Source organism: Elgaria multicarinata, chromosome 1 (genome assembly GCF_023053635.1).
Source record: "Elgaria multicarinata webbii isolate HBS135686 ecotype San Diego chromosome 1, rElgMul1.1.pri, whole genome shotgun sequence".
Lineage (NCBI taxonomy): Eukaryota > Metazoa > Chordata > Lepidosauria > Squamata > Anguidae > Elgaria > Elgaria multicarinata.
The window spans coordinates 46,564,065-46,636,153 of NC_086171.1; the positions used below are offsets into that span (position 1 = coordinate 46,564,065).

General features: G+C 41.5%; 1 protein-coding gene across 1 annotated transcript; it reads left to right on the forward strand.

The window, feature by feature from the left end:
- The first annotated feature begins 964 nt into the window (after positions 1-964).
- LOC134394942 (macrophage mannose receptor 1-like) lies at positions 965-59,596 on the forward strand. The gene is made up of 30 exons (XM_063120863.1): positions 965-1,070; positions 4,059-4,460; positions 5,263-5,433; positions 10,689-10,853; positions 11,437-11,550; positions 11,975-12,118; positions 14,149-14,331; positions 14,915-15,072; positions 18,204-18,317; positions 19,331-19,446; positions 21,055-21,203; positions 21,327-21,526; positions 25,788-25,909; positions 27,271-27,349; positions 29,868-29,877; positions 36,488-36,523; positions 36,626-36,795; positions 38,405-38,475; positions 39,094-39,194; positions 40,789-40,931; positions 41,505-41,619; positions 43,967-44,112; positions 45,604-45,706; positions 46,373-46,605; positions 48,374-48,539; positions 52,416-52,568; positions 53,839-53,949; positions 55,359-55,562; positions 57,103-57,144; positions 59,090-59,596. The coding sequence occupies exons 1-30, from the start codon at positions 1,010-1,012 to the stop codon at positions 59,302-59,304; spliced, it is 4,197 nt and encodes a 1,398-aa protein (XP_062976933.1). The 5' UTR covers positions 965-1,009; the 3' UTR covers positions 59,305-59,596.
- Positions 59,597-72,089: the final 12,493 nt, after the last annotated feature.

The following is a 72,089-nucleotide window of genomic DNA, read 5'->3' on the forward strand; positions in this document are numbered from 1 at the left end:
CATGGTCTGACCTTGGGGTGATTTTGCTGGGACTTCCTCTCCTGGGAAGATTGGCAACAGTCTTGAATGTTTTCCACTTTTGAATAATCTTTCTCACTGTAGAATGATGGACTTTAAATTGTTTGGAAATGTCCTTATAACCCTTCCATGATTGATGGGCAGCAGCAATTGCTTCTCTAAGATCATTGCTGATGTCTTTCCTCCTTGGCATTGTGTTAACACACACCTGAATGCTCCAGTCCAGCAAACTGAATTTTTTTTTTTTTTTTGCTTTTATAGAGGTGGTCATACTTGCTGATGATCAATTAATTATGGGCATTTGGCTAGCAGCACCTGTCTGCTACTTAGCATCTTAATTCCTATGGAAGCAGTAAGGGTGTACTTACTTTTTCACACATGGCTTCTCCATTTTGGCTTTATTTCTGTTAAATAAATCATGACACGGTGTAATATGTCATGTGTTGTTGTTTATCTGAGGTTGTATTTACCTAATTTTTAAACCTGCTAAGGAACAGATGATTGTTATTATGTCCTGATATGTAAAATCATACAATTCCAAGAGGGTGTACTTTCTTTTTTAACACAACTGTACACAAGCAGTTTTTAGGCAACTCTGTATCCTCTTTTTAATGGTAATTTTTTAATGGTACTTCCCCTTTTTTGGATGCTGCATAAGTGACCACAATATCAACTAGTGTACTCTATCACCTTTCTTCCTTAGCATTTAACACTGTTGCTGATTTTTAAGCTGGCTGCATGACGAGAGTTGTACAGTTGATCAATCTACATTACTCAGTAATTTCTGCAGAAATAGGTATTTTCTGTGTAAGCTAAATAACAACTCAGCAAAATTTTGTTACTTACGTATTTGCACATTACAATACTCTCCCTAATATAAAACCCAGAAGTGAAACTTTAATTCTGCCTGAGTTATTTAAGGGGCTCCTGAAAAGCAGTTCCCTCAGATACTTCCTTCAGGGAAGTTTTGCAGAAGCCTTTGTTCTTTCCAATGGCAACTTTTTTACTCATAAATCTCTTGCTTCTCCTTCAGCCAGCTTTCCAGCTATCAGGTAAGTTGGTTACTTAAATTCCAAAATTATCTTTTGGAAATTGAATTTAAATCCATGAAATCTTAGATACAAGGAAAATTGATTTAACATTTACCATGCATATCGCTATAAATAAGCCGGCTTGGATTGCAATAAATAATAGGTAACTTCATTTTGATTGGCATTGACTTGATTGGGTTCATTGTTTCAAAAAATAATTTGTTTTTCCCTTTATAGAAGTGAGTCATTTATTAGCTATTCAAATTATTATTTGAGATGATTGGACTTTTATATTTATTTATTTATTTATTTATTTATTGCATTTCTATACCGCCCAATAGCCGGAGCTCTCTATAATTATGTATAGATTAGCCTGTTAATCTGTTTTATACTGTTGTTTTTATATATTTTTGATGGTTTAAATGTTGTATACTTTTTTTAATGTCCACTGTTTTTAACTTTTGTAAACTGCCCAGAGAGCTTCAGCTATGGGGCGGTATAGAAATTTAATAAATAAATAAATAAATAAAATCTGCATGGCTGTATTGTGTGAAGTTTGAATTGGGGAATGCAATTTTGATCAGGTTCATGGCACAGGGGGAAGGGAGGCTCAATCTTGCCCCCCCCGCACTGTTCTTTTGATCCAAATCAACCCCCTTTTAGCCGCAGAGAGGAAACAATATGGCCAAATTCAAGCACCTTTGTGCTTTACCATTTAGAGCTAAATACAGCTGGAGAGGAGGGGAATTTGCAATGTATCAGATAAATTGGCATGAGGGAAAAGGGTTAATTCCCTCCTCTGTCTAATCCAAATTGACTTTTCCACATTCCGTTTAGCAGCATAAAATTTGGGAGATCCAATCTCAGATCTCCCATATCACATCTAGTTTAGCCCTCAAAGATGTTATGGAAATAATACATGGAAAGAATCTTCTGCTGGCTTTGGTATTTTGTAAAAAAAAACCACCCATTTTATCTATTCAGATTTTATTTGAAATAATAACTTACAATTTTTCATTTAAAAAATGCCACATAGCTTAAATATAAATGCTGAACAAAAATAAAATGACTAAAATCCTACTCATAAAATAGACTGGAATCCAAATCGACAACAAGGACATCATGATTAGTATCTGGGCACTATGGAACAATGACAAATAAGGCACAGCATAGAAAGCATTTTGGATAGTGGAAATAAGATACAGAATTAACTGAGGAGCATTACTTCCTTCTAATGCTGGCTTACTGCAGCCCTGTTAAGGCATTTGAGAGGACACCTGCAGGCTTCAGGTGTGTACTAGGATGGGGCCATACATGCTGGCACATCATCCCCACCTCAGTTAATTCAGATCTTGCCGTGATGAGATGTAGAACTCTTGGAGCAATCAAGAAATATGCTTTATCAGGCTTCCCTATCATGCTGAGAGTTATACTCATGTTCAAGAGTGTAGTGCAACACTTTCAACACAACAAGGTCTGAGCTGAAGTGGGGGTTAGAGACCAGCCTGACTGGAGATGTAGGGGCAGCACCAGCACCCCAATACACCCTTTAACACACACACACACACACACACACACACACACACACACACACACACACACACGTTCACTAGAGATGTGAAGGCCTGTGGGGGGCGGGGAATGGAATGAATGGGGAAAACTGAGAGGGGGACATTTTTTGCAGAGATATTTGGAAAATTAGGGGGACGGGGACATTTTCCCACCATAAATGTTTCTGCATTTTTCTATTTTATCTGAGATTTCAGATCTCTAGTCAGAACCAGAACCATGTTTGGTTGCCTTGGTGGACTATCTATATTGGGAAACTGGACAGGGGGAGTATGTCATTGTTGTATCTGCTGAACTTTTAAGTGGCTTTCTGTACCATTGACCATCGTATTTTTCTGAAGCACTTGTCTGGGATTGACTTGGAGGCATTATGCTATGATGGCTGCAGTGCTCCTCTGAGGGGTGATCTCAGAAGGTGTGTTGGAGGAGTCCTGTTCAATGCTATGGCCATTAGTCTATGGTGTCTCTCAGGTTCCATCTTGATTTCCATGCTATTTAGCCTATATATGAAATCGCTGGGATAAGTTGTCCATAATTTTCAGATTCTGTGTCACCAGTATGGTAATGATACCAAACCCTGGGCATGTCTATACCTACGGGCTTTCTGGTATGGGGTTGGGAGGATCCCAGGGTTTCCCACTTCTGGGATTGTCCCCCAGCATGCACATGCCTATGCGTCATCCCAGAAGTCCAGCACAGCGATTTCTTTTTTTAAACTGGAGATGTTTGTACAGCAACATGGGCATGATCATGCGCCAAAGTAACTTTAAAAAGTTAAGAAAAAAACTCAAAACTTGGTGCCCAAAGATGCTGAGAGCCATCCAAGGGATGGCGAAATGGATGCCCCCCTGATGGGCACAGAGCCCCTCCTGGACAGCTCCTTGCCTGTTTGTTGAAGCCCTACTCGCAGGGAGCAGGGAGGACCCAGGCACACCACACTGCCTGCGGTCCTCGGGGTTGTCCTGACTGCAAGAAAAACAAGGATCAGTGCTGTCTATTTTATCCTAGGCCAAGTAAGAGGTCATCTCCGGGATTTGGATGCACAGGGATGATCTCAAGCTAACCCCAGGATAAATGGCTGGTGTAGACATGCCCTGTATCTCTCCTTTCCATCTAAATCCAAGGAAGCTGTTCTAGTTCTAAATCAGTATTTGATGTCAGTAATGGACTAGATGAAGGCAAACAAAATGAAGTTTAATCCAGATTCCAGACAAGACAGAGGTGCTCCTGATCATCTGAAATGTTGATCAGGGAATAGGAATCCAGCCAGTACTAGTTTCAGCTAAACTTTGCTTATATGTGGGGGTGCATAAAACCATCAAATCCAGGGTGTAATAAAACCCAGCTGCACCACTGAAGAGATGCCTCATGGAAGCTCTATGGAAGCTAAGTAGAACTTTCTCACCATTGCACTATGATTTCTGTCTCTTAATTTTACAGAAAGTGGAAGTTTCCTGATATATAATGAAAACCTCAAACTTTGTGTACAACTTCAACAATCCCGTTCAATCATTCTGGACTACTGCAATAATGATAATGAGGGGCAACATTTTAAGTGGGTATCTGATTACCAGTTGTTGAACGTGGCAGTGAAACTATGCCTGGCAGTGCCTTCGAAAACAAACCTGGTTCCGGTCACACTCTCCCCCTGTAACAGGACCATTGAACTTCAGAAATGGGAGTGCCGAAATGACACCCTTCTGGCACTCAAAGAAGGAGGCCTGTTTTTACATCCTGCTAATGGACGTAAGGGAAAAGTTATCCTATCTCAAACATCCACCATGCAGAGTATCTGGAAGATCTATGGAACAAAAGACAGCCTGTGTTCTAAGGGCTATGAAGGTGAATTTCAGAAATTTCTCTTTCTCTAGATTAAATTATGTGTCTTCTTCAAGCATGTTGAATGTCCTGTGTCCACGTGATGCATAACTTCAAACCACATCTGTAAAAGGAGCCCACACCACACTGTAAAAAAAATAATGATTGCAGGTGTTGGAGGACCAATTTTCACCAGGACCTCATCATGCAGGGAGGGGGTGTTTAATACTTTCCTCTGCTGACAAACTTTCCACCCACCACCACCATCAACTGCTTTTAGTCCAAGGAGGGAAGAGTTTCAGAAATGAATAACTACCTTACACTTTTCTTTGACTTAGTAACAGTTATATTTGTGTTATGGAACTTAAACATTAAAAACTGAATCCAGACAAAGGGAAGAGCTTTGAATTAATTTCAATGGGAGACAGTTAACAAGGAAATTCAAATATATGTAATTCATCATAGGATCACATGCTTCCATCTTATGGAAGGGGTGTCCATTCCTGAGTGGGGCCTCGGAGGGCTGTATCCAGGAAGGTCAGGGGTGACGTCTGGTGTGATCAGAACAGACCGCAGGCCCTGAGGACAGAGCCCGGTGTTAAAGGAGTAGAATCCATAAACCCAGAAGCAAAACTGCCCCTTGCATTTTGATGTGAACATGGAAGCATATACAGAAACACAGACACACAGAACCTATGTACATCACACACACATGAATCTCTGGATTGAAGGTTTCATCTGTAGCATTTCTACTTACAGTTCTCATCTCAATACTTTTCAGAATTATTTCATCGTTACATAGTATTGATTTTGTTGTTCTCTTTAGCTCTGTATACCTTAAATGGCAATGCCTTTGGAGCCCCCTGTGTATTCCCATTCAAGTATATGAACAAGCAGCATGCTGAATGCATAAGAGATGACAAAAACGGGAAGCTTTGGTGTGGAACAACTCCGGATGTGGATAAAGACGCTTTAACTGGCTATTGCCCGCTAAAAGGTAAACTCTTTTCAAGGTTTTATTTAAGCCTTCGCTTCGCCATCACATACTTGCTGCTGAGGGGACTATTTCTCATATATTATTATTATTATTATTATTATTATTATTATTATTATTATTATTATTATTATTATTGTTATTTTATTTATATAGCACCATCAATGTACATGGTGCTGTACAGAGTAAAACAGTAAATAGCAAGACCCTGCCGCATAGGCTTACATTCTAATTAAATCATGGTATAACAATAAGGAGGGGAAGAGAATGCAAACAGGCACAGGGTAGGGTAAAACTAACAGTATAAAGTCCAAACAACATCAAGATTTAAAAGCGCTCGGGGGTCGCATAACAATATATGTATTGAAAAGGGAAGCTGTCAACATTGTCTGTTTTTGTAGATTGTGCAACTAAACCACAGAATTGGAGGGGGGGAAATCTCCCCACAGTGAATCAGGGGCACATCTTGATGAGGGGAAAGCCCTGGGTGGATCCAGAGTGGCGGCAGGTCATTTATATGATGCAGCAGCCATTGCGGAGCCATCCAAGAGCATTTCCCCTAAGCTCCACTTTTAAAAAGTCAGGCACTTACCCCGACTTTGAGCAAGGCGCAGACATGCATTTTCCATCTGTCACCTTAATCTGCTCTTACAGTGGAGGTGTGGCCTGGCCAACTGCCACCACAGATTGGTTGGATGGAGAGGGGGCAGTCCAGCGAGCCAAGTGGCCACTGGACCACCACTGTGCCTCTGCAGGCCAGCAGAGCACCACTGTTAAATAAAAAGTAAATAGTAGGGGAAGGGAATTAAAAATTAAACCTGGGTGCTGGCGCACCAAGACAGAGAGGAGGGGACAGCCCAGTGGGCCTCCGCACCTCTGCACATTAACACAAGCCGGTCCCAGGGCAGAGGTGCTGGAAAGGAAGGGCAAGTAGAGCCCCCCCTTCCACCTGTCTCACAAGACTGTCACCTTGCCCAAGCTGTCACTGAGCCTTCTTTCAGGGGCTGGATGGGGCCACTGAGGCTACTGGTGAGGAGCTCCTTCCTTGGGTTCCCACAGGAAGCCCCAGTGCGGGCACAAAGAGGGGAGGGGGGGGAGGCGATGAAGTGGTGTGAAGTGGAGCAAACAGGAGAGGAAAGCTGGGGAGGCAGGAGGGTGTTTGGAGAGGGTGGGATTAAGCGAAGGGGAGAGGTGTGACCCTGGGATCAGCAGAGTTGTGGAGGGGGAAGTCGGCTCCTCACCCTGTTTTTTTTTTTTTTTAATGGTTTTGTGGCTCTTCCACCCGGGCAGAAGAACAAAAGATTTAAACCACATAATTGTGCCCCTTTGCAGTGGGGACTACCCTTCAGGGGTGCAAGTGTGCAATAGTGGGGGCTCAAGATGCCAACGTGTCCTCATATAGACACCCTCCAGAACAAAATAAATATAAGTAATCTGATGGTTATGGGTGTCAGGCAATCACCTGGAAGAGCCAGAGATAATTCTATAGTCCTGGTAGGGTTAGACAAATTAGTGTATTTCTAGTCAGTGTATCAATAAATACATTGATTTCTGCTACAACTATATAGGGTCAGATAATGCCTGCCAAGAAGTTTAAATACCCTCCCTCTTTCAACTGGTATAAGGACGTTTCAGGAGGACATGAACAAATAGAGGGTGTTTTCCATACTACGCTCCAGATACTACACTCCCCCACTATACAGAATGAAATGTTCAGCTTCAGAGCTTTTCTTCTGACCCTGAGGCATTTAACACTATGGGCCGGTTTGCATGTCACTATAACCCACCTTGGATTAATTAACCAGTGGGCTGACAAATTGCAGGGTGGGGAGTGCCATGGCTTGTCATGTTATGCAAACCTGAGCTTCATGGGTTATTTGAAGGTTAAACAACCATCAACTTACCCATGGGTTGTTATAAAGTTATCCATAAGTTTTTAAACCCTTAAATAACATGTGAAGCCCAGGTTCACAGAAGATGACAAGCGATGGCATACCCCCACCATGGCTTGCACATTCAAAATGGCAGCTGGCTCATGTCTCAGAGCCCCATGGGGGAACTACGCTATGATGACTTACCATGGCATGTTTATATAGCAAAGCAAGGTAAGGTGACCATATGGAAAGGAAAACAGGACTCCTGTATCTTTAACAGTTGTATGGAAAATTTCAGCAGGTGTCATTTGTATGCATGCAGCACCTGGTGAAATGTCTTTTTCATCACAAAAGGAGCACTGCCCTCTTTTGTATCTGATCACTTCAGCTATACTATGAATGAGGTTGGATTAAAAGATTGAAACTGAATCCAGGCAGAGTTAATGGGATAGTTGAGAATTTTAAATCTTCATAAATAAGCCTAAACATGCAGAAAACGTGCTATCTAGATACACTGGACTTGCATGTGCAGGAAGGAGCAGCCAGCTAAAAGTTAACTGAGGAGGAAAGACATCCGCTATCTTGCTCTGGTTGTCATGGTGACTAAAGAATTACCAGAGAGCTAGGGGGAAGGCCCACTAGGCCGAAAACATTTGGCTGTAAGAGAACTGAGAGCGCCCTCACTAATGGAAGAAAACGTTTTCCACATAGGAGATGCTGAGGGGCAAAGGGTGGCTAGCTCACTCCCACCCCCTTGTGGAGGAACCCGAAAGGGCGAGTTCTCTAGGTTAGTTGAGTGGCGGGCAAAGACTCTCAAGACATCCTTTCTCTCATCTTGGAAAAGTTTTATTACGAGCATCCTGCAGTGCTGCAACGTGGCAAACTCTAGAGGATCTGAAGGACTGCTCACTAGTTGCAGGCAAAGCTAACATACTTATAGGGTAACATCCTCAGAAGCAACAACAGAACTTCCTCATATAATAAACCAATCATAATACAGTTTTGCAATACAGTAACCAATGATAGACACGGCATTTATGCATGTGCAGAGTGCAGCTAATTCTAAGACTAAAAAACAACAACACATAGATGGGTATTGCAATCCTGGAACATCTGTACTTTTGTGGTTACTACTCTTCCTGTCCTCGCTGGGAGGCTCACACTCTGACTAATGTGTCAACACTTCTTGTTGGTTGAGCAAGTGTTGCTCAATGTATTTTCAGTTACAGTTTGGATCAAATTGCTATAGAACTTACTTTCTAATAGAAAGGGCTTACATCAAAACAGGGTGGGCACAGACAAAACAGCCCATTCACACATTTCCTCGACACCCTACTCACAGTAGGAGAGCTTTCATGTGAAATATACCATTACTTCTCTTTCAGAAATACATGGGACAAATCCATATCCCCTCCCCGCATTCTTTTTATTACGTGCCACTGACTTCAGCTAGCACAATGAGATGAGAAATAGGGCTGCATAGATGCCAATTGTTCCTTTTTTCCTGATACCAATCCCTATTTTTTGGCTATTGCTGAGGTTCCCTTTAATAATGTGTGGGCCACCTGGCTTACTGTGAAACCCACCGACCCTGCAAGCTGGCCTGCTCCCTTCAGGTGTGGTGGGAGACGCTGTCCTATCACTAGTATTCAAGAAAGATTCAGTCCAGTTGCCTTGGAGGAGGGCATCATCTCCTCCTTCCTCTTAAGCAGCAAAATGTCTCGGACTGACCCTCTTTATTGCTAAATTTCTGCATGAAGAAAAGATCTCTCTGTCTACCAGTTTTCAAGCAAACACCATGAAGCAGTTTGTTCAAAAAATAAAGCTATAAACATCAATGAAAGATAAATAAAAAACAAAAAGGACAAACAACTTGGAATGGGCGCTTTTTGAAAGCCAGATTTTTTCACGCTGGTTTCTTAAATCAGGTTCTTTTTTGCTTTCCTCAGGACAACATAATTCTCCATTAGTTTTAGTCAGAAGGTTGGGAGAAAGAGGAGGCTCCTTATCTCTAGATGCACCTTGGCCCAAGCATAGCTTAGGTCTTAGTTATCATTTCTCATATGAGCCCAGCCCACCCACTTAAGATTTGCCGGGAGCTTTAATTGTGGTATTGGATTTTATTGGTTTTGTACCCTGCTTTGGGATTATGTTATAATGAAAGCGGGTAATAAATTGTACAAAAAAATATAATTGTTTTGAAGCTATATTTAATGTGTGTATTTTATGGATTTTTTTGTGGTATGATTGTTATTATTAAATAATTATCATGTTTAATACTTAAGCACAATATAAAATATAGGGGAGAGGGGAGAGAAAACATCCCTATCCAGAATTTACTTACATCAAGGGATGCTCACATAGGGAAGGATCCAATGGTGTGCTGCCAGAAGCGCAAATGGTGTTGTGCTAGCATGAACTAACTCTCGTGCCATGTCAATAATGCTTGCTAGTGTGACAGGTTTACAGGAAACATGTGCTAGCAAACACGATTGATGTTGCACTACAGCTGGTTTACATTAGCACATCATTTTCACTTGCAGCAGCAGAGCATTGGATCTTTGCCATAATCAGGAAAGTGTGGGCATGCTCATGGCCACAGCAAATTGTGCAGCTTCCCCTGACATGCACTCATTAGGTGTGAATGATTTTGGTAGGGAAGCCACATTGTACTGACCCTTGGTTGTGCAAGGTAGGCCCTCATACATGTAAGATGTGAAAGGGACTTCTGTATTTCTGCAAACTACTTTAGATATTCCTTAGAAATGTGTTATCTATTAAATAACCAAAGCCCTAAACGGCTTGGGGCCAGGCTATCTGAAGGAATGCCTCCTCCCATATGGACCTGCCCAGACTCTTGAGGTCATCCTCAGGGGTCCTTCTCCATGAGCCCCTGCCAACAGAAGTGAGGCAGGTGGCTATCAGGAGGAGGGCCTTCTCTGCTGTGGCACCCCGACTCTGGAATGAGCTCCCTAAGGAAGTTCGCTTGGCACCTACCGCTCAGAGAGCTCCGGCTATTGGGCGGTATAGAAATGTAATAAATAAATAAATAAATAAATAAATGCCAGGTGACGACCTTCTTATTTCAGTATTTTTACAGTCTTTAAATTAATTTTAACTTTGCTGTTTTAAATTTGTATTTTAAATGTATATTTCTGCACTGCTGCTGATTTTATCCACAGCATTTTTTTATGGTTGTACTTTTCCATTGCATTTTATATCATGTCTTTATACTGTTGTTTTATACTTTGAATGGTTTTAATTTTTGTGAACCGCCCAGAGAGCTTCGGCTATTGGGCGGTATAAAAATGCAATAAATAAATATATTTCAAATTTGGATTTAGCTTCACCATGATTTGACACTAACGTTAACAATACTTACAGATGACCATGATGAATTCTTCTGGACCAGAAATCGTTGGACAGGAGATCTCTACCAGATCAATACCCAGTCAGCTCTAACATGGTACCAAGCAAGAACAAGTTGTCAGCAACAGAATGCTGAATTAGTGAGCATCACAGAACTACATGAACAAATATACCTATCAGGTATAACATAACAAAGCATACCATAAAACGTTATCAGTATCTTAGGTCAATTTTCTCATTAAAAATATATTGTCTGAACATAGGAAGTAATTTAAAGACATAATATAAGCAGTAAGTATATTTCCCCCCCCCCCAGCAGAGATTACCTGTGATGTATCACTTTCATAAAGTCCAAATATGGATTATCCATTTTGCCTAGGGTTGCCCAGTCTTCTGACAGGTCCCCTACACCTTTAAGAATTGTATGGCAAGCAGAAATGCATGGGCTGAAACTCATGATTCACTGCATTTGTCTGCTGGAGGAAAAGTTTCATCTGATTAATGTTTGCTTCATTCAAGCCATAAAAGGCACAAGAGTCAAGCCACAAGGAAAGCTGACAAGCCTAATTAAAAGCTACCTTTTTCTCTTTTATTTTGTGTTGTTTCCCATTAGCTGCATACTTACAAAACTCCTAGCTATGTCATGATGACATGATGACATTGTGAACCTCCCAGAGCCATTGGGCAGTATAGAAATGTAATAAATAAATAAATAAATAAATAAATAAATAAATAATTCAATTGATTTCCTTTCCCTAAATAGGATTAACAAGTATTATTGAGACTGACTACTGGATTGGCCTTAACAGTCTGGATTTTGAAAGTGGATGGCAGTGGATTTGCAATCATCCATTAAGATATTTAAATTGGTCTCCAGGTGAGTAAACATCTAAAAGCTAATAACTGAAAGTCGTTACCATTTAGTATTTACTCAAAATGCAAGAGGAATTTATTGGAGGGGAGGGTATTTGAAAACCTGTGGATACTACCTAAAGGAATTCATTTTAAACAGGTTTGGATGACATTTAAAACCTTTTGTAGCCTTCTTGAAATTATTAAACTGTATTTAACATTTGACATTTAATCAACACCTTTTTTTTTCTATAAGTATGTTGTAATTTCTTTTATTAAATATACTACAAAGCCTTTTGTTTCTGGGGGAAACATCTGCCAGTTTTTAAAATCTGCACAGTTCCTTTTTAAGGGCAGAAAACAGAAACCAATTTTGGCTTATTTTCATGTTTAAAATGCTGCTATGCTGACACAGGAACTTTTGTTTGTGTCACCTTTTTTTTTTAAAGGTAGCCCATCTCTGGAAACCGAAAAAATGTGTGGATCAATGGAGTCTAAGAGTGGCAAATGGGAGAATATAGAGTGTGATCAGAAACTTGGATATATTTGCAAAAAACAAAACTCTTCAATACATGCTTCTGTTATTCCTTCAGGTAGGATAGGAAACTGGAAATGAAGTTTCCGTATATAACCATAAATTATATAATTTATATTGATAACTTATAACATTTTTACATACTCTCAGACTGCTGTTTTTTTATGTTAATAGCTATATACACAATGTGAAACAATTTATACAATCTAACTGAGAGTATCTTGCCAGTGGCATGTCACATGGAATGGAAAAATCTTATTTATTTATTTATTACATTTTGATACTGCCCAATAGCTGAAGCACTCTGGGCAATTCAAAACAATTCAAAACATAAAATACAACATGGTAAGGTTCAATATAAATGTTTTAAAATTTAAAGCTACAGTGTAAAATAAAAATAAAAACTGAAATAAATTTTAAAATACAGTAATGGGTTTAAAACAACAGAAATTGAAAGACTAAAATGCCTAGGCGAATAAGAAGGTCTTCACCTGGCACCTAAAAGAGCACAACATAGGTGCTAACTGAGCCTCTCTGGGAGGCTCGTTCTACAACAAAGGTGCCACAACAGAAAAGTCCCTTTTCTTAGTAGCTACCCACCTCACTTCCTTTGGTGGGGGCTCCTGGAGAAGGATCGCTTAGGGTCTGGGCAGGTACATATAGCAGGAGATGATCTTTCAGGTAATTTGGCTCCAAGCTATTTAGGCTTATAAATTATCTGCCAGTACAGATCTCATTCCTAGGCATGGTCTGAAGACATATGTTGCAGTAATCTGTCTGAAGCTAAGCAGACCATTGTATGGATGGGAGATTGCCTGAGAACCCTGTGTATATACCCCTATATTTCCATCATGAAAGATAAGTGAAGTACACATACAATCAAAACATTCTCTGGACAGGACTACAACAACCAAGGGTCTTTCCCCTATACATTTTTGTTTTATTACATTTTATGTAAAGCCTTGTGAACCTGGCAAAGGTGATCCTTATGTACAAGGCTATTATCTGTATTTCTTCCTATTTCTGCTTTACACATTTTAGGATTGCACCCAAAATTTATTTAAAGAAATAATCTGCTGTAAATTTGTACAAAATAAGAGGGGGGCTTTGGAAGGAAGCAGCAACCACATAGTTAAGGGTTATGCCAAAATGTGCTACAAAAAGCATTCATAATTTTAGAAGGTTTTTTATCTATATCAATATTTTTTTATCTATATTAATAAAAAAGGATGTGTATCTGTCTGTCTGTAACCACTTTAGCTCCAAGGCTGTGAAATCGAGACTCCTGAAACTTGGCATGCATACCAAGGGGTCCCTAGGAGTGTGCATCTTGCAGTTATATCGGGGTTTTTTTAAAAAAGCATTGATTTAAATTAACATTACATTTATCCATTGCATCCCAGTGATTGAAGCTGCAGTACATCTCTAGCCACATAAGAAGTGCCATGCTGGATCAGACCAAGGGTCCATCTAGTCCAGCACTCTGTTTACACAGTCGCCAATCAGCCATCGGCCAAGGACTAACAAGCAGGACATGGCGCAACAGCACCCTCCCACCCATGTTCTCCAGCAGCTGGTGCACACAGGCTACTGCCTCTGATACTGGAGATAGCATACAACCATCAGGGCTAGTAGCCATTGATAGCCTTTGCCTCCAGGAATCTATCCACCCCCCTTTTAAAGCCATCCAAATTGGTGGCCGTTACTACATCTTGTGGTAGTGAGTTCCATAACTTAACTATGGGCTGTGTGAAGAAGTACTTCCTTTTATTTGTCCTGGACCTCCCACCAATCAGCTTCATGGGATGACATAGTGAGATGTGTAAATAACTCTGCTTCATCTGACTAACTTGTTTCTCTTACCTTAACAGATGTGTCTGTGACTCACTACTTTTGTAGTCAGTTCAGTTTGCACAGCTTTGTAGTCAATTCAGTTTGAAGAATTCAGGAGAAATTCTGTATATTTGAATTGAAAAATGTAGTCAATTACATCAAAATGGGATATATATATATATATATATATATATATATATATATATATATATGCTTCCATTCATATTGTTTTAAGTATTATTGTTCTCTTTTTAGATGACTTTAAGCCTGTTAAATGTCTAGATGGCTGGGTTGCCTATGCAGACCATTGTTACCATCTTAACAGAGGTCCCAAGGCATGGAAGAGTGCGTTACTGTCCTGTCGAAAGGATGGTGGAGATTTAATCAGTATACACAACATTGAAGAATACAGCTTTGTCATCTCTCAACTTGGCTACAGTAAGTATATCCCAAAGATTCTGTCTCCTCTGGCTTTAGAGTGTGAGTAAGAGTATGCCTGGAAACTTCTCCTTTCTTATAGTCGTGTTTATCACAACACAAACAAATTTCATAATTACAGCAAGAACACATTCCTGAATAGAATATATTGAATTAGGAATAGATCTGAGAGTTAAAAACATTGAAGTGTGCTTTTGAAACCCGTTATAAGGGCACACTTTAGAATTTCTAGTGCATGCACTGTCCTCAGTGGTTGGTGAAAAACATCATTAAAGGCAGATACATTCTGATGTAATGCATGTGAGGTACAAATGAGTGAAATGTGCGAGATGAAACTGGCTATCAGATGCTGCTCGGTTGCGGAAATAATGCAAAAGTCCAGCTCTTCAGAATATTTTGTTGATCATTCCAGCAGGGAGACTCCCCAATAAGCTGTGAAGCTGTACATGAACATGTCTGATTGGACTGCAGTTATGAATGCTTTCCTACTTCCACATCTATACACCATAGAGTATCCTGTCCAACACCTGGTCTCTGGAACTAAGTCTGGTAGCAAATAAACCATGTGCATTTATGTTCTTAGAAGCAACAGATCTCCTGTGGCTAGGACTGAATGACCAGAAGACCCAGATGTATTTTGAATGGAGTGATGGGACTCCTGTAGTATTCACTAAGTGGCAGCGAGGAGAACCGACGCACATAAATAATGTGCAAGAAGACTGCGTCATCATGAGTGGGGAGGTAAAAATAAGGAATACCTATCTTTCTAGTAAATATGTATTTTCCTTGAATTCTGTTTGGTGTGAAAGGCTGTCTCAAAAACACAGCTTCATGTAGACAATTACTTAAAATATATTTCCCCATGTAATTATTATTATTATTATTATTATTATTATTATTTATTTATTTATTTATATAGCACCATCAATGTACATGGTGCTGTACAGAGTAAAACAGTAAATAGCAAGACCCTGCCGCATAGGCTTACATTCTAATAAAATCATAATAAAACAATAAGGAGGGGAAGAGAATGCAAACAGGCACAGGGTAGGGTAAACAGGCACTGGGTAGGGTAAAACTAACAGTATAAAGTCAGAACGAAATCAAGTTTTAAAAGCTTTAGGAAAAAGAAAAGTTTTTGGATGAGCTTTAAAAGCTGCGGTTGAACTTGTAGTTCTCAAATGTTCTGGAAGAGCGTTCCAGGCATAAGGGGCAGCAGAAGAAAATGGACGAAGCCGAGCAAGGGAAGTAGAGACCCTTGGGCAGGCGAGAAACATGGCATCAGAGGAGCGAAGAGCATGAGCAGGGCAATAGTGTGGATTGCAGCTGTGTAATCAGTGTTTTCACCTAAGAAAAAGTAATTTTGAATTTCAACATTAGCTAGCCACACCGAAATAAGCCCTACCATATTCAGTAGAGCTTACTTTCCAGAAAGTGTGGATAGGTTTTCAGCTTTTATTTATCAATCAAGGAACAGACATTTATTTAGGCATATTAAAAATAGATACTGTTCAATATTGAGGGCTGTGTGCATGTTGTAATTCTGTGACATCACATAGAAGTGCAAATTTGCCATTGGAATTCACCTTCCTAACAATCTCACATTTGAAAGGAAGTTACTTTCTAGCCTGTACTTGGGTCCTGTTAAAATCCCAGTAGCCAGATGAATTGGTGAACAAGAATTCTACCCATTATTATTATTATTATTATTATTATTATTATTTATTTATTTATATATATAGCACCATCAATGTACATGGTGCTGTACAGATAACACAGTAAATAGCAAGACCCTGCCGCATAGGCTTACAATCTAATAAGTTGTAGTAAACAATAAAGAGGGAAGGAGAATGCAAACAGGCACAGGGAAGTGTAAACAGGCACCGGGTAGGGTGAAGCTAACAGTATAGAGTCAGAACAAACTCAATATTTGAAGGCTATAGGGAAAAGAAAAGTTTTTAGCTGAGTTTTAAAAGCAGTGATTGAGTTTGTAGTTCTCAAGTGTTCTGGAAGAGCGTTCCAGGCGTAAGGGGCAGCAGAAGAAAAAGGACGGAGCCGAGTAAGGGAAGTGGAGGTCCTTGGGCAGGCGAGAAGCATGGCATCAGAGGAGCGGAGAGCCCGAGCGGGGCGATAGTGTGAGATGAGAGAGGAGAGATAGGCAGGAGCTAGACCGTGAAAAGCTTTGAAGGTCAACAGGAGAAGTTTATATTGGATTCTGGAGTGAATTGGAAGCCAATGAAGAGATTTCAGAAGTGGAGTGACCTGGTCAGAGCGGCGGGCCAAGAAGATGATCTTAGCGGCAGAGTGGTGGACAGAGACCAGCGGACTGATGTGAGACGAAGGAAGGCCAGAGAGAAGAAGGTTGCAGTAGTCCAACCGAGAGATAACCAGTGCGTGAACGAGAGTCTTGGCAGAAGAGACAGACAAAAATGGTCGAATCCTGGCAATATTATACAGGAAGAAATGACAGGATTTAGCTACTGCTTCGATGTGAGGAGTAAAGGAGAGCGAGGAGTCAAATATAAAGCCAAGACTACGAGCTTCCTTGACCGGAGTAAGCGTGACATCGTTGACAGTAAGAGAGAATGAGAGGTGAGGAGAAGGTTTAGGAGGAAAAACAAGCAGTTCAGTTTTTGCCATATTAAGTTTCAAACGACGATGAAGCAGCCAGGCTGAGATATCTGAAAGACATGCCGAGATACGATCGTGAACATCAGGAGAAAGTTCCGGAGATGAGAGATATAATTGTGTATCGTCGGCATACAGGTGATATTGGAGGCCGTGAGATTGAATAAGCTTACCCAAGGGCAGCATGTATAGAGAGAACAACAACGGGCCAAGCACCGAGCCTTGCGGAACCCCAACAGAAAGGGGAAAAGAGGAGGACGAGCTGCCGTTAGCCGACACGCTGAAAGAGCGACCCTCTAGATAGGAGGCGAACCAGTTATAGACAGAGCCACAGAGTCCAAGGTCATGGAGGGAATCTAAGAGAAGATCGTGATCAACCGTGTCAAAGGCTGCGGTTAGATCAAGGAGAATAAGAACGGAATAATGGCCTTTAGACTTGGCAGTAAGAAGATCATTGGTTATCTTGGTAAGGGCTGTTTCAGTGGAATGCAAAGGACGGAAGCCAGATTGAAAGGGATCCAGAGCAGAGTTATTAGAGAGAAAGTCAAGACAACGAGAGTAGACCAGACGTTCCAGGATCTTTGAGACAAAGGGCAAGAGAGAGACAGGTCGGTAGTTAGACAGGGATAGTCGATCAAGAGTGGGTTTTTTGAGAATGGGAGAGACTGTAGCATGTTTAAAAGCAGAAGGAAATGAACCAGAGGACAGAGAAGAATTAATGATGTGAAGCAAGGATGGGAGGATAGCAGGGATAAGATTAATAAAGACGCGAGAGGGAATCGGATCACGGGAACAAGTGGAAGGCTTCGACGAGCGCAGTATTTTAGACAGTTCATCAGCTGAGACCGAAGGGAACGCAGAGAGAGTTGCAGGAGGAACTGACAGGTGAGGGACAGGAGCTGGAAGCGGAGCAGAGCTGGCAAGATCGGAGCGAATAGTTTGGATTTTAGCATTGAAGAAAGAGGCAAAGTCATTGGCAGTGATGGGGCTTCAGTTCTCAAACTGGGAGAGTAATTTATTTTCAAAATGCTACAATTTCCTGAAAGCATTGCTTGTTTATCATTCATAGAATTGGTAATAGGCTTTTTCTTTTTCTTCTTCTTCTTTTTTGCAATTGTCCATCTTATCAAACTTTGCATCATCAAAATAAACATCAAGTATTGAGAAAATATTGTGTAAATTAAGTTTAAATACTGCAGATCTTTTTCACTAAGGTTGATATTTCTTCCTCTTTACATCCCCAGAATGGACATTGGGCAGATTATTTCTGTGAAGAAGAACTTGGTTACATTTGCAAAAAAGAACCTTTGGCATCTGTTCCTGAAGAAGCTGAAACTGCTGATCCAAAATGCCAGAAAGTAAGTCTAAAGTAAAACGTGAAGACGTTTATGTGTGAGGCCACACAGTTAATTCTTACTTCAAAGAAAAATATGAAGATATCAGCTATCTATATTCTTAAGGCTTGCAATTTTCCCATTCATAAGCACCTCTAGCCTTGAGGTGAGCAGTGATAGGTCTTCCCTATCTACATTGTCCTCTCTATATGCGATTAGCATTGTCCTCCACCCATCAGTCACTATACTACAATTCCTGAACCTGTCAGCTTCAGCCTTGATCACAGCATCTTCACTCCTTTTGCATTTGCTCCACGGGGCTGGAGAGAGTCTTTTTATAATAATGTTGTTGTCCTAGAAGACTGCTGAGTTTTCTTTTAGTGAAGGATTTCTTTTACTACATGATTGCACTATTCTAGAGAAACTCTGCACGCTGCTCTAGGATGCTGGTCCCTTCATGAAGTGTCGGTTTCACACTACTGTAGCTTTTAAAAGGGCAAAATAGAGTAGGGAGGGCACAATGGCTGGGGCCATAACTCTATGGCAGAGCACATGCAGGTCTCTGCTTCAATCCTTGGCATTTCCACTGAAAAAGGATCTCAGGCAGTAACCCTGGAGAGCTGCTGCCAGTAGATAGACAACGCTGAACGAGATGAACCAACAGCTGATTCTGTATAAGACAACTTTGTATGCTCTGGTCTAGAAATTATTTGGGGGAATCATACTTCTCATCCAGATTTCTATTGAATATCTAATACTGTTTCCACAGTCTCTTTTAGATTCTGGTATTGATAGTCTGAGCTCGAAGGATTGCAGAATGGCCAATGTGTTAGTAGGGAGGTGCAAAATCTTCTTCACTGTTTAGGATGATGACACCATTGATGCCTGCAAGTTGCAGGAGAGCTACACAAGTTCTCTGATGCCCAGTGCATTGTGGGGATTCCTGTTTTAGAGCACTTTCAGCAGCATCACTAAAATAAACTTGGTGTCTTCAAACTAATATTGTAGTAACTTGTCATTGCTGGTTTCTTCAACAGGGCTGGAAAAGGCATGGTTTATATTGTTACTTCATTGGGCAGACATCTGTGATATTCTCAGAAGCGAAGAACATCTGTGCAGCAAACAAGGGATTTCTGACTTCCGTGGAAGACAGGTATAAAAAAGATTTTCCTTAGATCAAGAGGAAAAGAACAAAATATAAGTACTTTTTTAAAAAATAAAGTGATCTCTCTCTCTCTCTCTCTCTCTCTCTCTCTCTCTCTGTCTCTGTCTCTCCCTCTCTTTAAGCTGCTCCTTTACAGCTTAACATCCATTACTTCCAAGTGGTTGGCAGAAAACCACATACAATATAAAAAGCAGTATACAAAACAGTATAAAACAATAAATACCTTCAAACATTACAATGAAAAAGTAAATCAGAAGCAATGTCATGATAGATTTGGGAAAGCTGAATGAACAAATGTGTTTTAGGGTGCCTTTGAAGCTGTCCAGTTTCTGCTTCTTGAAAATATATCATTCATATATATGGAATGGCATAAGGTTGCTAACTACGAGAAAATAACTGGCCCTGCTGTTTAGGGGGCATCTCTCTCCCTCCCTCCCTCTCTCTCTCCCTCTCTCTCTCTCTCTTTCTCTCTCTCTCTCTCTCTCTCTCTCTCTCTCTCTCTCTCTCTCTCTCTCACACACACACACACACACACACAGAGGAAGAGAGAGAAAGAGGCAGAATTCAATAATTAAAAAGAAAGGTGGTTTTACTAGTGTCCATCTGCTTCTTCAATTAATTTCAATTTTCAATATTTTTATTGCAAATTTACACAATCGCTCCCGAGTGCTCACTCCGGCATTGAGGTGCCCATTTGGCCCCCTGCTATTCCAGGAAACTTTGAAAAAAAGTGAGAAGATGGTTAGAGTGCAAATTGTGCAACACTGGCTGTGAAGCTGACCAAAGATGTGTTAAGAGGACATAATTTTGACAGTGAGGGTAGCAACAAAGACTTATTTCACTGCTTCCTTTGCATCCCCATGTAAAAGCCCTGCAGAGATTTTCAGAGTAGTCTGAGGTTTCCGATTGTCTACTTACTACAGTGAATAAAGGTTTGGATCCATCAGAAGTCTGCTGTGACCTTATTGCTAAGCACTTGAAGAATAAAATAGTTTGCCTTTCCAGTGATTTTGATGCTCTCATTGTGGCAGACCCTATTGAGGTGTCTAGCTCAGTTGTGTGGATCAGTTTTAGTTGTTGTTTAAGTTGTAGACAAAGTGTTTGCAACAAGGCGTCCAGCAATGATCCTGCCCCTGCGGTTGATTACGTTAGCCAAAGGGGTATGACCAGGTTGGTCTAGGCTGTGGTAAATGCTTCTTTATTTGCTCCCCTCTAGGAGGTAGTGGCTACTCCTTAAGAAATCCACCCTGGATCCAATAGCTCTCAACAACTACTGCCCAGTCCCAAATACCCCTTTCGGGGGCATAGGTTCTTGAGAGAGCACCTGGATGCACTAGCAGCTTTTGTGTTGTCCTTGTGACACTGTTGTGTTTTGGATTACACTAGGTTAATCTGATGCATTGTATAGCTATATTACTCAGTCCCAGAGGACCTGTAAGAATAGGCACTATCCTTTTACCACTAGACCATTCCCTGACATTCTAGGCTCTGCACTTTGAATGGATGAAATCTCACTGATGATAAGCCACCCATTAAGAATCCAGAAAGTTAGTAAAAATTCTGTTTTGATGCATTGTTATCTATCCCCCTCCACAGATATGAACAGGCCTACTTGACCAGTCTAATTGGGCTGCATTCTGAAAAAATGTTTTGGATCGGCCTTTCAGATATAGAGCAACCAGGGACATTCAAGTGGACCAGTGGAGATAATGTTCTGTTCACCCACTGGAATTCAGAAATGCCTGGTATGTGTTCCATCCAGAACAATATACAACTGAAAAAGGATTTTTATCTGGTTTTTTTTTTTTTTTGTATGTAGATGAAGACAAATGTAATTCAACTGGCTCTTCGTTTTGTATCTTAAAAAGGGCAACAGCCTGGCTGTGTTGCCATGAGAACTGGCACTGCAGCTGGATTGTGGGATGTTGTGAGCTGTGAGGAGAAGGCAGCTTTCCTCTGCAAACAATGGGCAGAAGGTGTGACGCCTCCTCCTGCCCTAGTAACAACTCCTCCACCCCCATGTCCAGAAGGATGGAGTCCAAGCCCACTTAGAAGTGTGTGCTTCAAAGTAAGTATACTGCATTTTGAGTCAAGGTACTTGCTTGTTTAAATAACAAACAAAAGGCATTTCAGTGAGCCTTTCGAGATATTTGAGGGTGTAATTGTTGTGACTTTCAGTTTTAGTCAGTGGCCATGTTCAGACGTCACTTTAAGCTATGATGGGTTAATTAAGCTACAGTTTTAAAAATAAGCTACTGTTGTTCCCCAAACAAGCAGACAAATAAGTTACTGTACATAATTATCAAGCTACTGTGTGTAATCTCTGCCCCCTGTCCTGCTACAGTCCTCCTGCCCCAGCAGTGGCGCTATTTCAACTGTTCTGTCTGTTTGACCACTGATGGAGACAGAATGAACATGACTGTGATCTTGTAAAAAAAATATCTAAAAGGTTTCGAATGTATAATTACTTAGAAAAGTAATTCATTTCATTGTACAGTTCCTTATGAAGGATCCACAAGATCTGAAACGTTGAGCGTTGTACAAGTTTGGTTTAAAGTTTTTAGAACATTTTTTTATATTTCTTATAAGAAAAATAAAGAAATCTTTTTGACATTTCATACCACCAGAGCTAGTTGCCTCTTTTTCCTATAGCCTTTTTGTGGGTGCTTTTTCCCTCTTTTTTCACAGAAGTTTTTGACATGTCAGCGATTCATTGCTTTTTTAAAATGTTTTATAGGGCTGTGAGCTGCACAAGCATAGTGCAAGAGGCAGAATGGAAAAGTATAAATGAATAAAATATAGACACAGACATCTATATGCACGGACATTAACATTATAAAAAGATAACGTGGAAGAAAGCTCAGGAGTCACATAACGAAACTTGTATTAACACAAAATCTTGATAGCTAAACCTTATCTTTAGGATAATCAGTAACAAGAATTCTACAAGTTCCCTATGATACTGCTTGGACTTTTTCTGCTTGCCTTGATGTGTAGTTTGTTTCTGTTTTTTGGTATACTATTAGATACTGAAATAAAGTTGGAAGCACACCATACTCTTGCAATAGAAAAGACTAGGGATGTGCTCCGCTCCGATTAGGAGCGTAGAAGCAGTAGCGGATTGGCCTGCTCCGCCTTACCCAGAGGCGGAGTAGGAGCGGACCGTGGACCCCCTAGAAGCAAGGCGAAGAGAAGCGACCATTTTTCGGAGCTCCGAGTTCAGGCGGAGCGCTCCGGTCGCCATCTTGAAAACATTTCGCCATAGGATTGCATTGCGGCAAATAATCGCGCATAACTACGTTGTTTTTGAAGCTATCGCTCTGGAAATTCTTGTGCTCAGAGAGTCGTGGATGGGGGTCATTTTGAGACCACTCTCACCTCTCTGCGTTGTCCGTGTCGCGTGCTATATTTTTTTGAAAATCGGGTCAACCGCGCGGCTCAAACTGCGTTTCGGCTTTTCGCCCATAGGATTGCATTGAGGGAAAGAATCGGGGATAACTGGGGGGGGTTAAGCTATCGTTCTGAAAATTCTTGTGCACAGAGAGTCGTGGATGGGGGTCATTTTGAGACTACTCTCAACTTTCTGCGTGCTGTGGTTCACGTGCAATGTTTTTGTGAAAATCGGGTCAACCGCGCGGCTCAAACTGCGTTTTCGGCTTTTCGCCCATTGGATTGCATTGAGGGAAAGAATCGGGGATAACTGGGGGGGGTTTAAGCTATCGTTCTGAAAATTCTTGAGCACAGAGAGTCGTGGATGGGGGTCATTTTGAGACCACTCTCAACTTTCTGCATCGTACGGGTCACGGGCTAGAAGTTTTTAAAAAATCGGCGGGAAAAATACCTTTTTCAAAGGGCTGAGGGGGCAGAGTCAGCTCCCGGTCATGATGATCCCAAAGTTGGAGGAGGGCATAGGCAAAACAGGTAACTTGGGATTCTGGGAAACTTCTCTTTCTTCATCTGAACGGGCTTTTCCCCGTGTTTTTTAACACAGTAGCCCCACCAAATGCACAAACACAACCTGAAATCATATACTAAGCCAAGAATAAGAGATAGAAACACAGCACTGCTCCCCACCCTAACCTTGGGGAACAACTGAATCGATGTGGTGCAAGGGGATGAGCTCCCCTAGGGCATCTCATCGTGGACGTGCCCCCACTCTCTCCTGCACTGGAAGGCCATAGAGCCTTCCAAAGAGAGTAAAACGGTGGAGCAATGCCTCTCATGAGTTGAAGTGAATGGTCACTTTTCAGTGGTGGAGCAATGCCTGTTCTGAGTCGAAGTGAGCGTTTTACTTCTTCTCGGAGCTGTGGCTGTCAGTGTCTTGAACTGGCAGCTACTTCCCCCTCCCCCGGGCACGTCCCCCTATTGCTGGTAAAAGACAGATATAGCCTTTTAAAAAAAGTTCTTCTTGTTGTTTATTGAGCAACACTGCTGCTTTTAATTCCACCCCTCCTTTGTTTATTGATTGATTTATTCCATTTTATATGCATTACTGGCTTATCCTTGGCTCACTTCCTTATGCCCCCAGAAATGCCAGCTGCATGCCTGCCTGCCTTCCCTCCCTCCTCCCCTGCCCACCTCGCAGGGATGTTGTGTGTGGGGTGCCCGATTTTCAAAAATTCGCCAAAAATCAGGGGATGATGGGATTGCTTTGAAACTTGGCGTGCGTGTGTATATCCCCATGAGGTGTCATGGTGCCAAACATGAGGTTTCTAACTTGAACAGAAAAAAAGTTGTATAATTTTTTAGCTTTCAATGCAAGCCTATGGGGGGGGGAAACGGAGCTCCGGATCCGGATCCGGAGCTCCGGGCGGAGTGGAGCGGAAGTGGGCGGAGCGGGGGCGGGGCGGAGCGGCCCGATCCGGAAAATGGCGGATCTGCAAGTGAAGCGGAGCGGGGGGTCTGTGCACACCCCTAGAAAAGACACACACACAAATCTTGATCATGTCCCATAATAATGGTCATATAGTCTTCTTGCAACTCCAACTCCAGGAAAGCCAAAATCATGTTGCTTCTCTTTCTGTAGTCAGTCAGGGCTTAGGCATAGGACTATGTTCTTTCATCAATGGTGGTGGTTTTCAGATTCCTTTATAACTGTTGCATGGGTTACATTTGGGAATCCAGGAGGGGATCTACATTTGTCAAGTTAGAACGTGTCTTACCGTTTTTAAGTGTGCATTTGGTGTGCGTTTCGCCACATGACGTTCAGTTTGTGACATTTTATTGTTGTCTGTTCTCCGGTTTTTATTTTGAACTTCTCAGAAATAAGTCGTTCTATTTGTTATGATGTGGCTGAGTTCATCATATTAAATGGGTTTCCTGTAGTTCTTAATTAGCCAATTGCATTCCTGGGGGGCATGTTTATGTAATTTCCGCGCCCAAAGTTGCCGTTTTTTTCTTTCAAGCCTCTTTTTGAAGCCACATTTAGTTTCATTTTTGAGAGGATGCAGGAACATTTGTAAGTGGGGGATTCTTGGAGAGAAGAGGAAGTGGGAGGGGAAATTGGCAGAGTCGGGGGGGGGGAAACATACAGATTTCTTTTCTTAGTGTGGCCAAAAGGAATGCATTCCCACGGAAAGAGAAAAGTAAGTAAACGTTTTAAAAACTGCTACATTTTAAATCGTTCAGAAACAAAATGTTCAATGACTGTAAAAACAACATTTCATATACTAGTGTAGATCCCCTCCAGGTGAGTCCTTATCCTTCCTTTGAGATGAAAGGGATACACATGATCCCCTGTTCTCACTGAGGCCTAACATGTGGTTGCTGAGGGGCATAGCCATGGGGCACATTGACATGGAGATAACATGGTTAGTGAGCACAATCTTGCTCCCCACCTTTCATGTTGGGTGAATGTGTGTTAAGGAAATCATATCTTCTCTGATATGCCCCTGCACATATCTTGGTGAGGGAATCAAAATACTGCTGGGGTTGGGTGTGTGTGCAGGGGGAACATCTGTACAATTTTCTCAGTAAGACTAGGAGACTTTATTTTGTGTATGGCTCAAACAGCTGTAGTAATAGCATTGCCTGGGAAGTGCACACTTCGACTTTTCCTACATTTTTGTAACATCCAGGAATTGTTGAATTCCTTGAATTGAATCAAGACAGAAATTGAAGAGGGCTGTACTGATTAGGGGGTCATGGCCAACTGTGGTAGAATCAAATGTAGAAGATGAAAGTGGAGGTTGAATTGAAAAAAGGTATCATGGTATAAGTCAAAGAGGAGAAATAAATAAGGGAATCAGCAAAGTTCAGAGAGAGAGAGAGATTGTAGAGTAAAACTGATATTTCTAAAAAGAAGTGTAATTGTATTTTTATGCATTCAGGCTTTTAAGGGTGAAAAGTATGAGAAGAAAACTTGGTTTGAAGCACATGATTTTTGTAAAGAAATTGGAGGAGACCTGCCTTCTATCCATGGTTATAAAGAGGAGAATGTGCTAATAGCAATGTGAGTTTCATAAAAAGGTTATCAATTATTCTGGTTTTAATTGTGAACTGCCCAGAAAATCTCAGCTATTGGTTAGTATAAAAATGTAATAAATAAAATAAATAATGAATAAATTATCTTAAAACAATGCTCACAAAAGGTTTAAGTGAGCACCAAACATTTTATCTTCAGAGAGTTCTCAATCTGGAACTTCTGTGAGCTTCATACATTAACAGTGCAACACTAACGGGGGGGGGGGGGGGAGTATTATTGTGAGTGTTGCATGCCATGAAATGAAAATGCTGTGAAGTTAAAATGTAGTAGCTCCATGTGAAGAAGCACTAAGTAGACCAGAAATATAGATGATTCTGATCTGAAATTTGAATCCCCCCTCCTTCCCTCAATAACATAACAAGATTTAAATGACCTCATCGTATTTGTGGAGTTGAATATTTGTAGGGCTATACACATCTGCTGGGGTGTTAATGTGTACATGTGAGAGAGAGGAGGGGAAGAAGGCAGAATTGCAAGATTGTATTTTTACCTTTTCACTTAAAAAGCAAGAACAGGACAGGGTACAATGGTGGAAGATGCTGGCCTACAGCTTACTCTCAAATTAGACGCCTAACCATATTCATATTTTTTTCTTTTCCTTTCCTTTTTGGAGTAGGAGGTGGGGTTTTTTGTTTTGTTTTTAAGAAAAGCAGTTTCAGGAGAAGGAAGTATTTTTGAGGCACAGAATTCTCTGCCTAAAATCACTTCAAGATGACTTCCCTGTCACCATGGTTCAAAGTCCATTTGTGAGTGTGTTTAGAACTCTGCAGAACAAAAGCCAAATGGTGGTGATTTGGAGCAGAGAAGCAATTGGAATGGAAAGGGCATGTGGCATTAACCCACATACAGTTCCTAGCCTTTTGCCAGTCAATATTTCTTCCCCCCAGAGTTGTTTTTCCTAAAAAAATAAAATTAAGAAAGGAAGAACAGTGTTTGGGCTTTCTTACATGCCTTTGAGTGAAATATGAAGTTCATGCAGGTAAATATATAAAGTTTATTAATGCAAAAAGGTTTGGAGCTTTGGCATGCAGACATAGTACATGCCCCTTAAAAGCAGTGTATAATGTAGGTAAGCCAGAAGACCAGTGACTTAGCAAGAAATGTAGATGCTGCTGGGAAATAATCATGTGTGGTCTGAACACACACATGCACAGACACACGCACACACATATTCCAGAAATGTCATACTGTAACAATGGTTAAATACATGTACTGATGATAAATGGGTGTCTGATATTTTACTAGAAAATATCAAGCTATTCATTTTGTAAATTTGAAACCAATGAGCACCACAGAACGTTTACACACATATAATTATTATGTTTTAGTTATTATGGAGAAGACTCTTGGATGGGTTTAAATCCTATGGACAACAGCAGTGGGCTTACTTGGACTGATGGATCTCCTGTAAGTAAATTATTGATATTGGTGTATTGGTAGCATACTTATGAGGGATGTGTGTCAGAATCAGCCAAATCAGGCCACTCAGGTTGCCTGAAGTGAAGTGGGATTCCCTCTGAAATGAACACTATTGAGGCTGGACTGTCCCAAAATGTCATGTATAATTTGGAGCTTCGTAGGGGTGCAGAAAGGCAGGCAGACTGTCTGCCAAAAAGCGTTACTTTGCTTTTGCTTTTCCATACATGGAAAATGCTGCGGATGCAGCAAGGAGAGAAATTGATCTTCTAATCACAGGCAGTGGTCCAGTTCACATGTAACGCTAAGCCACCCTGGAAGATAAGTCACCATGGGTTGGTTGTTTGCTCACCAACCGACATTATTCTTGACGGATGCTCAGGCAAGGCATGGCTTGTTTCCCTGTTTCCACCTGTTAACTCCAGTGCCGACAGGTGGCCCTCCCAGTTGCTCCTCTATTTCTGTGGTGTTGGCAGAGACCCAGAGTTTAGGAGTGGTTGACAAAGAGGCAGAGCATGATTCTGGATCATTCTAAGGTGCAAGCCAAGCAATGCTACATAGCTGCACCACAGGGAGAAAAATCAGAGCAGGGAAAAGCAACCAAGACATTATATAATGTCTTGAAAAGGCAGCACCAGGCTGTCATTCTAGGGCAGTGGTTCTCAACCTTCCTAATGCCGCGACCCTTTAATACAGTTCCTCATGTTGTGGTGACCCCCAACCATAAAATTATTTTCGTTCTTCTCTACACTATCCATTGTCATGGGATGGTTTGCTAATGAAAATAATACATAACAATAGCTTTAATAATACAAAAGATGATACATGACATAGTTCAGTCAATACAGTTTCCTAAACTATTGGAAATATTTGTTTTCCGATGGTCTTAGGCGACCCCTGTGAAAGGGTCATTCAACCCCCAAAGGGGTCCCGACCCACAGGTTGAGAACCGCTGTTCTAGGGTAAGAGAGCTAATGGAGCAAGGGCAAGGCTGTCATTTAACATCAGGCAGAGCACGAAGATTCCACCTTTCAGTCATCCCACAGCCCTAAAAGAAGCAGAGCAGTATGGAGTACATGAGGTGAGGCAAAACCAGGGCCAGGAGATGGTGGTTTCCAGTGCAGTGGTGAGAAGTTGTCACTGGATGACCAACAATTCAGCCTGGTGGAGTCCATTGACTTCAGGCGCCTGATGGAGCTTGTCGTCCCATATTACATACTGTCATTGCACAACACTTTTAGCAGGTCAGTGGTGCCCTCCTTGTACCAGGCAGCCAGGAAGAAAGCATTGGCTTAGCTGCAGATATGAGAGGGTGTTTTCAAAGGCAGGTAACACAATGGCAGGTAACGCATCAGAAGGGCTTGGATACTGACTGGTGAAGCAGTTGGTGTTTATCAAAGCAAATCAATCACTCCTTAACTCCCTCATCCTGAAGAACTCTGAGTGAGCTGCTGAAAACATTCACCATAAAGGCTTCTTTCCCTCCTTTGGCTCAATGCTCGTGAAGATCAACCAACAGCTCAATCCTTTCTTTTGAATGTAGGAAACTGCAACATAGACGGTTTTGATCTAGCATTGTCTACTCTGACAGTAGCCCTCCAGAAACTCAGTTACAAATCTTTCCAGGCTGAATACCTGAGTGCCCTTTAACTGTGGATCATTAGTATAGTGGTAAATTTTGAAGAGCAGATGCTCATTGTGACAGTTACAATAGCCATGCCCCTAAGGACAGTCCAAAAATATAGGCGCTGTGTTGCTCCATATCTATCTATCATCTATCTATCTATTTATCTATCTATCTATCTATCTATCTATCTATCTATCTATCTATCTATCTATCTATCTATCTATCTTTCTGTGCATGTGTGTGTGTATTGTGCAGTTCATAGCAGAATACCCGATTCTCAGCGGACAGTCATAGAACATTGAGGTAGCAAATGGCAATAAAGTGCATGTTAGTGTTTGGCTGGAAAATCCTGAGTTCACATCCTTGATCCACCATTAAGTTCACTGGATCACTTTGGGCCAGTTGCTGTGTGAACATAGTCTACAGTGTTGTTATGAGTATAATGTCTGTGTGTGTTTGGGGGTGTAACCTACATCCATGTATGCCTTCCTGATCTCAGTGACTGAGGAGGGTGGGCTAAAATGTGAGGAACATTAAAGCACCATGGTTTATTTCTTCTTAATAATATTTAATAATCCACTGTGTTAATAAGGAAGCTACACACCGTCTCTCTCTCTCTGTACATGCATGCACACTAACATGCACACATAAACCATTGTAAGGCCACTACTGTACAGCTTCCTTCTCTGAAGATTAGAATTGACAATATTTAGAAAGAAAGGTAGTTACACAACTTTATTTCTTCTGTAGGTAGACTATAGGGATTATGTCTCTTGGGATCAAACCTTCAGAAATGATCACCCACAATGCAAAGCACTGTATAAAGAATATGCAGCTTGGAAAACTTTTTGGTGTGACTTTCTGCTTTATTGGATTTGCCAGATAAAAAGAGGTAAGTGTCCCTTTCATTCACCACTGCTTCAGTAAATAAAAACAAGGGCTTTCTTTGTTGCACTGCTTCTAAAGGAGGCCTTTTAACTTTCCTGTGCTAGCTATCCTCCTGCCTTTTGAGAGGAGAGGATGAAAAAAAATCTGTTAAATGTTAAGTACTAGGGGTGTGCACGGACCCCCTGCTCCGCTTCACTTAGAGATCCGCCATTTTTGGAGCAGCCCGCTTTGCCCCACCCCCGCTCCGCCCACTTCCGCTCCGCTCCGCTCGGAGCTCCGATCCGGATCCGGAGCTCCGTTTTTTCCCCCCATAGGGTTGCATTGAAAGCTAAAAACTATACAACTTTTTTTCTGTTCAAGTTAGAAACCTCACGTTTGGCACCATGACACCTCATGGACGTATACACACACACGCCAAGTTTCAAGCAAATCCCATCATCCCCTGATTTTTGGAGAATTTTTGAAAATCGGGCACCCCATTCACACCCCTTGGGATAGCTCTGTCAATTTGCATGTTAGAAACCTCAAACTCGGCACCATGATAGCTTATCCATGTATCCACATGGACGCCAAGTTTCAAGGCAATCCCATCATCCCCTGATTTTTTGCGCGGCTCTAACCTCTAACGCACCACCCATAACCCTAATTCACACCCCTTTAGATAGCTCTGTCAATTTGCACGTTAGAAACCTCAAACTCAGCACCATGATAGCTTATCCATGTGTCCACATGGACGCCAAGTTTCAAGCAAATCCAATCATCCCCTGATTTTTGGTGAATTTTTGAAAATCGGGCACCCCATTCACACCCCTTGGGATAGCTCCGTCAATTTGCATGTTAGAAACCTCAAACTCGGCACCAGGACAGCTTATCTATGTGTCCACATGGACGCCCAGACTCAAGGCAATCCCATCATCCCCTGATTTTTGGCACCCCAAATCAAGTCCCATTCTACAACTACGTCAATTTGCACGTTAGAAACCTCAAACTTGGCACCAGGACAGCTTACCCATGTGTCCACATGGATGCCAAGTTTCAAGGCAATCCCATCATCCCCTGATGTTAGGGGAAGTTTTGAAAATCGGGCACTCCAGTATGTCAGGCAATGCAGACAGCTCAATGGGGCCAGTTCAAAGGAAATCCCAACATGCCATGAGATAACCCTAAATCTTCTTCCACACTTGAAAAATGGATTTTTGAACTTGATAAAGTCTAGGTGAGCGCAGGAAGGACTTCTCCCCTGAGTCAAAGCAAGACACATACACCATCCCTGCAAGGCGGGAAGGGGAGAAGGCAGGCAGGCAGGCAGGCAGGCAGCATGCATTGTAGTGCCGCAAGGATGGCTTGAGCACTAACACATAGCAAACCAACCCATAAGCGGGCGCAAGGAGCAAGTGAGGCAAAGATGGCTAGTTGTTTCTTTCTAAGCCAGCAGTTACGCATTGAGGGGCACAGAGGAGGACGACTGGGAGCAAGCGTGCCGGAGGGTGCTGGGCACGAACCGCAAAGCCCATCTCCCAGGCACCAGGCGGGCAGAGAGGCAGGCAGAGCAGGCGAGGAGTCAGTCCTGGCAGACGCCCCACCACAGCAGCACCCCGGGGGAGGCGGGCAGGCAGGCAGGCAGGCAGGCAGGCAGGCAGGCAGCGGGCATTTCTGGGGGCACAAGGAAGTGAGGCAAGGATGGCTGGTTTCTAAGCCAGCACTGCAGTTAGTCACACATTGCAAACGCAAACCATCCCAGCGAGTCGGTCACCGAGGAGGACAGGCTAGCAGAGGGGCAGGCAGAGGGGCATGTCATAGATCTAGTATTATTATTATTATTATTATTATTATTATTATTATTATTATTATTATTATTATTATTTATTTATATAGCACCATCAATGTACATAGTGCTGTACAGAGTAAAACAGTAAATAGCAAGACCCTGCCGCATAGGCTTACAATCTAATAAAATCATAGTAAAACAATAAGGAGGGGAAGAGAATGCAAACAGGTACAGGGTAGGGTAAGCAGGCACAGGGTAGGGAAAAACTAACAGTAGAAAGTAACAGTAGAAAGTAACAGTAGAAGTCTGCACAACATCAAGTTTTAAAAGCTTTAGGAAAAAGAAGTATTGGGGAGGAGTCAGTCCCGGCAGATGCCCCACCACATTAACACCCTGGGTGGGCATTGGAAAACGCCATCTTGTGGGTCCATACTTCCCCCACCCCATGTCCTGCAGGGTTGCCTGCCTAACCCTTGTGGGGATGGGAGATGGAGAGCTTAGAGTGGCAGTGCCAGCAGCAGCCTTCGGCTTTCCCCTGGAACCAGTCGCCTTGCCCGCCTCTTTCCCCAGCAAGACCGACTAGTGCTTCCTCTGAAGATGCATCTTCATGCTGCTGGTTCCATAATGCCCTGTAGATGAACCCCTGCTTAGGCTGAGTTTGCAGTGGCGACAGACAGCAAAGCGGGGATCCGCTCCCAACTCAAAGTGGTCCCACACGATGCTTGTCTTTCGCTTCCGTGGTGACATCACCAATTGCCCGCCTGAGCTCTCTGGTGTTGCCACAGAAACAGGGGTGGCAGTGGAAGAGGGGTGGGATGAGACTGGGGAGAGAGCCTCGGCCTGCTGCTGCTCCTCCTCAGCCCCCACATCCTGGAGGACCACCGCCTCCTCCTCCTCCCCCTCCACTGTGCTGAGGACCTCGTCTAGGTCCATCAGCGGGCTCATGGGCTCAAAGGATAATGAAGGAGATACTCCTACTCCTCCTCTAATGGCACTGCTGCCACCTGCCTCTTGCAACCTGCTTCTTGCTGCCACCTGCCTCTTGCCACCTGCCTGCTTACTGGTGCCAGCCTGAGCCTTGCTGCTTTCAGCACGCCTGCTCCCTCTTCTCATGATGACTAATAAAATATTAATACTACTAATAATATGTATAAGGTACTACTAAGAATATGTATAAGAAGAATATAATATGTTTAAATGTAGGGAAATGGGACAAGAAGTGTGTATGCTGTATAAGAAGAATAAAATATTAATACTACTAATAATATGTATGAGAATATACTAATATATATACTACTATGAATATGTAAAAGAATATAATAATATGTTTAAGAATATTACTAATAAATGTAGGGAAATGGGACAAGAAGTGTGTGTATGCTTTCAAAAGAAAGCTTTCACAAAAGCAGAACAGTCAGGCTTTAATAGAAGGAAGGGGGGGGGGGCAACCAACCCAACCAACCAAGCACACACTCCAAAATTTAAAAATAAAGTTTATATTAAATCAAAGTAAGGGAAAAACACAGGGCAAACTAAGCTATAAGTCAGAAAGAAGCAAACAAACACACACACACACACGCCAAACTAAATCTATCCTAATCTATCTCCAAAGTCCAAAGCAGGAGCACTAACTAACTAAGTGTTCCCTCCACGAACGCCAACCCACAAAGAGACACAAAGCAGAAAGCTCTCAGGGTGGGTCTGCCTTAGTCCCCCCTCCAACGCTGGGATTGGAGGATGATGCTTTATGAGGTGATCAATTCTCATCAGGATTGGGAGTTGAATGTGCCTGTCATCGCTTCAAAAAAAACAAAAAAAACCCAAACCCCAATTTTTAAAAAAATATTGCACGTGAACCACAGCACGCAGAAAGTTGAGAGTAGTCTCAAAATGATCCCCATCCACGACTCTCTGAGCACAAGAATTTTCAGAACGATAGCTTAAAAACCAACCCAGTTATGCCCGTGTCTTTCCCGCAATGCAATCCTATGGGCGAAAAGCTGAAAAACGCCGTTTGAGCTGCGCGGTTGACCCGATTTTCAAAAAAATATAGCACGCGACCCGCACAACGCAGAGAGGTGAGAGTGGTCTCAAAATGACCCCCATCCATGACTCTCTGTGCACAAGAATTTCCAGAACGATAGCTTCAAAAAGAACGTAGTTATCCCCGATTATTTCCCGCAATGCAATCCTATGGTGAAATGTTTTCAAGATGGCGACCGGAGCGCTCCGCCTGAACTAGGAGCTCCAAAAAATGGTCGCTTCTCTTCGCCTTGCTTCTAGGGGTCCGCGGTCCGCTCCTACTCCACCTCTGGGTAAGGCGGAGCTGGCCAATCCGCTACTGCTTCTACGCTCCTAATCGGAGCGGAGCACATGCCTATTAAATACATTTAGGTTGCAATCCTATACACACTTACCTAGGAGTAAGTACCATTAAATGCAAAGGAGCTAACTTCTGAGTAGACACATCTAGCAGGGATGATGAACCCATGGGTTTAAGAAAGCCAACAGTAGGGTGACCATATGAAAAGGAGGACAGGGCTCCTGTATCTTTAACAGGTGTCATTTTTATGTATGCAGCTCCCGGTGAAATTCCCTCTTCATCACAACTGCTGGATTTCCCCATCCAGCCCAGTAATTTTTTGCCCCAGCCCCTCTGTCATGGAGGGAAACGCTCTTGTATTTGCTCAGCAGCTGAATGGAGATAAGTACCTTTCCTTGCTTAGAACTGAAAAAAGACTCTTTTTTGGTGCTTAGGTAGGGTGACCCTATGAAAAGGAGGACAGGGCTCCTGTATCTTTAACAGTTGCATAGAAAAGGGAATTTCAGCAGGTGTCATTTGTATATATGGAGAACCTGATGAAATTCCCCCTTTATCACAACAGTTAAAGGTGCAGGAGTTATACTAGAGTGATCAGAGTTAAAAGAGGGCAGGGCACCTGCAGCTTTAACTGTTGTGATGAAGAGGAAATTTCACCAGGTTCCCCATATATACAAATGACACCTGCTGAAATTTCCTTTTCAATACAACTGTTAAAGATACAGGAGCCCTGTCCTCCTTTTCATATGGTACCCTAGCTTAGGAAGGGAAAGCCTAATAGCTTTTCTCTGCAGAAAGCTCAGGGCTAGGGGACTAACTACTGAATGGTTAATTCCTTTTTTTATTATTATTATTATTCTGAGCATTGCTCTGCTTACTTGTTGAGTAGACATGGACACGGCTGCCCTGCTAACTTATGAGTAGACATAAAGTTCATGCTTACTTATGACTAGAAACATGGGCACCTGTAGGAATCTTTCCAGGCAGGGCTTCCAGCTCTTTCCCCCCACTGTGTAAATAGTGTTCATTAACACAGCAGGGACCTGCACCCAAGCGCCCATGGGGAACTCGCAAGCACTCAGGTATGGGTTCACCCTCCTAGCTTATGCATATGACTGGGTCTCCAAGGGTCACACCCAGGGAGTCCACTGCCCTCATGGACCTAGTTGGACACTCACACCATCCCTAATAGATCTACCTCTGTTGTTTCTCAGTTGGTAGACCTGAATCCATACAGTGTCTTCCCACTACAGCTGAATCCCCCAGTTCTTTTCCTAGCTCCTTCACCCCTGCAATGGACCCTGGGCCAAGAGCCATTACACGTGTGAAGGGCATGGTTAGCACGAGGAGTGTGAGTGTGTGTGATCTCAGCTTGCAGCCCACTTCTAGGCAATGCTCTGCAGGCAACACACAATAGATTCAGGTACTTTCACAACAGGATGCTTTAGTGCTACCATACATCATACTAACTGTATGGCACACTGTCTCAGCTCCAACAAGGCCTAAAATAACCAATACACTAGGAGACTGGATGACAGCTCTGAACTACACTGCAGAGTCATCATACAGTTATTAATGCCCCCCTTGCCCCCAGTAAAACAGGAATAATGTGAATAACAGCACTGGGCTACTTTGCAGATCTGACATAACTGCACACTTAGTCAGAGCCCTGACTCCTGTAATGTAGATATAATAATGAAGAACTTAATCTGTATGCATTGTAAGGGTATTTTTAAAAAATGTTTACGAAATCAGGAAAAATATTAAATAAAACCTGAGTTAGAAAGATCTTTGCTCCTACTTTTCCTTTTTGGGTAGATGCACTAGTGTTCAATCAGAGCTACACTAGATCCTCCAAACTTTGTACCCTCAAAGCTGTCATCTCCCTCCGGCACATCCCCAGAGGCCTGGTTTCACACCTCTCCAGATGCTGCACCTCCTTCCTGCTACCCCTCCTGGTTTACGGCCTTGAGACCTGATGAGACAGCTCTTTTCTGGCACCAAGGTCTCTCCTGTCTTTCCGCTTCCCTCCCCAGGTGTCCTGATCTTAAATCTTCTGGCAGGTGCCCTTCTTCTTCTACATATTAAAAATGCCATGCTAAAACTACTCAAACCATTTAACCCCTTCTATGTTACTTGGTATATGTGCAGTCTACCTGATGTCCAACACACACCAACCTTCTCCTAAATGGAATCTATCTGGCCCTTAGGCTGATGTATAGAATTGCTAACCTTTACAATGATCACTGCAAAGTTTAAATTCTTATATTCCATATGATGATACCTACTTAAATATACAGTATTCCATTTAGATGAGGACAAGGAATCTAGAACATTCGGTACTGTGAATACTGATGGTTGTCTCTTATTCTTTCATCACTTGCATATCAGAAATGCAGAAATGGGATAAACTATAAATCATGTTTTATTTTCATTTTTATGAATTATTGCTTGCAATATGGAATAATGCAATGTATAAAAGTTGCACTTGGATATTGTATAACTAATATGTTTTTGGTTTTTCAGGTGCACCCTTAAACCCAGAACCAAGAAATACTTTAGGTAGGTTGGGTGATTTCACATTTAAAAAAAAAACCTGCTATAATTGATGTAAATTGTGCTACAAACACTGCATATGTGTTGTTTCTTGTTCTTCTTTTGCAGAAGATTCCTTCAAAATACTTGAAGATGGCTGGATTGGATATGAGAACAATGAATACTATTTCAGTAATATAACTTTGCATGCAGAAGAAGCCCGGAAATTCTGCCGGGCACATGACGGAGATCTTGTGGTCATTGAGAGTGAAAGTGAACGAAAATTTCTGCGGAAATATGTAAGAAATTTATGGAATATATCTTCCCTAAACAAATATAACTGGATTTAAAAAAGGACCAGAGAAATTATTTGAGGACTAGCTATTTTTGCCTGCCAAATATTCATGTGTACTTGGAGACACCATATAAGGCAGCCAAAACTTTTCAGAGATAAAAGAACCTTACTTGAGCCTTTGTGGTCATATACTTACTTTTATTGATTGATTTGATTTGAATTGATCTGAGTTGTACCCCACCCTTCTACCAAGAGAAATGTCACTCAAGGCTGCTTAGAAAACAAAAGAAATAAAGCTTGATTCAAACAATAATAAAACAAATGCATTAAAACATAATTAAATATAGAGCAATAACTTCCAGCCTGACAGACCCTGTCGGCAAAGGTCTGCTTGAATAAAAAGGTCTTTGCTGGCAGAAGGACAGATTTTTGTGGTCATGTATTTCCAATTTAGCATCAGATATTAATGGGAAAGTGAAGACTCCCAAATCAAAAATGTATCTTGCCCCCGCTCCCAAAAAATCATTGCACATTCAGAGCTTTTCTACATAAAGCTGTTAATCTATTGTATCTATTTTTGTTTTCATAACAGAATTGAGAACCAAGCAATATAGGCAGGCTAAACTTAGGATGTAGTTTCTAGTCCCCTGATCAACTTTGTTGCCCTTCTCTGGACTGCTTCTAATTTAACTGAATCCTTCTTGGGATTGTGGTGTCCAGAACTGAAGTGAGGTCTGACCAGCACAGACTAGAGTGAAGCTATCATTTCCTGTGAATTTGGAACTATACATTTATTGAAGCAAACTAAAATTGTATTTGCCTTTTTTGCAAGCACCTCATCTGATTCAGCTTCAGACTGACCACAACTGTAAGATCCTTTTTACGTGTACTATTGCTAAGCCAGGTGTCCCCTATCATATCCTTGTGCATTTTATTTCTTTTTCCTGAATGAAGAACTTTGCACTTGTTTCTGTTAAATTTCTTTCTGTTATTTTGTAACCTCTTAAGATCATTTTGAATTTTCTAAGGTATTGACTATCCCACTGAATTCAAAATTCTCATCTCTCCCGGCCTCTTTTGACAGAGTTTCCATTTCACTCCCTCACCCCACAAATGCCGAAAATGGAATTGAAAATTTAGTCACAGCACTAATATTAAATCTTTAGGAAGTAGAGACTGCTTTCTATGGTCAGAATTTTCAAAACTGTACCTTTTCAGAACTATGTATCTTTCCATCCATTTTATTTTTAGCTCCTTCCTTTCAGCATAAACGCAAATAATGTTAAGGAATTATAAGCTTATTATTTGAAAACCTTTACACTTCAAGAACTCAGTCGGGGTTACTTCTGAGTAAACATGTATAGCATTGGGTCACTGGCATGCTATGCACAATTCTGTCCAACATTACGAACCTTTACATTCATTGCTGGATTTGTAAATGCAGCACCTTTTATGGAATAACTGGATCTGGAGAATAGGTTCATCTGAAGAGCTTACTTTATAGAATCATAGAATAGCAGAGTTAGAAGGGGCCTACAAGGCTGTCGAGTCCAACCCAATGCTCAATGCTGTTTAATCATTTGTTGCATTTATTCTTCCTTTGTATGTTTTAGAGCGCCTTGTATGGATCTTCTATGATTGACCCCTATATTGGTTTAATTGTGGGACTTGATAGAAAGTTTGGGTAAGTGAACAACAAATGTATATTACAAAATTTATAAAATGGGCTTGTACTTAAACAAATTGTAATGTGTGAGATATAATATGGTCTTGTAATAAACTAAAGCTAATATAAAACAACAAATCATAGTGACAATGTTTTATCATAACAGTTTCATTGTAACATTGCTATCTTAACAAAATGTTGTAAAATAAAGATTTCTGGCAATATTTGACACTACCCAGCAATTGGATTAAAAAAAAACTTTTCTGCCCAATCAATTTGTAATAAGCTTCTGTACATGCACAAATAGTTATTGCGTGCACAGTCCTTAGTCACTACATGTGCTGACAGACTCTTGTACACAGCAAAATTCCTGCACAGGCTGAGCCTTTCCTGTAAGTTGAGAAACATCATGGAACAAGTCAGCAGGAGTAAATGGGACCTGCAACAAAAGGTTGCAATGTGCTACTGTTCAGAATTCCAGCCAGCCATGCCCTTTTTCAGGTTGTTCCATTCCATTCTCTCCCCATGCCCTGTTTTTCTATTTTAACCCCCAGCAGTCATGTAAATGTATGCATTGTAGATGAAGGACCAATTACATTGTTCTTCTTCCCAATACTTTCACACACTTTTTTTTAGATGGGTAGATGGATCTCCAGTGACTTATGTAGCCTGGGCCCCTGATGAACCAAACTTTAAAAATAATGATGAATACTGTGTGGTCTTGTACCTTAAGACAGGCAAGTAGAATAAAAGTATATTGTTTTTAAAGCTCTTCTATATCTGTATGTTTGGGAGTGGGGCAAAGGATTAATTAATATAGAATAACTGCTACACACTCAGTTGGTTCCATACTTAGAGGAGACCCGCTGAAATGTGCACTTCCAAGACCTCTGGAAAGTGCACAGATCCCCCAAAGTACTGTTAATGGCATTGCTGGGGGAATCTGCACACTTTCTGGAGGCCGGGAAAGTGCACTTTCCACACACACACACACACACACACACACACACACTGCCAATTGGGGGCTGAAAGGGCCTCCACCTCCAATTGGTTGTGGCGGGAGGAGGAGAAGGGTTTTCCCCTTCTACTCTAATGGTGGGCACAATTTCCCAGCCTTGGAGAAATTACATATTTTCCCCAGTTGGGGTAATGACAGCTGTCAGTACTGCAGTGGAGTGGAAAGGACAAAGGACACATGCAGATCCGGGTGGAAGAGAGTTCCACCCAGAGCTGTGCCCCCTTTGTCATCAAAGCAGCCATGGGGCAAAAATCTGCTAGGTGTGTCCATTGGGGCCTGAGAGGGCCAGCCACAGGGGTGTCCCCACCCCCCCAGGAGCCCAGGCAAATTTTCACCCCATGTTTAGTCATGAAATGAATGGGTTTATTATTGATATAACTAAATTTGTAACCAACTGAATGTTCTATCCATCAGCATACGTTGAAATGATGGGAAAATCCATTATTTTACAATACTTTGCTAATCCTTTCTTGAGTATGACATGGTATTAGAGAGTTTTAAATGATACTAATACTTTATTATATGAGCAATATTGTAGAATGAGAGAAACCTCGGGAAATACTACCCAGATTTATTTTTGCGTATAGGATATGTTAATATCTTTATGATTTTAAGCTTATTTGATTTATTTATTTATTACATTTCTATACCACCCAATACCTGAAGCTCTCTGGGCTGTTCACAAAAATTAAAACCACAAGTGCAGCATAAAAACAATATAAAATATAAAAGCTTAAAGCTACATTATAAAAGTAGAACCAGAATAAAACCTAGTAACAATGCAGAGACCCTAAAATATACTAACACATTTTAAACAGCAGAGCTGAAAAACTACAATGCTAAAATGCTAAAATTCCTGGGAAAACAAAAATCTCTGCACCAGAAAGAGTACAATGTAGGCACCAGGCAACCCTCTTTAGGCACAGAGCAACAACCTCCCAGCACTTTCTGAGATCGACCATTCAAGTAGGAGTGGAATCCGTGCAGTACCTCCAACTCCCAGCCCAGGGCGCCTATCCAGAAGGACATCATGGTATCAAAAGCTGCTGAGTGGCCCAGGAGAATCCCCCGTCCCTCTGTCAGCAAAGGTCATCCCACAGGGCGACCAAGGCAGTTTCTGTTCCAAAACCAGGTCTGAAGTTCAATTTATAGACCACTTCTCATCCAATATGGCACTTACGGTGGCTTTCTTTTATGATTAAGCTTTCATATGTTCGTGTAAGCTTTCATAGGTAACCTACAATTGAAGGTCTGTTGGTCCTTTTCATTTTGAGAGTAATTAATTCTTATCAGTTGTTACTTTATCTCTTCAGGCTTCTGGAATGATATAAATTGTGGTGCTCTGAGGAGTTTCATCTGTGAAAGGCATAACAGTTCTGTCCGCTCTACGATTGCTCCCACATCGCCTGCACCTCAGGGAGGTTGTGCTGAAGGCTGGCTTTTGTTTGAAAACAAGGTAACTAATATAATCATTACAAAAACCTCAGTATCCCAGTCCTTTTGAGATGTTATAATGTCAACCATTAATACTCCAGGCTTCCAGGACCTGCAGCGATTGCTGCCCATGTCCACAGTTCAATACGAGTTCTTTTTAGAGTTTACCATAGAGACAATGGGGCGGAGCCTGTTCACGTGATGCCACATCCCTTTCTCCTTCACGTTTACTATAGTATTTGAAAAGGACTATTGTAAAATGAAAGCAACAATACTTTTTACTTATTTAAATATTTATTAAATTATGGTCTTAGGAAAAAATACGATATACACAATATCAGCTCAAAACATTTTGCCCAGACATTACGCCACTTAAAGCACAGCCACCGCCAGCACTTCAAAATGTTCTTGCTGAACATTCTTGCCTCAGGTTGCCGACCGGTGTTTCTCCAGTGTAGGACAGATGTCAGGGCACTAGTAGTTGATCACTTCAGAAGATGTACTAAAGTAAGTAATTGTTCATTCTACTACCCCCTTACCATTTAATTATTAAGGATTTTCATGATTGATGGAGTTTTGAAATGTTTTCCCCCAGTGTTTCAAAATATTTGGTTTCGATGAAAAAGAGAGAAAAGGCTGGTATGATGCCCGTACTGATTGCATAAACAAAGGAGGAAACCTGGCTAATATACCAAGCAAAACTGTTCAAGGTATGATCAGGTCTTTTAAAAATGTATTGGTCTTAACAGTTTTAAAAGCCCGACGTCCTGACTCAAGTTAACATCATGCCAAAGGAACTGCTGCAAATCTGGCTCCTTCTCTTGCTATTCTGGTAATATGTGAAAAACCAGAAGCCCTGGGAGGAACTCAAAGTTGGGACAATTCTGTAGGACTACATAGCGTGAGCTCCTACCATGTGGCTCCATGTGGCCTCTCATTCCTCAAGCAACAAAGAAAAATGCATGCTTCAGGATGTCCCACACCACAAACACAGGTTAAGAGCTCACAGTAATTTTGCAATAGCGTAAATTTGGATTCTGTTCCCCCTACAGTGCAACAGGTGCCATCCTTAGTGGTGTTTCAGCACCTGTTGAAAACTTACCTATATACTCAGGCATTTGCTGATTTTAATACCTAGTTGGTAGATTTTCTTTGTCATTGTTTTTATCTTTGTATTTTTAATTGTTGTTTTCATGCCTTATCATTTTGTGATTTGATAATGAAAGGTAGTATATAAATATTATACAATAAGTATAATAAATAAATAAATAAATAAATAAATGACCATACTTTGGCTACAATTAGTAATATCTGGGCAGCTTGACAATGGCTTGTCATTTTAAAAGCAGTTCAAAGTAAGAAAGGGTTCTCCCAGACAAGGATTTTATCCTCATTCATAGAATTATATGGCTGCTCCAGACATCTTTTGTTTGTTACCATCCTGTGTTTTCCCATCACTTCTTCACTCTTTTTTCCTTTCCACAAAAATCCATTAAGAAGGAAAAGATAAAATAGGCGCACAATCCTTATGATGGGTGTAAGGAAGCACCCTAACTTGGCAAGGTTTATTGTCTTCCAAAATAAAGTTTGGTTAAAGGTCCATTTTGGAAAGCAAAACAGATCACAAAGATAGTCGCTCCCATTTGCTATATGTATATCTAAATTCTTTGGTCAGACTGAGAAATAGAGTGTCATCACATGGGGGGGGAATTGTGTTTCCTTACCTTCATTTCTCCTACAGCGCTTTTGTCCCTCATTACTACTTCTTCCGAAAGAGGAAATAAACAACATGCACATGGCATGTTGGCCATGTGCATGTTGTTTATTTCCACAACCAAAACAGTGGGCTGTTTTGGTTGTGCTGCTTCTCCTGCACACAGCAGAAGATAGTGGCAAGTTCCATCTCAAAAATATTTTTTGTCCCGCAAGGAAGGCTAGAAGGAGCAGGAGGCACACAGGATGCAGATGATGTTGTGAATAGGACCCAAGAAAAGCCATGAGTGCCCAGTAATGACCGTGCACTAAAATGCTTGTCTGATGATGGCCATCATCTGTGGTCTGTTACTTAGAAAAAGAATGAGTGATTGTTCCAAGGAGGAGGAGGAGGAGGAGGAGGAGGAGGAGGAGGAGGAGGAGGAGGAGGAGGAGGAGGAGGAGAATTACAGCTCTAGTCATATTCCTGAGAACCTTCCAAAACATGATTAGACTCTTCTTAAGTTGGGGACAAACAAGGGATAGTTGTCTTCGGGGGTGGGTGGGGGTATACAGTGCCACTTTTGCTCCTCCCCAAAACCTGCAGCATCACTGCAGCAAAACAACAATGGTAACGTTACATGGCTGGGAGTGAACCTGGGCTATCGAACCAGAAAAATTCGAAGCGGCATTCTCACACAGTGGTAATGCACAACAAATACCAAGTAACCGAAAACTTTGAAAAGTAGTTTTTGTGTGTTTTCTACAACTCTTCACAACATTGTAGCTTTGAAAGCTTGTAGCTGTGCATTATACGTAATAACTGTCCTTAGTTTCATTCCATAATCGTACTGCAATGTCCATGGCGACCATTACAAAACACTCACCGGGATTCCTCCCTCTGTCCTGTATTCTCCCACTGACCCTAAACTCTCTTGATGCTTCACATATGTGCAGAGATGAGGCCTACATGCTCAGTACACCCACAATTTTAACCTGAACTGAAGCCACCACTGTCGCACGCACCAACAACCGCGGTGGCAGCGAAGCAAAGTAAAAACCTGCAGTAAAACGTGATATCAAAACTGCACAGCTTCGCAGGGGATTCCATGTGGTCACGAATTGGCAGCTGTGTTGTGTAAGCAGTGGAGTGCAACTGCGCAGCCACGGCAACATATAGACAAGCCCTTAGTCATGGCATGTTTGTGCTCTTTCCAACGGCAAATGGAGTGTGGTTTGATCCAGCAAGGCAATTTTCGTAATATTCTTGCTGCGTTAAAGGAATATTTAATGATAAACAAAAATACAATCACTTCAGTTCATGGGAAATACTTCATGATAAAATGAATCTTTATTTTTATTCAGCTTTCCTCACGATGCACTTAAAAAGCACTTCTGCTGATACCTGGATTGGACTGAATGATGTTAATTGGCGAGGTAGATACTTATGGACAGATGGGCGTATTGGTGTCTACTATACAAACTGGGCCAAAGGCTTTCCAAATAACAAAGTAAGTCCTGCCTGCAAAGGCTTTCGTCTTTTTTCTCAGATGCAACAATTACTTCATTGCTGCAGCAAAACTACGCCATGGGCGCTAATTGTCTGAGGCTGAAATATGCTGCAATTGCAATTCTGGGTAATGGAGATAAGCTTTTAAAGCAGCCTTCCTCAACTTGGGGCGCTCCAGATGTGTTGGACTACAACTCCCAGAATGCCCCAGCCAGCTCTGATTCCCGCTGAACTGTGGGAAAAGAGAAGGAGGAAGAAGAAGAAACCCTAAAGACAATACCAAGAGCTACCAGAATGAAGCCGTTAACCCAAAACATGGCGCTTGGTCAGGCTTTATTATTATTTCCAAGTGAACTTGCCCCTCTTCCTTTCTATTCCCCTCAGGTGGACTGGGCCCTTCCTTCTATTTATTTAACGGGTAACCCAGGCCTCAATACGAGTTTCCTATGGGTAGACTAAGGCCATTGCTAGACGAGGGTTTAGCCCGGGCTGATACCCGGGCTCACCCTTGTGCATCCAGATGATGCACAGGGGATACCAGGGTCACCAGGGAGGAAATCGCAGGGGGGATAGATGGGGGCCGAGGGGGGAAGAGCGGACCCGGTGGGAGAGATTGGGGGAAGAGCGGAGCCAGGGACGATGGCGGGGGCATCGGACATCGCGGGGGGGAAATCAGGGGCAGAGGGAGTGGGGAACCCCCCCTTTTTTTTAAAACCCACTTACCTTGTCGTTGGTGCACTCATGTGCACATGGCCCCTTTAAGTGAAAAAAATGGCTGACACGACGAGGCTTTCCTTTACCCTGTCGTATGTCACGTGTGGACAGGAGTGACAGCCTGCACTACTTCTAGCGTGGGCTGGCCCCTCCACACTCCGGGATTTAAAGGTAGGTCTAGCAAGGCAATAAGCCTCAGATATTGAGATTCAGTGTTACGGCTTTACCCCAAGTTGACCTAGCAGCTTTCATTTTTTGCGGCTAGAATGGATACATTTTATGGGGTGTTACATGCTTGTGGATACTTTCAATTCCTCATGCTTCACTGCACTCGCTGCACTGGATTCAAGGTTTAGAGCTCCGTGTAAGAAGAAGTCGGGTGGAGATGCATAGGTTCCACTGCGCAGGCAAGTGCTTGGCAACCTAATTAGCGGTCGGGACTCCCCTTTACACGAGAGTAAGTGGACTTACTCTACTAGGTAAACGGGTTTCCTCTCTACCTGTGAGTAAGGGGTCTACTTTACTCATCGAAAATCATCAAAAATCACTCAAAAGGTGGCGATTCAGGGCGGGGAAGTGGAGGATCTTGGAGAGAAGAAGGGGAGGGGAGAATGGACAAAGGGAATCATAGGAAATCAGCTGAATTTACATATCATTCTGACTCTAAAAAGCACAGAATCGTATTTGAAAAATATAGGAGGAGGAGGATTCTAAGCACAATCAGGGATTGTATAAAAGAAAGACTGTACAACATGTGATATTCTTGCTCTTTCGTTAGGGTTCCTGTGTTTTTATGATGAATGAGTCTGAACGACTGGCAGGAAATTGGAGAGATGGACTATGTACTGCTCCGAAAAGCTACATCTGTCAAACAAACACTGGTAAGTGACTCAGAACAGAAATAAGAAAAAATATATATGTAATTCTTATGGAGTCCAAAGCCAAATGCCATTTTGGTCAAAAATAAAATGAGACTTCCAGCAGTTGTGTTAACATGATTTTATACATGTGTAGAGGTCAACCATGATGCCAGAAAACCACAATTATGTGCCTACAGGTAAGTACCTTGCAAAATAGACCAGAAGGAAGCTGCTGGCATAGAATTTATTATATTTTAGTCTCATGATTTCCAGTCCTGTTCAGTTGTTCATAATGGCAGGCTTTGCCTCTGACCTATGTGCATTCATCTGAATGCAAGAATAGAGTTCCCATGGTGGGACGTAGTCGCACACACACATATTTTAAATGACTGAATAGAAATGTAGTGGCAGGTAACTGAGGAATAGATTTCTCTGGGCTTCTCTGAAAAGAATTCAGATTACTTTCAAATAGGTCTGCTATTTTTAGGGATTTCATTAGCCTCTTTGGGTACAGTCAGGAAAATATATTCCAGGTTGTTGTTTTTAAAAATAAATAAATCAGAATTTTGAAATGTGGGGGACAGTAGTATTTAGAATTTCAGTTTCAGATTAAATCAATTTACATTATTAAAGATTGTTTGCATTCTTAACCAATCTCCACCTTTTCTCTTTATTACTCTGCTACAGATACTATATTTTCTCACTCAGAACCAACGATTCCAGCCTCTGGCTACATCCTTTACGGAAACAGCAGCTATTCTCTCGTTAGCCCCAAAATGACATGGGAAGAAGCAAGAAAAAAGTGTAAATCTGAAAATGCGGAGCTTGCCAGCATATTAACTTCCTACATCCAATCCTTCGTATGGCTACAGGTGTTAAAATACGGGGAGCCTGTGTGGATTGGTCTAAATAGTAATATGGTAAGAATGTAAGATGTACAAGAACATAATGCTATATATCAACATTAAAGGTTTGTATTCAAAAGGATATAGTTAGAAGTTGGCAGCACAGGATTTGTATTAATTGACTTCATTGACAATGTCTTGCATTAGAATGTCTACCAAAACCCAGTTTTGGATAAAACCAGTAGGCATTTTATGGGTGTGCATCTGACACCCATTTCTTAGATGTTCTAGCTGAACTAGGAACTCTGATAGAAACCTAACAGTGCTTCTTGTCGCAATACATACTAGATGCACTGTCCATTGCCCTTTATAGAAGTTCTCCACATGGACAAAGTTTGCATGGATAAGGAGGAGTGAGATCACACTGCTAGCCTAGCCCCTGCCATTGTACACACTGCTGAGCTTTCCTCTCAACATCTGGTTGTTCAGTGCACCATCTGAAAAGAGGTGCCTACATGTGAGCAGTTTGAACATGCATAGATGTGCCATCTCACTTGCACCCCTGCAAATTCCCCCATTGTGAGATGTGCACATTCCCAATACTGGGAAAGTTTCCCTTTCTTACCATAGAGGAAGATGTCAAATTTCTGCTTCAGGTGTGCAGGAACAGGAAACACAAGGCACTGGTATTTCCTTCTTACTACTACATCTTTTTATGTTTAAAAACATCACAAAACACTGATTTCCTCATCTGTAAGCCATAGCTCTGGTAGAACACATTTCCCTGGATTCAATCACCGGCAGCTCCAGGTAGAGCTGAAAGGACCGCTGATTGAAATCCTCAAAAGCCAGTGCCTATCACTACAAACGATACTGAGCTGGCTGCACCAATGGCTTTACATGGTATAAAGCAGCTCAACATATTAAGTTCTTTAATATTCATAGGCTTTTCTATAGATGCATTTTATTTTAGTCTAGCCTTCTGTAGGCTTGTTCTACTCCAAAATCAAACCTTGCAGAAAGTGAACTCTCCGGTTGTCCCTACACAAAAATTAATTTGTCAGGCACAGGAATAACCAAAGCAAGACGTTTTCTGCTGTCTAGTATCACTTGCCAAAAGTTTTCTCCTCCCTGCGGCATCTTCCTACTGCAAATACTTGCACTGGGGCTGCTAACAACATGTGGGCCATATTATTATTATTATTATTATTAGTAGTAGTAGTAGTAGTAGTAGTAGTATCCTGCCATATGTTACAGAGGCCAGAAAATATGACTTCAGATGTTCTACAGGAAGTGGTCTCTAATCTTCTGAGTTCTTCATCTGAAAGATTCCAGAGGAGTTCACACGACCCACTCTGTGTGTTCAATGAAAGCATGGAATGAATCATGGGGTTTTGCAGGCTTGCCCTGTCCAGCCCTGCCTCCCCTCTCCCTGACAAACATTAATCAGATGGTCATGAAGAAGAGTTCTCTGCACATACAGATGTCACACTTGCGGAAGCACCCGGAATGAGCAGGGCGGCTCCTCATGTATGTCTTACATACAGAGGGCTCCTTCTCATGAATATCCAGATGATGTTTATCAGACAGGGAATCAGTGCACCGTTCCAACAGTGAGCAGGGCTACCTCACAGGAACCCTCCACATACACACCCCTTCTGTATACCCTGTCTTGGTCATCAGTAACAGTTGCTTTAAAAGATAAAATGAGGGGGATTAAATGAAATGGAAAGAATGGTAGATCAGGTGGATCAGTACATGGTGTTTTTTTTACATTTACTGAACAGTTTTTTTTTTGTTCTAAGGCATTGTGAACATGTTTCTGTGTGCACCTTGCTTTCAGACCAATGAGGCGTACAAGTGGGTGAATAACTGGAGACTGTTCTACAGTAACTGGGCCGCTGAAGAACCAAAGCAGAAAATTGCCTGTGTCTACTTAGACCTTGATGGTCACTGGAAAACAGGAGCTTGCAATGAAAAGCACTTCTTTGCCTGTGAGCAGTATCATGGTAAGCAAAGGAAGGAATATATCTTGTTTTAACATCAGACATTGCACTTTAATTCCAAGAAGGTTTCCATTTGAATTTATTTTGCCAGGTACAGTAATAAAAAACTCAGAGTTGATAAATGTGCTCTTTGTATTTCTTCCTCTTTCATAGTGAATGAATGAATATAGTTTTATTGGCATCAGTCTATAATAAACAGACAAACAATAATAGAACAGAGGTTACAGTAAACAAAGTCACACAACAGTCTCATATAAGCAGTTTCGATCCCCCTGAATGGAAGAGACTTAGGCCATAGCTAGACCTAAGGTTTATCCTGGATCATCCAGGGGTCAAACCTGTTCATCTAGGTGACACACAGGGCATCCAGTGCTCAGGCAGGGGCAAACCCTCGATGATCCCAGGAGAAACCTTAGGTCTAGCTGTGGCCTATGAAACTCTTAAGGCTGCAATACTATCCATATTTACCTAGGTGTAAATCCAATTGAGCTCAGTGGGGATTACCTTTGAGTAAACATGCATAGGTTTGCACTGTTACTCTCTAGGGTGGGCAGTGTGTACTTTTTGGAAGTACCAGCTCCTGGTTGACAGACAGGGCTTCCAGTGAGAATGACACCAAGAAAAGGGGCTTCTCCTCAGTTCCCAGAGCAGCTCTGTCTGGCTAGCAGGTAGCAAGATTCTGACATAGCTTGTATCTCTGTGTTACGACACTACTTGAATTGCACTTCAGCTGCTTATTTCATTTGTGCATGAGAGGCATCCTTTGGGGGTGGGGCATGTTGGTTGTGCCCCACCCCCAAAGCCTGAAGAAAAGAGGGCAGCCAAAGAGAAAGGAGGATTCCTGAGTGCTGCTCTTCAGTTTTATCCAGCCTCCACCTTTGTTACCTCACAAGGAAAAGCCCTGCTGAGTTTTGTGTAAAGCTGTAGCTATTTAATTCTTCTTGTCATGCATTCAGCAAGAGCCCTGGGCCTCCTGTCCCTTACAAGACACTCAGCAGCCCTTCCCTTTATGGGATACAACATTCAAGGGTGGTACAAGCTAAATGCAGTATTGAGGGGTAGCAGTTTGGCAGTCGAAAGTAGAAAGAAGGAGTCCAGGGGGGGATCTACACTATTGCTTTTAAAGTGCTTTAAAGCACTTTGAAAACGTTTTGAAAACTGTATATGCAGTGTGTCCTGGGCCCCAACAGTTGTCAAGACTGTTATAAAGCGATTTAAAGCAGTAGTGTAGATCCCTGGCTGCACTCTCAGAAGCAGTCGATCTACTACTGTTAAGAGACAAGACCTATATGAGGAACAGGCCTAATCTACCCCAGACACTTGAGTTGCGCCATTGAAGTATAATGGTTGCCTTTACTTTCAATACATTTCTTCCATTGGGTGGGCCAGTTTTCATGAGCCCTGAAAGGAGAACCTTCTCAGCTATTTCAAGGTCTAAAGACGAAACGATGTGGGCACTGACCAGCCACTGTTTATTCCCCCTCTCTTCTCCATATGGTTGGTCGTATTTTTTAAAAGGGTGAGACAAATAACATTTTTTTAAATTACCCTATACTGGCATGCCATATAAAACGGTGATTTGGAGCCTGGGTGTGTGTGAATTATCACCTCTAATAACTTTGTGATCTTCACTCCTCTCATCTCCACTCCCATGTAATCTTCACTTAGGGTGACCATATTTGGGAGACCAAAAAAGAGGACACCTAGTGTGTGTATGGGGAAGCAGCTTTCTGAGTCCTGCAGAAAGTATGTTATTCCCCCACCACCTTAAAGAACCCGATTGGAGTGGAGGAGGGGAAAGGATTTCATTCTGCACCACCACCATCCACTCCAATTGGGGCCTTTTCTATAATGTCCACGAATGACCCACTTTCCCCTTTAAGACCTCAATTGGAGCTCAGGGTGGGGGAATGATGTGCCTCAAGAAAGCATGTCATTCCCTCCTGCCATGCTAATGGCAGCCTTAAAGAGGAAGGTGTGTCATTCCAGGACATTATTGAAAATTATAGAAAATCCTCCCTGACACCATGGAAAGAACAAAAACCAGGACAAATCCGGGGAAATCCTGACAGTTGGTCACCCTATCTTCACTGCCAGCAAAGAAAGATGCTATCATGCAGAAATCTATGAAAGGTAGTTTTCATGAATTTCCTTTAACAATTCCTTTTTCATTCAGTGCAAAACAAACACGCCTCAAATGTAGTCACTCCTATCTACACACTGCAGGAGAGAACAGTGGGGCTGAACACTTCTGACGTTATAATCAGCTCAACCAATGGGAGAGCATTTTTGCTGTTCCAGGGAAATTTGAATCTTTAAACAAGTTTTTTAAGTGGGAAACCCACTTTGCATAGGACCAAAACAATCACAAAACAAACTAATGGTGAGCTGCTTAATGGAGTAATACTACTAAATGTGCAATTGGAGTTTTCAGAGAAATCCGTACTCTTTAAGGATTGTCATAAAATTTTGAAAGCAAAGCAGTATGAGTGAAACATTATCCTAGTTCTCCTCAGAAAACTAGAGAATAGCACCTTCTCAAACACAGAAGTTGTTTCTGAGAAAACATGTTTGGGGAAATGAATCCTTAGAACTAGAATTGCTTGGAGCAGACAACATTCCCCATTTTCTAGCAATCACCACCACCAAAACCAAAAACATAGCTGGCAGAGAAACCCTTCTTTGCTTGAGTATCAGATTCCCTCTAGACTGCCCAGAGGCAAGTCTAACCTGACTCTGAATCCCTGCAAAGAACAAGTGTGCTGCTCTTTTACCAGAGAGATCTGGGTATGATCATCAGGAATTCTGGGCGATCTTAAGAAAATTATTTTTCTCAACTAAATATCTGTTTGCAAGGACACAAATACGTTAAATAAAATGATCCTCAGAATAATAGTTCTTTTTGTCTTGAAAATGGGCATTCCAGAGGCTATGCACATGAGTTGAAATGTTCCTGTCTCCTATTGAAATCAATGATTTCAGAAGGATTTTCTTCCCTGATAGATTCTTGTTTTCATTGTTTTCTCAGTGATCAGTGACTTTTGGTCTTACAATTGTTGGCAATAATGTTGGTTCCAGATTTGAGGCAAAATGGCAATCCTGGTGTGCCTTCTTGGTGGGCTTCCCAGGCAGCAGGGACAGGTACACTTTGAGCACCAGACAGTCCCCAATGGGGGTCTGAAAGTCAGCATTTTCATTTCCCTCCGTGCTCTCAACATAGCATTGTCTGGTGCTCCTAGTGAGGGATGGGGAAAAGGAAGACATCAGTGCTGGGCTCTGCCAGGAGCTGGACCACCAGCAACAGCCCAAAGATGCCATGTCCTGATGGTGGGCTTGTTTTGGAATTAAATGGGATCCATTTCTTCAAAAGTCTCCAACATGCAAACATTGTGAATGAATGCAGACTCTCTTGAATATGTAGACTGTAATCCTATAATAAACTCCACCCCACTGAATTTCTGAGTAGACATGTATAGGATTGTGCTATAAAGAGTTCTATTGCTGCCAAGGCCTCAGCAAGCTAGACTTCTTTCGGTACAATCTATACTGGTCTACACATAAGTAAGTATCACTGAACTGAATGAGATTGATACTCAAGGAGAGGATCTAACCACATGACTGTGAATATGACTTCTCTTCAGAAATGTGAATGCCACTAAGCTGACCTGGTCAAATGCCAGTGCAAAAGCTCCTCCGTATGCCACTAAAAAGCTGAATTAGAGAAAACAGTTTATTCTGAATTATGAATGTGTGCAATTCTGAGAACCGAAATCATTTTCATCCTTCCAGTGCCCAACTATGATGTCATCTCTAAATATGTAAATACAGGCTTCTAAGCTAGCTACTCTTTTTTAAACAAAAGTATTTGTTTTGTAATAGGTGTACGCCCAACTGAGACTCCGGAGGTCCCAGGAAGATGCCCTACATTAAACCACACCCAGCTATCTTGGATTCCCTTTCAGGCTCATTGCTATCTGATCTACCCTGGAAGAGATAGCCGGCCCTCAGCATCCTTGAAATGTACTCAGTTAGGTGAGTGTATTTTAAGTTCGATCATAACAGCAATAATTTTCCATTCTAGAGGATTCCTGGTTAGTATGTAAACCAGTGTGGTGTAGTGATTAGAAATTAGAATGTAAGGCCATAGCTAGACCTAAGGTTTATCCCTGGATTGTCCAGGGGTCAAACCTGTTCATCTAGGTGACACACGGGGGATCCAGTGCTCAGGCAGGGGTGAACCCTGGATGATCCCAGGATAAACCTTAGGTCTAGCTGTGGCCTTAGACTTTGACCGGAGAGACCTGGCTTCAAATCCTGCTTAACCACAAAGTTCACTGAACAACCAGTCACAACCGTTCAACCTCACCTGCCCTCCTTTAGAGGAGTAAGACACGATTAAAATGTAATGATCTGAGAAGAATAAATATGCAGGAGCATATTTGTCCTCTTTTCTTGTCAGTGGGGAGGATATTTTCCAATTGAATAATCAAGTAGAAAGAGATTTATTATAAAAAGAATATTGTCAAAAACTGGTGTTAGCAGACATTTTCTTTTTTCTTTTTTGATCAGCATCTCCCCCATTCCATATTAGTTCTCATACTACCATGTCTTCTTCCATCTTTATAGCTTTCTAAGTGATATTTATAATGTGTATTTTAATAGAATAATCACACTTCAACAAATAAATCTAATATAAGACTGGATCAATTTCAATTCCTCATACTTTAGAGATTGGCATAGTAAACATGACATCAAAAGCACTTAACAATTGCTTTATTAAACAAAGTTCTTTGCTTTCTGAAGACATATATTGTATATATATATATAAAGATATGACTGCTTGATCTATTCTTCCACCCAATTTTCTAGAGCTAGAGTGATCTGTGGACATTTTTCCTGTGTCTTTTGTTTGTTTGCTTTTGTTCTGTTTTGTTTTGTCTTTCCAAGGACAATGTGAATTAGAGCTCAAGTTATTTTGTGAATTAGAGCTCAAGTTATTTACAAAACATCTAAGTTGAAAATGCTATTTCTGTAGAATGTCTATTTAAATTATCTGTTTTAAAAGGTTTATTATCCAAAAGGTAAAGCTACAACGATTCTTCTCCAGTAAAACATTAACCAGTAAAATAGAAATCATAAATGTTTGAAAGATAAAGATACATGTTTTCTTTAAAGCATCCATAACTGTGTATATTGTTGGTAGCGCTAGGCAGCAAATCATTGGTCTTCTTACCCTGCGAGATTGTTGCATTTTTTTTCAATGGGAAGACAACTTTTTAATGAGTTATCTGATGTTTCTTAGGTGGCACCTTGACTTCAATAGAAGATTTAGTTGAACAGGAATTTTTGAAGGCACACACTGAACAACTCCGTCCTATGCACTTTTGGATAGGATTGACTGAAAATGTGGATGGTAATAGTCTTCAATATTGACCTGTACAGAAATATATTAACTTGTGCCACTGTGATTAGATGTACTTTGATTAGGAAAAGTTTTAATTAATCCTATAATAAAATTATACAGACCCTCTACAGCAGATTGTGAGCAGAAAATAGTTTTCTAATGGAACAAGGCTATAATTGTGTGCACACTTACTTTGGAGTTCCATTGATTTAGAGGGACTTATTCCTCACTGCTGGAAATTTATATTTTATCAGATTTGTTGTTAATCAAATATGAAAAATTAAAAACAACTCAAACTCCCTCCTCTAGTTCTGCTACCTGGTGAGCTTTGAGATACAACATTATCAGGAATTCCTCAGGGCAAACTAAAACATGAGTCTATTGCCCTCATCATGACATTTCCAACTGGCTGTGCTTGGAACCACAGCTTTAAACTAAAAGAGTAAGAGTCTACTTTAGGAAACTGCATCTCTTTGTTGAACTAAGTTCATTCTCTTGGCAAAACAAGGCCAGCCATTTCTCCAAACAAGGGTTTTGTATCACCCTAGCAGAATGGCATTAGGGGCTGTCTTCACAGCGCTGAGTTGGAGCCATGTTCCCCCTGAACCCCACGAGTTGGTGTCAGGTAATTTCCATGCCAAGGAAGGAGTGTGGGGTTTCCAGTGGTCATCAGAGTACTGGAGCTGCCCCCTGCCCTCTTCTTGGCCTACGGTGATGTCGCACTTGCCTTCTACCAGGATTACCTTCCCAGATCAGCCACAGAGCAAGTCAGACAGCAGAAGATCCAGGATGACCTCGCTCCCAAGAAAAAAATCGGGGGAAATGCCCAACTGTTTTACCATGCATCTTCACAGAAAAGCCCTGTGGTGGCTGCAAATCTGTGGCTATGTTATATGACACAGCACAGATTTGCAGCCACCACAGTGCTATAGACAGCCCCTAAATCCACGTAAAAGAAGCACTGAATGCATGCATTTGTTCCATCTGAGAACAATATGCAGAGATTCCACCGTGGACAATTTTTTAAAATAAATAATATAAATAATGGCTTAGATCCAGAGTAGTGCAAGCTTTCCCACCTCTTCCTTCCCTTACATCTCCATGTATCTACCCAAAATCAGCTGATTATCTAGAATAGTGTTCAGTATAATCCCAGGAGGTGGGTGATAGCAGAAATCACACACACGCACACACTTTTCACAAGCAAAAGACAACTCGGGTTCAGCAGTTTATATTAGTATGTTCAGTGTTCTGATACAATAGTAGGGGTTATTTTCATTTTTTCCAATGTGAAAAAGCTTGAGAGAGAAAAAAAAATCATGTTATTTTAAAACATCTATTTCTATACAGTATGCCTTACAATCAACATGCTACTCTCTCCCTTTTTAGTCATGGTGCCATGCATGTCTTTTTCCTAGGAAAATGGATGTGGGAAGATAACACTGAAGTGGATTTTGTCAACTGGAAGGGAGGACAGCTCAAGGAGGATGCAAAATCATATTACCATGATGGTTTTTTAAATTTTCAACGTCAATGCGTTTTCATGAATGGCCATACGGGGGAGTGGTCCCTTCAACGCTGCTATTATTCGTCAGAGGCATTTATTTGTAAAACACACAAAAGTAAGGCTTAAACTATTATACTAAGTTTAGCAACGTCTCTGATTCACAACAATATTTAAGAACTTAGACTTGTATCAATCAGTTTCCTAAGAAACTCTAGTCTAACTGTTCCCTGGCTAGATTCATGAGAACTGAAGTTTTCTTTGCCTATCTGTACCCACCCTCTTCTTCAAGATATACATGCAAGGTGTTTCTGTGCTTCTGCTGTGTAGATGGGGAGTTTATCCTATCTAGGCATCTTAATAATATTCCATCCTTAATAACATTTAGCTTCATTCCACGTACCTGTTTCCCTCAAATTATCCCCTACAGCATTTAGCAGTCGTTGTTGTTGTTGTTAGCTAAATCACACCCCAGGCGAGCGCTCTTAAGATCCTTTGCATACCAGGAAATGGGTTTAAGGGGGGAAATGTAAAAAATCATAAAAAATCAGCGGATGACCCAATCCGATTCAAATTTGGTATGCTTAAAGCTCTCCTTAATATCTATTACTGGGTTAATTTTGATGTCTTTATCTTTAAAACTTACACAGCTGTAAGCATTTATTTAATTTTTCTTTAAACATATCAAATCCTGCTCCTGCGCCCCCAGTGGCCGCTCGGAAAACAACAAGTATTACACTGTGCAATCACAGTGTATTGCGTGCAAAGGACTCTGAAGTTTTCCAGCCTATAATCTTCTTTTATTGTGAAGTACTCTGAAATTTTCCAGTTTATAATCTGCTTTGACTGTGAAGTACTCCCATGCATCCTGCTTTAATTGTGCTTCAAAGGAAAAGAACCAACCTATTTTGGTACTACTTTTGGATCAAATCATTTGTTGTTTTCCGAGCGGCCACTGGGGTCACAGGAGCAGGATTTGATATGTTTAAAGAAAAAATAAACAAATGCTTACATCTGTGAAAGTTTTAAAGATGGAGACATCAAAATTGGCACAGTAATAGATATTAAGGAGAGCTTTAAGCACACCAAATTCGAATTGGATTGGGTCATCCGTTGATTTTTTTTAATGATTTTTTACCTTTCCCCCCTTAAATCCATTTCTTGGTATGCAAATGATCTTAGGAATGCTGCCGCCCGGGTGTGATTTAGCTAGCAGCAGCAACAACAACAACTAAGCACTGTAGGGGATAATTTGAGGGAAACAGGTATGTGGGATGAAGCTACTAGAGTGTTCAGGTAGACATGCTTGATGTTGCTAGTCTAAGTTACCTGCATAATATTTTAGACTAATGTTTCAAGTACCAAATCTTGGATTGAAACAAAAGCCCAACCCTTGTTTGTGTGTTAAATGGGAATGGTGTCTGGACTTGCTCACAGGCTGGCTACTTTGGCTTGACCCTTCGTCCTCTTTCCCCTAATTTAAACTGGTTTACAGTCAAAACTTGTTCCTGATCAGAGCTTTGGTCTTTGAAAAGTGTCTTGCATGCCTAGCTTTCTCTTTCTCTTATGCTGAGTTTTGCTTTGAAATTCACTTATGCCTCTGTAGTTTGCTGCAATACACATAATTACACATAATAAGCATTCTTTTAATTTTATAGTTATCGAAGAGACTACCATTAAGGAGCCTACAAAACCTAAAGGTAAGACTGGTTTTTAAATTTTAAAAAACCTCAGTTTAAATTCTACCCATTTGTATTGTTGATAGCACTGAGCTCGGTGACACCAAAAAACAATGTGAGAGGGTGGGGTTGTTGTTGTTTTTTGTTGTTTTTGAGGGGAGGTACATTTGGCAGGCATCCATGTTCACAGGGCTTTCTTTTTTGTAAAACAACACCACCACCTCTCTTTTGCAGTAGTGTGGCTGTGGCAGCAAAAACCCTAACATAATTGCCATTTTATTTTTCCCCCCAAACACCTCCAATGTAGCGGGGCATTGTTTTGTGGCAGCCATTGCTTTCCTCCCCAGGATGCGTGGAATGACCCTGCCTCTGATGCATCTTGGGGGAAACCAAATAGCAGCCCCCAACAGGCAGCCACCTTAAGGAGCTCTGTTGTTGCTGATACCTCAGTGGCATACAATGTTCTATACAAGCCTATACATGTCTACTCAGAAATAAGTCCAACTGAGTTCAGTGAGGCTTACTCCCAAGTAAGCAAGCAAGCAGAGGGTTGTACTAATAGTGTATTTTGTATTTGTCATTGTGTGGTTATGCATTTATATTCCTAAACAATGAGTGGATGAATGGAGTAGGAACTTGGGCAAGGGGGGATTTTGTGACAACATTGGTTATTTCAAAACAAGGAATCTTATTTCTAGCTATTATTTCTCTATGTCCCTAACCCTGAATGGAAGACAGTGCAGAGAGGAATACGATAAACTTAAGCCGTAGTGAACGACATGACTGCCATGCCCCAGTTCTTGGTCCAATTGCTTCATATGCAAAACAAAATGCACTACAGGGTATGGTTGGATAGGATCCCTACTTCTACCACCTATCCTAATAGACGCACAGAGCCATTCCCTAAGCACTGCTCCCAACTCACACACATCTTCTGTGTGCTAAGGGGATGGCACAGTGTCTTCACCACGAATCAGGTTTGTGAACAGGACATGTTTACATGATTTGTGAAAAAAAAAATGCCCTTATACATGGAATAATTGGTGCCACACACAAACATCTAATCAAGGCATTATTCAGCATGGTAGACAACTCTGAGTTGTTCCAGCCTGTCATATCACAAAAGCAATATCTATAATAACCTGAATTTTCCGCATCCCCGTTCCACAGAACCCTGCTAATAATGACAGGCGATCATTTCAGTGGGAACACTGCCGCTTTTCTTTCATTTGTCTTAACCTGGCAGCACTCCTGTGCCTTTAGTAGAAACACAGGAGGCAAAAATAAGCAGGTGAACCTTCTTCCAGCATGATGCCTACCCTGGGCTGCACTTACTATGGGCAAAAGAGCTTTGCTGGAGGAGGCGGGGGGAAAGGTGGCAACTTTCTCTGCTGCTATGAAGTGGAAGAGCTGAGGAGTGTAGGAGAGACCTCCCCAATTTAATAGAAAATCCCGTAGCATAACAGAAGAAAAGTTAGAGAGAGAAAATGTGTGTGGGGGGGATCTTCTTGCACAGGATTGGGCTATTTTGTTCTAGCTGTGCTGAAGAAGCACCTGGGGGAAGGTCTAGAATACTTTTTTTCTATTTGACAACATATTTTGGGTTGGATTCTTTCACAGCCTGCCAAAGCCTATTTCCATAAAAAGGGGTAGTCTGGTTCTATTTCAAGAAGGTTCAGACCACCTCCTATACATGCCCAGGTTCTGACATCACATCTGCTCGGCTTCTGTATCCCCTTCCTTACAAATAGGTGTCCATTCCCTTGGTTTGTAAGTTCTCAACACACTGTTCAGGTGCAGATATTTTCTGCACCTGATTATTGTGTGTTCAGAATGTTTGTTTGTTTTAAAAAAATCCTATTTATACAAGAATTAGTCATAGTTTTGACATAGTATAGGATATTTAATACTATGATTATTTCTTTGTTAATGAGTGTGATATATATATATATATTTCTGTTGATAGATCAAGAAGCGATTCCTGGACCATCACAAAGCACACTTATGCTGGTGGTTATGCTGGTGATCCTCATCCTCATTGGTGTAGGCATCACGATCTATATTTTATACAAAAGAAGTAGGAAACGGCAACAAATCATTGCTAACGCTGGCAACTCTTCGTATCGTGACAGCATGGTTATTCTTCAGAATGACCCAGTGAACAACAGGGAGTGGAATTAACAAATTTAGTCTGCAATCTTACACACACTTAGATGGAAGTAGGTCCCATTGAACTCAATAGGGATAGGTTTCCATTGTTATAAATTAATAGAAATAACCATTTGGAAAATATTTGTCCCAAGCAGCAATATCTGGGGTGGCTTTCCTTAACCAGACTCATGATGTGGAATGTTTGAATACATAAAGGTTTTTCAGTGAAAACTTTAAAAATGCTTTATGGAATATAAACACTGAAGAGCATCTCATTATCCTCTGGCAACTGAAAGCCTACAAAATATTTTTGCCTCAATTCAGTGGATGCAGCCATTTAAAAAAATCACATTCAAAAATCCCACTCATCATTGATTGGTAGAGGAGGAGGGACAGGGGACTGGATCTGGCTTCTGAAGAGTCCTAGGATTTTAGCTTTTAAAATATGTGCAATTTATGTGCTGATTTAAACAGATAATCTGCTTGCATAGCACCTAATTGCATACTCAGTTCTCTATCCAAATAGCACCTAGGGTTTTTCTATGTGAAGCATTTATCGTGTGCTCATCATCCCCTACTCATGGTTTATAACAGGTTCTTTAGACAATCTGATCCTCCAGTGTCTGTGTCTAAAAAGCACTTTAGGAAAGGTTTTTTAGACCGGGGGAAATGAAGCATTTAATTATGAAAATGAAAGAAAGTGTGATTTGCACTATTCTGCTGTACCACAGTGCCACCTAGTGGTAATGTAACAGAAAAGCAGGAAAGGAAACATTCCTTGTGTCACCCTCAGATGAAACTGGAAGTAGATACAGCAGATTAGCAGCCAATCAACTGCCTTCTGTAGAACAGGCAAAGGGAAATATTGTATGTGTTCCAGGGTACAGTCTCTGTAAACAATGAACAATGGAGTAACTAGAAAACAACAGAGACCTGTGGCACCTTAACCTCATTTTATGAAGTGGACTGTAGTCTACAAAAGCTTACGCCATAAAATCTTAGGACCCTTTGTGGGGCTTGCTGCAACAGACTGACATGGAGGCTACTCTTCTGGAAGTAGAATAATGAAGCAGCTGAAAAGAAATCCTGAGAATGTCCTTGATGAAACCAATGTCCTAATACTCATATTGTATTTAAATGAGTTCTAGTACAAATTAGTCAACAGTTACACTGCCCCAATGCCCTACCTTTAACAGCAGTATACAATAGAGACTTAATAGTGACACCTTGTGGACAATTTTTTTTTGCCTGCTTAAAAATATGCTGCTGCCATGTGCCACATGAATCAGTCACACTCAAAAGAAAATCTCCAAGCAGCCTATGGATTCCACCTATATCTTGGTATGTAAGGTCAAGGATATGGATGTCGAGGGCACCCAACTGGGTCTGGGAGTCCAACGAACTACCCCGTGTCCACCCCTGGACCCAGCTTGCTGGGTCACAGTGTGTTCGCAGGCCCACACTTCAAGCGCCTGCATGGCCTGATGAGCATCAGGAGGCCGTCCACCCTCGTCCGGAGCCTCCGTTGCTGTGTACAATGGAGGTTCTGGAAATTACGTATTTTCCTTGTTATGTAAATGGTAGCTGTAAAAGTCTCAATTACACAAGACTAAAGGCATGAACAGGGGAGGGCAGTAGCGGCAGTGGCTTGACAAGCATCTGATGAGTTGGATGTGGGTGAGTTCATCCATCACTAGTCAAATATATTTTCCTCTGTCTATAATAAGCTTTAAATCCAATCTGTTTCTTTTTATCCATTTTTGGTTCTTATTGTTGGTTGGTTTAATTTGCTTTCAGAAAAATAATAAAATCTTTTTTAAAAATACACGCAAAGAAAATAGTATGCACACCTCAAAATCAGAAGCACAACTCCCCACACTAAAACAACTGGGTCTGAGTAACAGCTGTTCTTCTGAATTGGCATTGGGGTTGCCACCTCTGTAAAGAAAGAAAGCAACAACCCCTGTTGCTCATTCTTGAGTCAAAACAAGAAGGAGCCTCACCAGCCAGCATGGTGCTATCTTACTACCTCTCAAAATGTTTTAGGATACCAGACCATTTCCTCCCTGATGTATGAAGTTTTGATCATAAGAAAGAGCCGTGTATAGTAGGTGATGGCTCTTGGTCCATTCTGGTCTTCCACTACACCCATCTTGGCCTCAATGTTGGTGCAACACAGACGGGCAAGGAAGCCTGGAGCCAAAGAACTAGCTGATTAGTCCAAATCAATATATAAAATTGTCAGGTCAGAATCCAGCCAAGGATCAAGTCCAGCAATAAAGACACAAATCCCAGAAAAAAATAGTCTAAGGTGGACACTTATTGAATGTACCTACAAGTCCCTGATAACCCATACAAAAGATCAGAGAACTAAAAGTGCACAATTAAAGCAGGAGAGTGAGGTTACAGATCTCGTCTCTGTAATATGAAGGGACGGGCTGTTGTCAAGCATCAGGGGCGAACTTCTTCACCGGGATGTCCTTATCAGAAGGTGCTACGGCCAAACATTAACGATGCTCCAGGGAAGGGAACTTACCTTCGCTCTCTTTTGGCATTTTGGAGAGACTGATTTTTGTATTTACACAGGGTGTGTGTGTGTGTGTGTGTGTGTGTGTGTGTGTGTGTGTGTTTGGAAGATGTTCCTGATGTTTTTAAGACATTATTTTTGTTTTAAAGGTTTGCTACAAGTTGTATCGTTTGAATTTTGTATTTGTATTTATGTTCATTTGTGAGCCAAAAGGCAGCAAAGAAATAAACTGTAACACATATATGCAGCATATTATCAAGTATATACGTGTTTAATAAAGATGTCCTTTGCTTCTTTCTCGTATTGTGATTCCCTTATTGTGAACAGCGGGTTTCTGTTTCGTTATTTAGGATATCTCAAATTGTGGCATATGCCAGCAGAGGGCAGTCATCTGACATGTACAAGTATAAAGTTTAGAAAAGGCATTGAGATGGAACTCAGAGGCTTCAGTGCATCCCAGGCTTTGCTAGGCTTTGCTAGCAGGGTCGGGTAGGGAGAGTGATGGAAGCCATTTTCACCTCTCGGAGCTCCTTTAGATGCATTCTTTTTTTCTTTGTTCTTGTTTTTTTATTGGGACTAAGCCCATCTAAAGGAGGTTTGGGGCTGAAGAAGTTATAGAATTCTTTGTATCCTGGTCTCTCATGTCCTCTTCCCTTCCTTCACCTTGCTGCCCCCTGGCAATCCTCCATGTCCCAGCATTCCATTAAAAAACAGTGAGAATGGATAAAGGTCAGCAACACAATTATATGTAACAATGATCAAGATATATGGGTGTTCTTACTGATATTTCACATTAAGTTATTTACTGTATTATCAAATTATCAAACTCATAGGGAGAAGGTTGTTTTCAGGAGGTGGGGGAGGAAAAAGTGACATCGTTCCCCCCCACTCTCTTGCAACCTTACCCTGCTATGCTATATAGTGTTATTAAAAGGCTCAATTTCATGGGAGAAGCCTGAAGCTGAACATTTTAATCTATACAATGGGACAGGTGTGGTGTCACAAGAGCAGAATAGGAAAATATGCGCTATTTACTTTCTTTCCTCCTAAAACATCCTGGTATCGTTCAGGGAGGGATTTTTTTTAACCCCATGGCAAGCATAACCTGGCTCTAAATTACTGTGGCTTTATGATTGGATAGGGATTTAGCCATGCCAAGTTTGAAGCTGTTCCCTTCATTCCTTGATTTTTAGGATTTTTTTAAAAAGTTTGAGGTTTTAACATTAATTTTAAAATCTGTGATTTTTAAAGAGAAAGAGATGAAACTTGGCACCTTGGTAGCTCTTAAGTAGAAATTTAGCCATGCCGAGTTGAAAAATTTAGCCATGCCAAGTTGATATAAATTTCATGTGAAGAAGCTCTTTATCAGGGGGGTTTTAGTGGAAAAAACAGTTGGAAAACTGTTACTTCACCACTACTGAACTTCCTTTGATGAGCAGGCACAGGGGAATATTGTTTGTGTGTTCTGGGGCAGAGCTAACAATGGTGCAAGTAGTAAACAACAAAAAGAGTTGTGTCACTTTAAACATATCTGATGAAGTGGTCTTTTTCGTTGCTTATGCTTTTGTTGTTAGTCTTTAAGGTGCCACAAGACTCTTTGTTGTTTTTGTTACATTAAACTAGCACAGATACTCTTTGGAAATAGGATAATGAAGCAGCTGAAGAGAAATCTTGAGAATTAGTTCATGTACCTCCTTAATGAGACCAATATCCTCATATGCACCTTTTATTTAAATAGGCTCTAGTAAAAGTTATTCAACAACTACACCGCCCCAGTATCCTACTTTTATCAGCAACCCACAATAGAGACTTAAGAGTGACACCTTGTGGACAATTGTGTATTTTCTACTTGAAAAGATGACACTGCCAGATGCCACAGGAATCAGTCACCCTCAAGAGCAGTCAGAAAAAGACATGGAAATAGTTGTGTGTGGTGTAGTAGTGACTACAGTGCTGCTCTTGGATGCAAGAGCCCAGATTACAGTCCATGCTCAGCATACCATTGGCTTATTGCCTTGGGCAAGGCCTGACTTGTTTTCTTTTCTTTTTTAAGTGCTAATGCTTAATTCTCTAGTTTGTTTTTAAGCTATCCTGCTAACTGATTGTATTTTATTGGGGGGGGGGGGATTAAAAGGCAGAATATAAATAAGTAAACAAATGCAATACTTTTCTATAGCATATAGCTACAGGAAACAGCATTATAGAAAATGGTACGTACACCTCAAAATCAGAAGCACAAGTGCCCATGCTAAAAACAACTGGGTCTGAGAGTAATAGCTATTCTGCTGAGCTAGCGTTGGGACTGCCACTTCTGTAAAGAAATGGGGGTGGAAACACTTCTATTGCTCATTCCTGAGTCAAGATAAGAAGGAGCCTCACCAGCCAGTGTGGTGTTATCTCACTCCCACTCGAAATATTTTAGGATACCACAGCACTTTCTCCCTGATGTGGGAAGATTCAATTATCAGCAAGAGCAGTGTGTGAAGTGTTAACAACAACAATACAGCAGGTGATGGCTATTGCTCCAGTCTGGTCTTCCACCATACCCATCTAGGAATCAGTCTTGGTGCAACACAGACAAGGGCCTTAGCTAGACCCACCTGATAGTCCGCAACAGAGGAGGGAAGATCTCACGTTGCGAGACCCCTCCTCCATTTACACGCAAGGCACGATGACCTCAGGAAGAGAGGCGTCACACCCACCATTTTTCTAATTTCTAAAGGAAGAGGAGCGCTAAAAGTAGGTGCTTTTTTAAACAATAATTTCATTTCCCCACTCCCCCCACCCTATCCCCGATGGGCGCAGTGTTTTTGGCTCTGCGTGAGTAATTGCAGCGACGGGCCACATGTTCCACGGTCTTGGACTCAGCCCAAGACTGTGGAAAAACTGGGCCCAAAGGGGAGTGCTCTATCCTGGGGCAAGGGAGGGATCATTCTTCCCTGATCCCGGGACCCCCTGTGCGTCATGTGGACACACAGGGATGATCCCAGGGTTCGCCCTGTGATAAAGCCTGGTCTAGCTAAGGCCAAGGAAGCCTTTTAGCTAAAGAACTAGCCGTTTAGTCCAAATCAATTAATAAAATTCAAAGGATGAGTAAACAGGGCAGCCCATTTACTAACAGGGACTGGTCGGCGACACCACATTACGCCAGTCCTTTTACAACTTCATTGGCTGCCAGTCCAGGTCCGGGCCCGATTCAAAGTGCTGGTATTAACGTTCAAAGCCCTAAATGCTGGTTTGGGGCCAGGTAATTTGAAGGAACGCCTCCTCCCATATGTACCTGCCCGGACTAAGGTCATCCTCAGGGGGTCCTTCTCCACGAGCCCCTGCCAAAGGAAGTGAGGCAGGCGGCTACTAGGAGGAGGGCTTTCTTTGCTGTGGCACCCCAGCTGTGGAATGAGCTCCCCAGAGAGGTCTGCCTGGTGCCTACACAGTACTCCTTTCATCGCCAGCTGAAGACCTTTTTATTCTCTCAGTATTTTAACAATTTTAACTTAAATTTAAATTTTACTGTTCTAATTCTGTATTTTAATCTTATATCAATTTCTGCTGCGTGGTTTTATCCCGGTTGTGCTTTTTATACTGTATTTTGTATTTGTGTTTTTAACCTGTTGGTTGTTTTATTATGGTTTTAATTTTTGTGAACCGCCCAGAGAGCTTCGGCTATTGGGCAGTATAAAAATGTAATAAATAAATAAATGAAATATTTTATATGTCACCTTCATTACCTTTTGGGTGTTTTTCCCCCCAGTCCATCATATTTTTTGACAGTAGAAGCCTCAAACAGCTGAATTTCCCTCTCAGTGTCTAGACTTTAGATGCAGCAATCCCATGCTACTTCAGCTATTTGACTTGCTGTCTTTGAACATCATCAGAGGTGAGTAGGATTATGGTTTCCTACTGCCGCTTCTCCACCCCCGTTCCTGTCCCACAATACTTCCTCTCCTTTCCTGGAGAAGAAGGAGTAAACAAATACCACATGGCCCATTCAGGGGGCATTTTTATTGCACTGCATTTCCTGCACGCAGTAGGAAAAGGAAGCACATTCCGTTTCCTAAAAAAAAAGTCGGATTAAAAGGGATCCATTTTGTGACGGAAAAAAAGCAAGAAGGAGTGGGAGGTGTGCATGAGGTGGACAGTGGGATCTAAAGGACACACAAAAAACTGTGAGTGGGCAGTAGCAAGCATGCGATAAAACGCTCATCTGATGGACCCCTTTAGCTGTCTAAACTTCTGCTGATTGCCACTGTCAATATTGCCTGACTCCTCCGAACTCAAGACACCTATGAATAATTTTGCCCCAATTACAGTTCCCAGTATTTGGAAAACAGTGATACCTCAGTGGCCTGAAGGGATGGAACCTAATGGGAGGATGAGATATTAAAGAACCAATCAGGAATGGAGCCCAGGAATCAGCCATAAAAGGGTTGAGCCCAGCAATAAAAACACAATGTTCAAAGAAAATAATTAATCTGTGTCAGACAATTATTCTATGTGCTTGCAAGTCCTGTGCATGAGATCAGCCCAACAAAATTCAGTAGTAACAACTGAATAATTGTGTATTTATATTAAGATTTGTGAGCCACCTTAGGGCCAAAAGGCAGCAGAGAAATAAACTATAATATATATGCAGCATATTATCATGGTTATAATCATTTAATAAAGATATTCCTCTCTTCCACTTATGTGATTTATGGCATTAAAAACCCAGTTGGTTTCTGTTTCATTATTCAGGAAATCTCAAATTGTGGAGGACAGTAATCTGACATGCACAGATATAATTAAATTTCTTCTTCATGGTTTAAAATATAACACCTAAAACATATATAAGAATTCTGGCTACCAAGCCTTCCATCCCAAAACTATATGGTGCTCCTTTTATGGGTTTGCAGGTGCAGATGTGATATATACAACTTCGTCTGGTACAGATGGTTGCTAAATGGGCTGGCTCACACATACACTTTCATTGTATATGCATCTTTGCTGCTGAAAAGACATTAAGGTAGGCACAGGCATACCTCTCAGAGGAGGGCATTCCACAAATGGGGAGCCTCTACTGAAAAGGCTCTGTAATTCATACCCACCCAATGTACCCCACTTGGCAGGGGTAGCCAAAGAAGGCTCTCAGATGACAATCACCAGTTAGGGTCGGAAGATGTAATTCTTCAGGTACCAATGTTTCAAACTGTGAAGGTTTTTAAATGTCAAAAACAGCACTTTAAACTGGGCCCAAGTGGCAACGGCCGACAGAAAGCTCTGGCGTGGGCTGGTCCATGAAGTCACGAAGAGTCAGAAATGACTGAACGAATAAACAACAAAAATATGTTCATAATGTCCAATCCTCATTAGTATTCTTGTAGCCATGTTTTGTAACAACTCAGGTTTCCAGAATGGTTTTAAAGCCAGTGCAAAATACAAACAGGTGATCACCAGGGCCATGGGACATTGAAGTCAGGCCCAGATAGGGTCATATCTAGTGTTCCATCTTAATCTGGTAGAAGGTGCTCCAAGCCACAGAAGCCACTTTTGTCTCTAGAGATAGAGACAGATCAATGAGCATGTCCAAATTTTGGATTTGATCCTTTACAGGAAGTGCAACTCCCTCCCTGATATGCTGAACCCCACTCAGAAAAAGTAATGGTGCAATTTGCTGCTTCTTGCTATGTATCCAGTTCTGATTTTATCAACTCCCTGTCAAAACGCTGTAAATGTCTACTGGGCATGCTGGACTTAGATAACAATGAAGAAATAACTATAAGTAGAGGACAGAAACAAATGTGCCAAGTTTCCCCATTTTATACCACCTTTCTTTTTCAAACCAGCTTACATGATTCTCATCGCTTTTCTATTTTTCTTTACAACAACCAGGGGCTCATCTACACCAAGCAGGATATTCCACTATGAAAACGGTATATAAAAGGCAGGAGCCACACCAAGCAGCATATAGCAGTATGAAAGCGGTATGTGGTATGTGTCAATGGGCCCCAACAGTTGTCAATGCACTTCAATGCCGCTATAAAGCAGTAGTGTGGCTCCTGTCTTTTATATACCGCTTTCATAGTGGAATATCCTGCTTGGTGTAGATGAGCCCCGAGTAGAGGAGGAGAGAATGAGAGACCAATGGTGTTCATGTGTTCCATTTAAAGCACATACATGTGTATGCAAATTGTCGATCTGTACATAGGTACAATTATTTACCTCTAACATTCAACATATGGATGACATACAGTGATCTATACACACATGATATGTAATGGAGTGTATATGTGTTCATACAGGGGTTTGGAAGTGTTAGCCTGGTACAGAAGGGCATTCATTCACTGGAAGTACACGTGATAGAGCACTGTAACCTTTGCATTGCTACGGCACTCATGTGCCTTCAGTGGTGCCCTTTGCGAGAAGGTAGGTCCTGCTTTTGGGAGTTTACAGTCTAGATGTGATCCAGGAAAGGCAACACATGAAGAGAAGGAAATGGAAACAAAGGTAGTCAGGGGAAGAATGGGTATTTATTTCAGTTACATGTATTTAAAGAACAATCCTAGTTTGCAGATCCACAGGATTGAGATGGGGCTCTTCAATTGTGGTGTGGCACATCTACACATATCCTACCACTTCACAGGTGTAGATCTACCACCAGTGGTGAGCCCCAAACAGTGTGATGGCAGGGCAGATTTGAGGTGGCTTTGGATTTGCTGGATCCAAAATTCCCTCTGTTCTCCATAAGGCCAAGGATCAGGTCCAGTAACTACACCATACTGCAGTTGCCATTGCTTCCCCACCATGGAGTCCAACCGAAGACCGCTGGGTATGTATTTTGCAACTCTCTCCCTGATGCCTTGGCCGACGTCAGCCACTAGGGCTTTGGAAGTGGTAGAAGTGGCTAGCTTCACTCCCGCTTCATTTAGGATTGTTTTGCCCAGCATCAGTTACATAAAGTTGGGATTACAACATGTTATTGGGACAAAGGGGCTGTGAAAATGTGAGTTTTGAAGAAGGGGAACAACAGCAAGCATAAAATACATAAATTACTGATTAAAAACATGGTATACACTGTTTAAAAACATACTAAAAGCATACTAAAAACAGAGATCTGGAAAGCAGTTCTATGCACAGTGGGGAAGCAAGGGAGAAAGGGTGGAGATCTCTGGACAGCTGAGGGTAGTGTAGCTGGAGTAGAAGTCATCAGAGATCAGACACTGGGAACAAAAAACAAAAAAACTAGTATCTAAACTCATTTACATTTCTGTTTGTTTCTTAATATCACTGTGCTGAACTACTGAAGAATTTCATACGGTGACTCAGATTCCTTTATTTCCTTTACACATTTCTTCAGAATTTGTATTTAATACCTATTTCCCATTTCTCGGTTATTCATCCATTGAGATTTTCATGATAAGGAGCAGGCTCAGCATTGCCAAGAAAATAGATACTTCCACTTGGAGGAACTGCTATAAGACAATGGAGCAAGACTTCTCATTTTATTATGGGACGTTTAAATTATTTTGTAATGTAGATTATTCAAAATGAACCAGAAAAAAATATCTGTAAATAGGTCCACCACAGATGTTTGCCTGTAAGATTGAACAACATAAAATTCAAATGACTCCTTGACAAAGGGTGCTTTCAAATGAGATTTTTTATTGTGCCAACACTCGTTTTCATTAACAGAATTTTACAAGAGGCCCAGGTTCCTCCCGCTTCCATTTATAACCTTTCCATGTTCTCCCATTACTTCTTCCATCTTTTTGTTACCCTAGAAATCTGTGAAGACAGAATAATGGAATGATGTATTTTGATTGGTAGCACTAGGAGCCATCCATCTGGAAGAACCGAAAGGGCATAGCTCCACTATGTACAGATATAAATTTAATATGAGTTTAAGAGTCTTCCCAGAAAGAATCCTCAGAAGTGTCATTTGCTGAGGGTGTTAAGATACAAATCCCCATAGAACAAGTATTTCCAGCAAGTTATCTTGTTATAGATTTTTGCCTTTTCTGGGTGTTTTCAAATTATGGTTCCACTATTTAATAAGCCTTTGGCTCCAGTTAAGTAACTATAGCTAATTAATACACTTTAATCAAAGAATGTGCCAAAATTGTTCTAGGTTGTTCAATCTTTGATTTTGTACTAACATTTCTTAGTAAGAGGAAACTTGTTTGATCTATTTTTATTTAAAAATATGCTTATTGTGTTAAAAAATACCTTGCATAAAATGAAATTATAGAATCATAGATTTGTGGAGTTGGAAAGGACCACAGGAATCATCTAGTCCAATCCTCTTCAATGTGCAGGAAAACTAGTTAAACTCTCCATGAGAGGTGGCTGTCCAGCTTCTTCTTAAAAACCTCCAAAGATGGGAAACCTACAACCTCCATAAGTAAATTGTTGTACAGATCTTACTGTCAGGATGTTTTTCCTTATATTTAATCAAAATCTCGATAGCTGTAGCTTATACCATTATTTCGGGTCCTAATTTCTGTGGCAATGTACCTTTTATGTACCTCAACACTGCTATCTTGTCTCCCCCTCAGTCTTCTTTCTCAAGACTGAACATCCCAAGTTCCTGGGAACATCCCAACCTTTCCTCATAGGTCATGTCCTCGAGTCCCTGTATCATCTTTGTTGCCCTCCTCTGAATCTGCTATCACCTGTCAATCTCCTTCTGGAAATCTGGTGCCTAGAATCATACTTTATTTATTTATTTTTGCATTTATATCTCACTTTTTTTCCTCCAAGGAACCCAAGGCAGTGTACACAATCCTCCTCCTCTCCATTTTATCTTCACAACAATAACCCTATGAGGTAGGCAAGGTTGAGAGTCTGTGACTGGCTCAAAGTCACCCAGTGGGTTTCCATGTCTGAATGGGGACTAGAACCTGGACCTCCCAACTCCCAGTCCAACACTTTAGCCACTACGTCGCAATATTCAAGATGTGGTCCCACTAATGCCAAATAGAAAAGAATAAGGACCTCAGTGCTTCTTCTGATGCATCCCAGAACTGCGTGAGACCTTCTAGCAGCTATTTCAACTTACATTTTTTCCTTCCTAAATGTAATACCTTACATTTCTCCCTGTTAAAGGACATCTTGTTCCTCTCAGCCCAGTCTTCCAACCTGTCCAAATCAGATTGCAGTCTCATTCTGTCATTTTGGGTATTGGCCAGACCTCCCAATTTTGTGTCACCCGCAAATTTGATGAGCCCATCAATCTCATCATCCAGGTCATTAATAAAAGTGTTGGATAAGACTGGTTCTAAGACAGAACCCTGTGGTACCCCACTGGTTACTCCTCTCCAACTCATTGTAGGGGCGTTAATTCTGACTCTCTCGGCATGGCTAGACTTACCGGGTCCAGTGCAATGGAGGGGGGAGGATCTCGTGATGTGGTTATCGCAAGATCTCCTCCTCTGTCTACACGTGGCGCGTGACATCCCAGGAGGAAGAGGACGTTGCACCCGCCATTTTGTTTTGTTTTTTAAAGGAGAAGGAGCGCACAAGCGCTTGAACGCAAAATGTAACTATTTTTTTTTAAAAAAAACAACCAACCCAACCCACTCCCAATGGTCCCTGCTCCTCACGGTTACTTGTGAGGAGCTGGTACAACCTGCGATGCCTGGCCACACATTCCCAAGACCGTGGGGAAATTGGGAAAAACAGGTAGGGCGATATCCCGGGGAAAGGGAGGGATCATCCCTCCCTGCTCCCAGGATCCCCTGTGCAATATGTGGACACACAGGGACGATCCCCGGGATAAGCCTTCATCTAGCCTTGCCCTGTGAGTGCATTTAGCCAGGCAGTTCTGGCTAAATGCCTTACTGTAGCGCCATCCAATCCAAACTTTAGCAGCTTGTCACTGAGAATGCCATGTGGAACCTTGTCAACAAGAATGTTTCCTGTTATTATAAAGGAGAACATTGCTAAAGATTTCAAAATGTTAATATTTCCTGAACATTTATTGTTCTTAGAGTTCCAGTTTTAATAGCTTAAAGAGATAGGCTACATGTAAGTACCAAGTGTCCTATTCAGTTCAGAACAGTCTGTTCAGCTAACTGGCTCAGGCTAATAAGCTATCTAGAAGCTCCCCCATTGCATTGACTGTGAAAACGACAAATAGGTGGGTTCTTAAATGAATTAAGCCAGAACTCTCACTACAAATGAAATGCTAAAATGGAGGCCATCATAATTTGGACATATAATGTGAAGAAATGACTCATTAGAAAAGACAATAATGCCAGGAAAAACAAAAGGTAGAAGCAAAAAAGGAAAACCAAATGAGTGGTGGATTGAC

Bases quoted from the DNA above. Each gene is read 5' to 3' on its own strand.
- LOC134394942 (XM_063120863.1), top strand. From the start codon at position 1,010: ATGGCAACTTTTTTACTCATAAATCTCTTGCTTCTCCTTCAGCCAGCT. The intron at 25,910-27,270 runs GTGAGTTTCATA...ATTATGTTTTAG, and splicing joins GAGAATGTGCTAATAGCAAT to TTATTATGGAGAAGACTCTT. The intron at 55,563-57,102 runs GTAAGGCTTAAA...TTAATTTTATAG, and splicing joins TATTTGTAAAACACACAAAA to TTATCGAAGAGACTACCATT.